This window comes from Primulina tabacum, chromosome 11 (assembly GCF_025594145.1).
Source record: "Primulina tabacum isolate GXHZ01 chromosome 11, ASM2559414v2, whole genome shotgun sequence".
Classification (NCBI taxonomy): Eukaryota; Viridiplantae; Streptophyta; class Magnoliopsida; order Lamiales; family Gesneriaceae; genus Primulina; species Primulina tabacum.
The window spans coordinates 9,601,925-9,674,013 of NC_134560.1; the positions used below are offsets into that span (position 1 = coordinate 9,601,925).

Consider the following 72,089-nt stretch of genomic DNA (forward strand, 5'->3'; position numbering starts at 1 on the left):
GCTCTATTTTAAAGTTGCATGTGATTTTATTACGTATTACTCGTTACTCCCAGTTTATACATGTTGAGTCTTTAGACTCACTAGACTTGATCGATGCAGGTGAGGATGCATTTGAGGAGACGAGGGGTGAGGATCAGTGAGCTGGCTTGGACTGAGCGGGAGGCTAAATCCGAGGACCGCCCATGTTTTAAGATTTTATGCATGTTCAATTATTATGATTTTAAGGAGTGGTGTTTTTCAATGTTTTAAACGTTTACTTATCGCAACTTGTTGGTAGTTGTTTTATTATAAATATTTTAGACGAGCAATTATTTATTAACGAAGTTTGATAATTTCTACTTATTTAAGAAAATTTTTATTTTTCCGCAAATTTAAAGTAGTTAAATAGTACGGTTCGTTACACAAAGATTTCGGAGTGTTTGGGCAGTGATCTCGGTGTGAGGACATAGACAAGGTCCCTGATTCACTAGGTCTTCTTATAATGCTCGAGCTAAATCGAGAGCTCGTGCTAGGCTTGTTCGTGGTCAGCTTCCTTATTTTTTTGCACCGAGGGAGCCTATAAAAGAGTACTTCCTTTTCCTGGGCTGGTTCTTACCCCGGTTCCTTTATTGTCCCGATCTATCCTCTCGATCGAGTTTTAGGATGACTCAGGCTCTTCCCGGAGTATCACCACGTCTTCTTTAAATAGTCATGCTAGAGTCTTATTTGATGTCCTAGTGGTCAGGTAGGACTTAGGCGGGAAACCAGTTATATTTTGAATTTGAGCGAGCTAGGGATGGTGACAACATGATGAAAGCCGTATCAGTCGAAAAGACATATCTCTGACACGCATCGCTTCATATAATTGACCCGACATTCCATATTCTAGGATAACCCGATTCAATTTTCGAGGTGAATTATGATCGTCTACCTACCTTTCAGATCAACGGCTCCTATCAATGCTCTTACCATATAAATATCGAATACCTCTCTCCATTTCATACTTTCGCAATACCTTCGTCTCCTGCGCAAACCAGCATCATCTTACCTTCTCAGAAGCATTGCTCTTATCTGATGAGCTATTCTCGCTTTTCCGACACCCCCACCATCTTTTCTCTACTCTTTGTAAGTTTTCTCACTCCTTGTTTTTTTTTTCAAAATATCTGACTTTACATCTTCTAAATCCGGAGCAAACGCACATGGTTCATCTGGTATGAGTGTGCGACGATGCTCTTTGACTTCGCCCCAGCTTTTCCTCCTCTCTGCTCTACTACCACCTCCAGAAAAACCCTCCCCGTCCCTTCCGTCACAATTTTAAACCAAAACCACAAAAAATCCAAACCACCTATACTCTCCCACGCAGCAACCAGGCCATCCAGTGCTCGGGAAAAGGGCAAAGGAAAACTCGAGATAGTTTCTGAACCTAGATCGAGAATTCGGGCGCTTCCTAGTTTTCCACTACAGCCAGCACCCTGCGACTCGGCTCTGATGAGGATCTCCGAGTTTTTGGATCCATCTCTTCTACTTTCACTCTTATTATTCTCGGTCCCTCAAACTGTGTTGATCAGCCACCCGAGAGTTTCTATACTTTCTTCCAGGATCAAGTTAAACGCGGTATTCGGTTCCCCATTATCTCTTTTCTATCGAGATGGCCTGTTTCCTCGGGGTTCCATTGACCAACTTCACCCAATTTCTTCCACATAATGGCCTCGATGTTTGTGTTATTCATGATGAACAACCTTTTGATCATGATCTTTCATTACTACTTTGCTTGTCATTTTTACTAGAACGGTTTTCCTCTGACTGCCCAGACCCACCACAAATTTCTTGATGGCATCACCTCTTCTTTGAAGGGATGGAAATGTCGATATTTATTCATCAATATTCCATCCTCCCAGATGCTCGACCAAATTTTTTATCTACCCTTCCCCTTAAGCCCAAACTTACTTGAGCCTACAAGTCCGAAGAGCCCTATATCCATATGCTTTTGAAGCCTCTGCTACTCAACCTAATACACTTCTTTACGATCTATCTTTACTTTCCTAATGTTTATGTCAAATGACCCTGGTTTGTTTGGCTACTATAGAAGCTCCGGAAATGAAGCAAGCTTTTCCTCAGAAACAGGCCGCTGAGAAGGCAGAAGAGGCCGAGAAAGCAGCCATCCGGAAGTCTGCCCTTGAGAATAAAGCCCGAGTCAACAGCTGGTCCATTAAGCTAAGAAAGCTACCGTCGCCCGAGAGAGGGGCAGTGCTGAGGATTTGGCAAGGGAGAAATGGCTATGACTAGAGTCGAAGGATCAGGGCCTACGAGCTTCAATCTTTCCCTAAGGAGTCAGAGGATCACGCCCCCTTTAGACGCTGAAAAAGAAAGGCTAGTGGTGATCCCAACCTAGTTTATCTAAGTGATAATGAAGAGGGGGCTCAAGGTTCCCCCCGGCAATCGGTCCGGGTTCCTCCTCCTCCCCGCAGGGTCCGGTTGTTAAAGAGTTTGATATCCCCCGCCGAGAAGACCCGTCTTTATGGACTGCGCCCCGACCACAAACTCTTCGAAGGTTCTGCTATCGCTAGGGGTGTCAATTCGGGTGGATCGGATGGGTTCGAGTCGGGTCATGCATGATAGTATTAAATATTCAACCCAAATCAAACCCGAACCCAAACCAACCCGAAGACTCCTAACCCGAATCCGAACCCCATTAACCTGATCAACCCGATTTTGATTTTTTTAAAAAAATAATTAAATAAAAATTAAATAATAATAATATTTTAATTTAACACATGATAACAAAATTTATCATATATGATTTAAATTTTAAATTCCAATTATAGAAATTTAAAAGTATATTTATTAAATCAAATAAATAATTGTTTAAAAAAATAAAAAACAGACAAAATAAATATTGAATGATGAAAATTTATGATGTAAATATATAATAATTTTTTTTCCAAACATACAATATAAATATATATGCAATATTTATTAAATATATATATTTTAAAAAAATTAAAATTTTCGTATCAACCGGTTTGACCCGAACCCAAAAACTCCCAAATAAAACATGATGTTTTTGGGGTCGAACTGGGTCAGATTGTCGGGTCGTGTTAGATTTTGACATCCATAGGCTCTCGTGGTAAGTATTTCTGCTTTGCATTCTGTCTTTTTTTTTTTTAAATAATAAACTCCTTTTTTTTTGTTACGAAGGGCCTTCAAATGCTAGTGGATACTTACGAGAATGTCTCTGCCCTAACCAAAAGAGATGTTGGTTGGGTCCGGAACAATCTATTCAGAGAGAAAGAAGTGGCGCCTTCGCTCTGTCAATCAATTTCCTGCTCTCAGTCGAGTCGCCATCAGACTCCATGAAAAAAATTAAGGATGACTGGACCGGGCCAGCCAATTGCATATAGAAGAAGAGGCAGGGAAGAGAACCAACACAGAGGTAGCCCACCAACAGATAGAGGAGGCCTGGATGGAGCTAAGACGGACCCAAGTGGAGGCTGAGGTCTCCCAAAAAGGGTTGGATGAGGAGCTAAAGGCTTCCCAGCTTCAGGCTCGGGCAGCGATGGAGGAAGTAGAGGCTTCCTTAACCCAGGCTAATGAGACCATGGTTTCCCTGGGGCCCGTAGCGGTCCGAGGAGGAATGACATACTTCCTTTCTTCTGTCTAAAGAGTTCAAACTGCCAGTTGAAGATAAAGATTATTCTTTCTTCCAGACAAGCTTCAACAAATGCAATGAGTAGTTCGAAGAGTCTAGTATTTTTTCAGCTAATAGAACGGACTTTTCGGATTTCGACTGGGTCATCAACTGGCTTCCAAATGAGGATGATGGAAAGGCAGAAGGAAAGATACTGATGTTGCTGGATCTGAGAGCTCGAACAATATACAATAATAGGTTTTGTAATTTCCTAGACTTGAGCTATGTTGGTGTACTTGACTATTTTAATGGAATTAATTTCTCCACAAACTATCTTATTGTCTTTTCATGCTTAATTTTTCTAAGTAGATTGAGCTAGCCGATAATAATAACATGAAAAAAAATATTTTAAGTGTCCGGAAGTAATCTGGTCCTCTGAACTGGCGAACCCGAGACACCTGACCCCTCACCCAAAACTTACAGATCATAAAACTTTGTAAGTTTTGAGGGGTGGTCGAGCTTTTTCAGGCTGGACTAATATGGTCCGGACACCTTGATTACTAAATGCATCTTCGGTATTCGTAAAAACTATCCAAGTATTTTTAGAAAGTAACTAAATTACTTCTGAACACTTCTTAAGGATTACCCACAAATCCTTACGAGCTTTAGATAGGGAGCCAGGGCCTCATGCCACACCCGAGCATATGTAAGATATAGTGTTGAGGCCTCGTAACTCCAAGGTTTGAGATATGAAGTTGGGGCCTCATGCCTCCCAAGCCTATGTAAGATATCATATATTATGAAATGACGAGAATAAACTTTATTGATACTTGGATGATCAGTATAACTTAAGAATAATATTTCTATAAATAAAAAGCATTCCAAGATCTTCTAAGAGATTGGTCCCGACCATCCTCTAAATATGATGACAACCTTGTCCTTTTTTGGCTATTTTGAAGGTGGACTCGCTATTTCAAATGATGGATGTCATTTCAAAAAACTTGCATTAAAAGATAGAGATTTTATAGTTCTAAGTTCACGCACCTTCAAATAATGATGATATGCAAGTGAAAATTTCTTATAATTGGTTGCCATATTCAGATGCCAACTGTTGAAATCAACAGGAAGACTCATTTTTCCTTCCATGCTTCATGGGATTCCAGGCTATGAATTGAGTTAATTTACTACAAACTGAAATTATTAAAGTTTCGATCTCTATTTTGCAGTTGGAGTTCTCATATACCATGTTGATGAATTTGGCATATTATATATTTAACTATGAACTTAATATATTAATATATTTAAAACATTGTCTATCACACTATAATTTTTGAAAATAGATATCATAATGTCAATCGATGTCACGGTCTACAAAATTAGATATAAATCTTCTGGTCTTATATGTATCGATCTGACCTATAACTAAAATAAAAAATAATATTTTTGACATAAAAAAATTGAAGATATGTTTCACAAAACTAACCCGTAGTATTGTCTAACAAGAATTTTTATGTAAAATTAATTTTAAATACGGGAAAAACCTAGATACACTTACAAACTTCATTTTAGCTTAACTAAACTAAATGTTTTAAAATAAATATTAATGACGTATATATCTTTCATAATATTTATATATTATTTTACACACGCCTCGCGTATTTGTGTGATTGCTAGTATATGTCAATACTGGATAGAAGTCAAAGTTTAAATACACCTTAAGGCTACCAAAACAACATTATGAGACCTCAGGACAAAGACTAACCAGATACCTTTATTCAAGATGCGGAATCCGAGCATGTATCCAGCATCAGTTCACAACATATAAACAAGGAATAACAAAGACAATGGACTATTAGATATCTAGTCAACGACTTACATGGTGCACGAAATGCGAAAAAAACAAGCATCAGTTCTTGAAACAGACTACAATCAACACAGAAAGAACCGACCCGAAGTTTATGCCTCATACAGCTCAGGTCAAAGACCGGCATTCATCATTCTTAAAACCACCCGCTCAAGCATCATCAGCATGCCATAAAACAATCAACACGTAGAGAGAACTGACCGGGAATTTATCGTTCAACCGTCTTCACGCATCTGTGCGCCAAAAAAGAAGAAACACAAAATTTTAGGATGTTTATATTCGGTGATTTGATGCTATGACAAGATATTGAGATCATTTTTAGCTTCAATGTAAATCTATATCTCCATGTTCTTCGTCACACAGGGCGCCATCATGCAGTTTGGATTCTGGGGCAAAATCAAGATCACAACGCATAGCCCTTGCTAATGATTACATTCAGTAGATTGATTCTAGGACAAATTTTGAGCTTATTTTTGGCTAAAACACGCCTCACTACACGCGCAAATGAATCAAGTCATCTCGAGATTATTCAATTCTTAAATTGTGCTCAGCTTCACTATATTTATCAATATTTCTAAATGAAATTGCCTAGGTTAGCAAGCTCATGCTATAATGCCAGCTTTTATACCAAACTGATCAGTCTCAAATTCAAACTCAAAGTGAACTCGACCCAGTTTATCATTGTGCTGCCCTGTGGTCTTGCTCCGGCAAAACCAAGTAACTGGGATGATGTGCAAAAATCAAGAATTCGAAGTATAGCTTATTTCGAGAACTGCTGGTCCAGCTAAGAATTTTCTTGAAATTCCAAGCATGATAATTATTGCGACTAACCTTTAGGGGAGTAATCACTCATTGGAGAAACATCACGAGATGCACGGGGAATTGAGATGGACAGCTGAGTGGATGAAAAGACATTTTTGCTGGATCCATCATCGTGGAAATTGGACCATGATTCCTTAGTAGTAGGCCACTCATTGAAGAAAGGATGCACTGGAAGCTGCTCATGTTGTACTGGACCTGCTGAACTAATCTCACAGCCAAAAAACGAGTCTTTCAGCAGCTGTTTTGGCATGGTCGAATCAATGGGTTCAAAAGCACGAAGCATGTTTTGTTGGGAAGAGGAATCATCCATAAATGGGGAATCAGAATTTTGTTTTAAGCAGGGGCTCGAGGAAACTTGAGAAGGTATGAAATGCCAATTGCTGCAACCTGAGCTAGGGCCCAAGCCTAAATTTCCGACACTTCCAGAAGCTTCTGCTGAGAAACTACTATCATTGGCATCAGAATTCAGTCCATGTATATACCTGCACATTCAACTTATGCTAATAATCGAGAAGAGGCAAGAAAATAAAGAGTGGAATTAGAAAGGAAAAAGGGTGGTTTTCTAGATTTTACAACTAATCTGAAGAACCCCAATAAGTATTACCAAACCACATCCTTTTGATAACACAGAACCCCCTAAATTCAAGTAAAGATTTGCTTCATTTTTCCCTTTGTTCTTTATCCTTATCTGATTAGCATTTGATTAGTAGTTTACCAAAGATTACAACCTTTTAAATTCCCATACATGTGGAACCCACCAAAAACTCTTTGCAGGTATTCTATCACATTTTAACAAAGGCTGGAAAATGAGAGAAACAAGTACACAAATGTAACAGCTCATTCGGTAGAAGTACCTGAACTCCTTGTTATTGATCCCATATGGCATGGATTCCATCTGCAGCTTTGCCAAATTTCTACCAAGAGACGATCCATCTGAATTAACAGCAGAGTAAGGTGGTATGTTTTGAAAGCTTGCACTGCTGCTTCCTTGGAAGCTTCCACCGTTACTACTGCTCCCAGTCGAGATTTGAGACAATGAAGTTGACAAGGACTGGGAAGTAGATTGACATTCCACAGGCTTTCTTGAACGGTTGCGGCCTCGGTGCATGTGCCGCTCACAATATTTTGAGTCTGGATGTGCGTCTTTGGAGCACCTCCACTTCTTTCCATCTGTCCTTCGGCATCTCCCGGGCTCGGGATCAAACTTCTTCCCGTAATAGGAACAATAGCCCACTGCGTGACAAATACCAACTTCGAGTCCAAAGTGAAAAACATAGATGAAAAACAAGATTTTTCATTTTACAGTTCGAGAATATGCAGTTAGTATAGAGTTACATTAGAAACATCTGCACTAAAGCTGACACACAATCTTAATGGAGTTATGAAAAATTGAAAATCCAAGAAAATGAAATAAATTAAAATGACGAAGTAAAGATTAACTGTACAAAAATGCCACGTCTAATAACATTACCCTTCAATTAGAAAGATGATTCTTTTGTACATGGATCTTACCTTCAAATACTCAATCTAATTTTGTTGCACACGAACATGACCGACAGATCCCCCAAAAAACAGATTTACAAACATAGATATTCTTCCGCACAAGTTGATACTAGAGCAAGTAGTATCATCCCACTTGCGATTTATTCGATCCTACACTTAGAGAATTTCCCTTATTGTTGATCCAATGGCGTAGTATGAGTCATATATGATTTTTCATGTGGTCTATAGTCACACATGAAAAATCATATGTGACCCATTGTATACCATCGGATAAATCCTCAGGCCATTCGAATAACCCTTGTGATTTATTCGATCCTACACTTAGGATAGTTGATCCGATCCGTCACGGGTTGTTTCATCTAGTTAAACTAATCAATTTTAAATGTTATTTTTCAGAGAAGGCATCAGAAAGACAAATACACGCAAATACAAACTCCAAAAACATTAAACCCTTCAATCATATGATACAGATTGCCAAGATCACATACACTTCCACAAACACAAACGCCAGTTCAAGTATTATAGGCACAAGCGCAGTAACAGATAAGAATCCTGCCGACAGACCTGTTAATTCTACACAAACATTTACCAGTAATCACAGGTAGCTTCACTTCCTATACTGATAAGATACCAATCAACCACAGCTTAATAATTTTTTTGAGAGATTGTTTTATATTCCTACAAAGAAAACAAGACAACACCCATTTCACAGTGTGCATCATGAACATAATTGTACAAATAAGTGTGCAATAGATAAAAAAGGTAGAGATGCTTACAAGAAGGGTGGTGGAATAAACTAGCAGAAATCAACTCGAAACTGCGACGAATAGGCATGACAAGGTCCGGTGGGATTGGAAGGCCAGCCACCAGGTACTTGTATATCATGGTTTGGTGCTCCAGCTCCTGCCACTGCATAGCAGTGAAAGGTGGCCTATATCCACCATAACCTACCTCCGCCCCTCCCCCCACCCTAACTGCCGTAGATGTGGATGCTGTTCCACTCATCTTTTTACCTCCTCTCTACTCAAATTTCGTTTTCGACCTCTTTTAGCCGTGACCCACGAATTACTTCAGTTACATAAGTTCTCACGGTATCTGCATTCAGAATGAAGACAACAACAGTTAATCAACGCAATCCCAACCACGAAATCCATACATGCAGAAGCAAGTGTCTAACTTTCCGTTTTGTTTCTTACTTTTTCTCTCTCTAAAAAAATTTCTGATGGTAAAAAGGGGTTTCAAAATGTTTTTGCTCTCGCTTGCCATAAAAGCAGATACCAGATAAGAGAACAACAAACCAAAAAGAAGCGCATGCAAATAAATTGTTCGTGAAAAAGCCACACTGGGATTTCAAAAATAGCTCCAACCGCAAAAAATTTCGAAAAAAACAGAGAGAGACAAAGAGACGCACGAACTCAAAACCTGCACTGGGTTATTCACAGAGGGACAGACGGTTTTCAGCTAAATGATAGACAGATCTAGGGTTTGGCCAAACATGGAGGTGGAATTCAGAACAAAGAAGAGAGAAAAGGTAGTGAAAGGAAGAAAAAGTATTGGTTTTTAACTGCAACTGATGCAGTCTGAGAATCTGAGAGTTGCAATAAAACAGCACAGTACAATTATGGCGGCATTTTCTCAGGCGAGTGAAGGTGGAAATGGGGTCGGGTTTGGGATAAAGCTTCGAGCTTTGTTGTATGACGCTGATATTACAGGGAGCAAAAGTGGCGGTGGGGAGCAAACCCAAGGACTGGATGGTGGGTAGGGTGCAGAATTATTATGCCACTATAAATAAAAATTTTTGGTCTCTTTTTTTAAAATGAAATTTGGTTCTAATTATACATATAATAACTTTCTTGTGAAATGATATCCGTGACACACGTATCGATTCAATTTATATATCCAAGAAAAATTAATATTTCGACATAAAAATTAATATTTTTAATGAGTTATATCAGATCAAATATCCATATTACAAAATTAACTTATAAAACCGCTTCACAAGAGTTTACTGGATTCTACGTATACAAGCAAATGATGTATTACTCTCTTGTATAATAAATAAATTTAGAAATTCTCAAAATTCTTTTTATAAAATCGATCATTCTCCCATGTCTCATTTCTCAGGGATTTCATTCATAACCTTATACAATTTGCTTTTGTATATATATATATATAATCATAACCTTAGAAAAACATTTTTATAAATATGATATAATAAATAAATACATATTTTTTTTTAAAGAAATCATGGTGGGATTTGGATTGTGGTCCAATGATGTGACACAACATGTGATTGTGTGATGAGCATAGTATGTAAGCCTTTTGGTATTCCAAATTGGACACAAAATGCCAACCCGACTTTAATTGTCAGCTGACGACTTGTGATCTTGTTTGTCTACCTAATAAATATGGGATATATGCTATCAAAACTTTTTTTTTAATATATAAACATTACTTTTGATAGTTAAAAAACATAATATTACTTTATTATATATTATGTATCAATTGAGCTGATATTATGATGCAGGTAAAAACTTACGTGAGATGATCTCACATGTCGTATTTTGTGAGACATATCTTTTATTTGAGTTATTCATGAAAAAATATTATTTTTTATTGTGAATATCGGTAAGGTTGACCCGTCTCATAGATAAATGAGTATGTCTCACAAGAGACATACTCTATGATGCAAAGAATATGAATCTAATTTACCATGATTCAAAATCACAACCTTGAAAAAATATAGTTATAATTTAGCAACGATAGTTGGATTTAAAAACAATTTAGATTAATGATAAAATCGACTTTTTAGTTGTATCATTATTTTAATTTAATATAATTCATGTATGAAAAGTGACTCTTTAGGTGGAAAAATAGAAGACTACAATTTTGAATCATCCCTGATTTACATTGATGCATACCTCTGAAACTACAAATCAAATACCAAATATAAATAAAAAAATTTACCTAAAAAATCAGATGAATTTTATCTATGATCATCACTCTCACTGATCAATTGGAAAAAAAAAAAAACCAACACCAGACAAATGAAATCTCGTCTAACATACTTACCATTATTCTTCTGAATTCGTGAGACTCGAATGGCGAAATCTTTGCTCGTTATAGATACACGCCCCTGAAACAAAGACAAGAACTCCAAAGACCAATACGAATAGCTGGAAATTTGCAAGCATCTCGCCACGAATTTCGTGCTCTGTCGAATGACATTCTATTTCGCTCTCTTTAAGGCGACAACCCTCCGGCATCATTGAGCCGTAAAGGGTGAACGCCGTTTGATAGAACCAAAGGCCTTGAAGAGCTATGGCTATGCAACTGCATAAATCCACTGGAAAACTGGCTGGCACGAGGGCGCCAGCGACCGTGGATAGTATACACACACCAATAAGGACGACAAGGATAAAATGATAATATCCCTCGAGTCCCTTGTGCGTGGTCGAGTGGAAGTAGAACAGAAGATATTCTGCAGTGAACGCTGCTGAGGCGATGAAGCATAATGCACCTTCTGGAAGGGGAAGATAGCTGACAAAGAAGTAAACATCCTTTAATCATATTGTTGACAAATTTCACATCAATGTATGTTAGTACGTGCAGAAGAATGAATTCATGAAAATGGGATAAGATGGAACGCCGCGGGGCGAGATTGGGCGACTGAAAAGTTATCGAAAAAGCACAACCAGCAAGTTTAGTAAACTATACATAAAACTTCAACTTCTTCATTTTAACCTGTCTCTTCTATTGAATCCGTCATGCCGGTCAGGATGATAAAGTAACTGCAATTGCAATAATCACATGAAGTAACAAAATCCTAAGTGACAGTTGCCTTGATATGTTCTTATCTAGTCTCCATCATCACCTCAAGTTCGTTTGAAGACCGAATATCAATTTGAGTTTGTTAAAAGATCCTCTAAAACATCCAGCTACTTGTTAGTTGTTACTTTTTTCACGGAAGGACAGACGTGGATTAAGGCTACTTGAGGTTTGTAAGAATGCAGAAAACATAAACCCATCCCATTTCTTGAATCCTTTTACAATTGGATTAAGATTTTCTGGAAAATTTTAACCTTACTTGGAAGTAACCGATACGAAAACAGCAAAGAAGTAATCACCTTGTTTTCTCTGAGAGAAGTGTAATGATACCGAAGATGAAGAACATTAGTAGCATTCCAGAGTGCTCAAAATTGTTCATATGAGAAGGATTCAAGACTCCATGAACGAAGATCTTGAGATGGGTTGAAAACAAAAATTCAATGCATAGATCAATGAAGCCTCCAATTGCAATAATGTAAAGCTCCAAATACTTGAACCTCCCCTCAAAACCTGGAACAGGATTCCAAACTCTGACCTGAAACGATTTGGGATTCGACACATACCTACTATTGAGCACCAAATATGCCACATTCCAACAACAAAAAACAATGTCCCGGGTAGAACATGCCCTGGAAAAGAACCCATCTTTTTGGTGAACTAAATCAACACCAAGATTTTCTGGTTACTCCAGTTCTTAAGAAATCAAGAATTCACTTTTCAAGCTATATGAACCAAATCAAGAAACAACCCTTTCCTATAAAAACATAAAACCTTAAAAAAAAACAGAGTGCCAACAAATCCAAGAAAGTGTGTTCTCCCTTTTTCACGGCATACTTTCTGATACTATTCTTCGGAGCCAACACTATTACGCTTAGTGAGTCACCCCACTACTCTCCCCCTCTCCTCTCTCCCTGTCTGCAACTCACTAGCACGAACCAAAAAAAATGAAAATCTGAACACCTGTCCACAGAATATTTTATCAAATTTTTAATAGCCGAGTAGCCGACAGTTTCTTGAAAAACCAACCACGGAAGTACTTTCTCGATCAAATCTATCTCGTAGCTGAAGAAAAAAATTATTGCAATGAAGAGAATAAGAAGTCGATGAAGTTTGGTAAACCAAATTATTCCTCTCGGTGCAATTTTCAAAATTCCGAATCTTCTCAAACTTTGAAAACGTTAGACAAAAATAAAAGTCAACAATGAGATTAACCAAACGACCAATAAAAAAAAACAGTCAAAAAATTCAACCACCAAGCCCAGATCTCTATGGCGACGGTTCATTCAAAGCTAAAATATGTTCAACGGGGACTGCGGACTCGATACGTTTGCGAAACAACAATAATAGGAAAATGCACTGCAAGTAAAATCACATTATATATCCGATTGTTGCCACAACGGCTCAACGCAATTTTAGCTCACAGTTTTCACATATCTGTGTGAATTTCGGCTAATTCAGTCTAAAAACGACTGAAAGAGAGAAAAGAAAGAAGATAAGTGTTCATATTGTGATCAAATCCACATGGGAAAAGAATCTTTTAGAAAAAAATCGAATTTTTTCATGAAACTAATAATCTTTTTAAGAATTTTGTATTGATGGGGATCAAAGAAAGTTAATGGGGTTAAAGTGCTAAACATGGTAGACAGGTAGAGCAGACATAAAGACGGCTAATTATTTAGGAATCATTAGATCTGTCTCCACTGTTGCATGTAAACCACCATGTGATGTTCATGTCGCATGTTGCCTTTTTTTAAAGAAAAAATAAAAATAAAATTAGATGTCTTATGAAATTGTTTCACTTATTTTTATTATGATATATATCAATTTTATCCATATTTATAATAAAACATAATATTTTTTACATTAAAGATTAATATTTTCCATGACATGTCTCAAAAAATTGACTCATGAGACCGTATAACAAGAATTTATTTTATAAATACTATTAAATTAATTTCAAAACTATAGATACCACTAGTCATCATATTTTATTTTTGGACTTCTATTTATCTTGATATCTTTTAGTATAAGAAAATAATTATCCATCTTTCTAGTTTTAAATGGTGACAAAATAAACTATTTGTCACAAAAAACCCATAATTCTCATTATAATCATAATATCAGATTTAAAATTTTCAATTAAGACGGGAAATTTCCGTTCTCCCAACCAAACGGGGAGGTGGAAGGCATGGTTCGCAATCGTGGTCGCGGAGACCATCGTAGAGGTCACCGTTCCAGTTCTCATGACATTTCATGGAACGGTCACATCGTGTATATTTTTTAAAAATTAATATAAATTGAAAATTTTGGAAAAATATTTAAAAATACGTAAATCAAATAAATATCATTTAAATAGATTATTTAATTTAAATAATATAGTAAATATATATTTTAAATTTTATTTATGTCTTATTGAATCACAAAACATATCTTTGTTATATATCGAAATTTTCACAATCAAAGTCTTTAAGCAATTCTAACCATCGACGTTGTCTCATATTCAAATCAGATTGTGTGAATTGATACTTCAGACTCTTATGATCAGAATAAATCACAAATTGTTCTCCGTACAGATAATGACGTCATATTTTTAATGCAAATACAATGGCAGCTAACTCCAAATCATGAACTGGATATCGAGTCTCATGTGGTTTCAGCTGACAAGATGCATACGCAATCACTCGTCCATTTTGCATCAAAACACAACCCAGTCCATTTAAAGAGGCATCTGTACAAACAAAAAATCCACCTGAGCCTGAAGGCAAAGCTAACATTGGAGCTGTGGTCAACTTTTCTTTTAAAGTCTGGAAGCTAGACTCACATTCGGTACTCCATACAAAATGTCGATCTTTCTGTGTCAACTGGATCATAGGCCTAGCTATTCTAGAAAATCCCTCAATGAAACGCCTATAATACCCAGCTAATCCCAAAAAGCTTCGAATCTCTAACACATTTGTTAGTATAGGCCAGTTGATAATAGCTTCAACTTTACCAGGATCAATAGATACTCCTTGTGCGGATATAACATGGCCTAAAAATAAAACTCTATCCAACCAGAACTCACACTTAGAAAATTTGGCATACAATTGCGCTTCTCTGAGTGTTTGGAGAACTAATTTCAAATTTTTTTCATAGCTCTTTCTTTGACTTGGAATAAATCAAGATGTCATCAATAAATACGATCACAAATTTATCTATGAATTCCCGGAATACACGATTCATTAAATCCATAAAAACCGCTGGAGCATTATTCAAACCAAACGGCACTACCAGGAATTCATAGTGTCCATAACGTGTCCGAAATGCTGTCTTAGGAACATCTTCCTCTCGGACTTTAAGCTGATGGTATCCGGAACGAAGATCAATCTTGGAATACATAGAAGCCCTGCAACTGATCAAATAGGTCATCAATACGCGGCAGATGATACTTATTCTTCACAGTAGCCCGGTTTAACTGCCGATAATCGATGCACATTCTCATCGTTCCGTCTTTCTTCTTTACAAACAATACTGGAGCTCCCCAAGGCGACATACTGGGTCTGATATAGCCTTTTTCCAGTAAATCCTGAAGCTGTTCTTTGAGTTCTTTCAACTCTGTCGGGGCTAAACGATATGGTGCTCTAGAAATAGGATTTGTCCATGGCATCAATTCAATGCTAAGATCTATTTCTCTTTGAGGCGGAAAACCTGGAATCTCATCAGGAAATATATCTAGAAAATCCTTGACAACTGGAATGTCTGAAACTTTCAATCGTTCTTCCCGTGTTGCATCAAGAGCATAGATAAAAATCCTTCATTGCCGATTGACAACAACCTGAACATTTCCATTGCAGATACTAATGGAATTCGAGACTGTGAATCATAACCATAAAAATTCCATTTGCTGCCATAATACGGTCTAAATCTGACAACTCCATGGAAATAATCCACAGTGTCTCGATAATTCGTCAACACATCCATACCCAGAATACAGTCAAAATCAGTCATGGCTAATTTGATTATATTTGTTATCATAATATTACCCTCAAATCTAATCACACAGTTCAAAACTATCTAACGGGACATCAAATATACACCGGCAGGAGTAGCAACTGACACAGTATTCAACAAAGGAACAGTAGCAATCTCATGCTCATCAACAAATGCAGCAGATAAAAATGAATGAGATGCTCATGTGTCTATCATTATGCGTGCAGGATAGTCAAAAACATAACAAATACCTGCAATCACTCCTCCTGGTGCATCCTGAGCCTGGTCCTGAGTCAAAGCATGGACTTGGGCTTGCTGTGGCCCTGGAAATGGCTGCTGAATAGGACCTCTGGGAGGTGGGTAACTAGACTACTTAAATGATTGGGTAGGAGCATATGGTCTAAAGACTGGTCCATGGGGAACTTGACCAAACTGTTGTGGCTGGAACTGCTGTCTCCCTGCATTAGGACATACTCTGACGTAATGTCCAATCTGACCACAAATATGACAAGTCCCCTGAACTCCTACACATTGGGAACTAAAATGTCGACCACCACATCGGCCACAATGCACAGTGCTAGACGACCCAACAGAACCTCCCCCTCGTGCACTGCCTGAACTGGAGGAGCTAGATTGAGACTTCTTCTTGAATTGCTTTCCTTTTGTCTTGTACCTATGATGTTTGGGTTGTTGGTATGACTGTACAGGCTGATATGGAGGTAAATCCACTGGCATTGACATACTACTCCCAGATCCCTGAGAAACAGATGATGGACCTGGCTGTGGGTCTCTTCTGAGCAAACTTGCTTCAATTTTCTTCGCCTTTTCCACTGCTTGAATATACGTATTAGGCGATCCAGTCATTACCAAAGTATGAACAGTCCGCTGCAACCCGTGCAGAAAACGTGATAGTTTAGCCTGATCATTCCTAGCAACATGTGGAACATAGGACAAAAAAGCAGAAAACTGTGAAGCATATTCCACCACTGATTTATTGTCATGCACCAACTGATTGAACTTTTCTTCTTTAGCAGCATAATATGATGGTGGTGCATATTCTTGGGTAAAGTGAGCACGAAAAGCATCCCAAGCACCAGAGTCCTTCATTGCTTCCTTTGTGGCTTCCCACCAGAGTTGTGCTCGGTCTTTAAGTTGGTAGATGGCAAGCTTCAATCTAATATCTTGGGAATACTCCAACAAATTAAATAGATGATTTATACTTTTCAGCCAGCCTGCTGCTTTTTCTCCGCTCTCGTTGCCAAATAATTTTGGAGGACGTAATTCTTGGAACTGAGAAATTATTAACTGCATTCCTCCAACTTTCTGTGTCAGCTGTTCCACTTCTTGCTCAATTGCTACCTGTCTAGCTCCAAGTCTTTCAGGTCGAGGAGGTTCTTGGTTCACTTCTTCTTCAACATTTTGAGCGACTTGTCCTCGAGGTCAACCACGTCTACCTCTAATGATATCTGCAAGTCCTCGAACATTTTGCGCCTCAGATTCTTGCGCTATTTTTTTTCCTTTTATACCTCTTCCTCCAGGTTCCATTCTACAAGACACGAGGATTGAATTCACAGGCAGATAACATGTAAAAGAAAGTTATAGGCAATTTCTAAACTACATATCATGCCTAATCAGCTAGTCGTTCTAACGCAGGTAAATTCAAGCAAATCACACCAAATAATTCAAATAAGAGCAAATAGTCAAATACATGCACAATCATGCTATTTGTGTCTAGACTCAAGTGCCCTAGACTCTAATTCGAGCATATCCCTGTTACGCTCTGATATCAACTGTGGGGGCCCGTGCTCCTGATTAATATTAATGACCAAACAACCAGGATTTATTAATGTAAATAGCAAAAGTGATTAAAATTTTCCATTTTAGGCCTACAGAAATTTCGACATGACCTATTTGTGCATAGGACATCCCAAAAAAAATCAAAACATCACAAATAATATTTATATACTCGAAATAAAGTCATAACATCAATTCACAACCTATAGCCGCACTGGCCAGGACTAAATACATGTAGAGCCGGCAAGGCTCGTTCACACAACTATTAATTCAAAACATCGTAAAAATAATAGTACAGCTACACGGGGCATCTCCCCGGTAAATGTATGACTCCATAATATAGTATATATATGGGAACTCTCAACCATGACTCGACGACTGGGCACTACTACCTGACGCTCCACCAGACGCGTCAAATCCTCCTGGATAACCTGATATGACATCAAAAACAACCACAACACAAAAAGAAACGAGGGGTCGGCCCCAGTACGACGAACCAGTAATATTACGACAAATATAACTGACATGAAATAAAATCAAGTAAAATGCGATGCAATGCATGAAACGTAACAACCAATAACGGATACCAAACGGAGTCCAAATGAATCGCATCAACAACAGAAACAATGGCCACCCGTGCCAGGAACGTAGCAACGCAACATCAAGTCGTCACTCATCCATGCACGTAGCATCGAGGGTACGGGAGCTATCCGCTCAGCCCTCATGCAAGTCATCAGGAGTGCTAATCCTACCCACCCGCTCCATCGATGACGCAACAACTCTATAGATCAATATCAATATCAATAGCAATCAAAGGAGTCAAGGCTCGAAATGCTATGCACCAATAGTATCAACTCAAATAAATGCATGAATAAAATCATGTATTCACAGAAGCACATAAAGCACGCCACAACTCATTACAAAATACTTAACGTCATTTCACATCGCTATAGACGTCATAATAAAATAGTTCATGCGTACCTCAACTGAATACTTAATTTACCAATGAAATTTCTTAAGGATTTCTCGAAGAATCCAATCTCGTGGCAAATAATACATTTCATATCAAATTCCATTTATTTTTTCAATATTTGATAATTTGGCCTAAAATTCCAAAAACCCATAATTTAGGCTTTACAATTTCTAAAACTCAACTCAAAGTCAAATATAGTGATTTATTTAACTTAAATTTCTCAATACCGGACAAATTGAAATTTCGAAAATTCAATCATATCGAATCTGAAATTTTCGATATTTACTAGGAATTTCCAAAATTTTCATTTTCTATTTCTAATGTTTTAAACGCATCTCAATAACAATTTAACATTTCAAAAATCATAAATTCCCAAATAATTAAATCTGAATTTTCGAATTTAATCCAAATAAATTTCGAAAATCTGTTAAATACCTCTAATTAGCTCCAATATTGCACCTACAATCAATAATATAATATATTAATTGTTGGAGCTCAAATAAATCAAAATACCCAAAATTCGAAACCCTAAAATCTGAATTTTTACCTCAAACACTTCAAATTTCGGGTACAACTATACAATCAGTTGTCCTAGCTCGAAAGAACATGAAATCAAGGCGAAGAGCAGAATTTGAACGAGCCACGACCGAAGGGTTCGAACATGGTTGTTAAAAAGCCTTGCAAAATGGGTATCAATAGGTAGCCCTTGTCGAGAGCTTTCCAAATATGTATTTATTTTAATTTTTGGATGATTGAAACAGCCACAATCAATGAAAAGAATTTCGAAATGGAAGAAGAAAGAAACTCGGCTGATGCAGCATACGGGGAGAGAGAAGGGAATTTGATGATTATCATTTCTTTTTCTTTTTATTTAACTTAATTTTTAAATGGGCTGGGCTTTGGGAAAAAATGGGCTGGGCTCTCACAGTATCACCAAAAGACTTTGGATATTACAGTACAACACTTGTACACACCCACTTCAGTAGGTCCCTACTGAAACTCTTAATTACATAACTCGGTAAAACGAATATAACAAAGTTCTGGAAAAGACTCTTTTCCAGATTACAAACTCTTCTCAATAAAATAGTAAAGTGTTTAGCTTGAAGAGATTTACGAAACAGTCAGCAGCACAAAATGATCTCAGAAGATCGGATATAGATAATGAAGCGTGTGCTGCTTTTCTTTATGTTGAGCTTGAAGATAAGTAGTTGATGATAGCTCAAAAATCACGTTGGAATAATCGTTGCGTTGATAATGATAATAACGTTGTTTTCTATAAAGGATTGACCTCTATATATATAGAAAACTTTGAGTCCAACGTCTATAATAAAAAATAGCTTTTGTGACTCCTGAGTAAGATCAGCTTTAATACCTAAAAAAGGTTCTGCAGAAAGCTTCAGAAGTAATCAGTCTTGTTACAAACCAAAACTAGTAAGGAGCGTTAAATGTCTTTGTACAGCATTAATGATGCAATTAATGCCAGTACTAGGTAAAGTAATGGTAACATTTAAGATTGTAACGATCAAGTAAAAGACGTTAAGTGAAACGTCTCGCTCATTTTTTAAAAAATGCGGAAATATATTTTTTAAAGCTCGCATTTTCGAAATAACATTTAAAAATGATCTTAAATATTTGACAGTAAAAATATCGCATTTTAAAATAACCAAAGGTCCAAATACATACGTGAACACAAACTTATAAAAATCTTAAAATTATCAACGTATGAAAATATTCATCTCCTTTCAATCTCATAAATCATAATGCGGAAAACATGTGGTCCTCGGGTCGTGTCATCGCACCAGATCTGCCTACTCAGAGTTCGGCACCTCCAGTCTTCTCATCATCAAACTCACCTGCATCACACACGCCTAGTGAGTCTAAAGACTCAACACACCTGTATCAGGAATAACAAGTACAGATACGTAGCACACAGCAGTGAAAAATATCATACTCAACATATCTTTCATGAACTTAAAATCATAACGTAAACGTGTCGTGTAAAATCGTACGTGTCGTGTAAAATCATATCGTGTCAAAACATATCATCTCATGTCATCATATACGTATACGTGTCGTAGTAAAATCATATCGTGTCAAAACATATCATTTCATGTCATCATATACGTATACGTGTTCTTTTTAATTGAATTCAGTTCATTAGTTGTGACTTTCGTATCACCTCTATCGTATCAGCTCTATCGATTGATCCATCTACATGTAACCGTGGTACCCGGTGGCGAGGGACATCAGCGACAGTATTACCCGTCCACTGAGCCCGGGCCTCAGCTCATCATATCTTATATCATCGTATACATATACATCGTTAGTCACAACCAAATCCCATCCTTCAAAAATAACATCATAATCATCACTTAATAAAAACATGTATATACGTAACTTTTTCCTTTAAACCAAGCATGCAATGTATTTATCGTAATTCCATAAAATTCAGGAACGTGATGCATAAACATTGAAAAACATGATAAAATGTGCTCGGGGCGCTGCCAGGACCAAAATCTCACATCGGGTGCAAAATGACCATTTTGCTCCTGAAAATCCTAAAAATTATCATTTTGCCCCTAGACGTAAAATTCCATGTTTTTGACATTTTCTCAATTCCATTGACACTAACATGTCTCAAATAATTATTTAAACTTACATGAATTTTCCTATATTTTTATTTGGCCTAAATCGATGACTTTTAAATTAATATTTAAATATAACATATTAATACGCTTTAATCCCGAATTAAACCAAACCTTAGCATAAAATTCCCAAATTAAAAACTTAGGCTTCTAATAATTATTTGAGCTTAAATATAATTTCCCATAATTTTATTAAGCTTAAATCTAGACGTTTCCACTAATCTTTTAATTAACGTTTCGTGCGACGATTAATTCCCGGATAAATCCAAAACTCATTATTTTGATTCAAAACTTACTAAACTCCTAAAAATGTCCCAAAAATATTTAAAAGCATTCCTAGATGTAAACTCGAGCTCATTTCATAACTTAACCGAATTGTTTTAAAAGTTGGACCGGAGTCCCGGTTTTAACCCGAATCGAACGTAAACTTAACCAAAACTTCCCCAACTTTTTACCACACTTAATAACCTCATTACAGCCTATAAACTTCGAGATCTAACCCCCAAGCTCCTCGGTTAACCACCATCATGGCTGCACAATTTCAGCATTTATCCCTTGTACAATTATATTCCAACACATGTCTCCAACCCTTAATTGCTTCGGTCCACCTTCTACCATCATGTGTCCAGCCATTAAGGCTCACCATTAAGACAGTAATGCACCGCCTAAACCAAGCCAAACCGAGTCCCATGGTTCCTAAACAAGCCACATGCATCAATTTATCGAACCAAACACAAGGTCACTCACCCAAGCCCACTACTCATCCTACTACCTTCGACCCACCACAGCACCAGCAACTCATGGATCTCTCCTGGACCTGTCACGGACCCAAGTTGGTCAATTCCTTAGCCAAGATCAAACCATGCATAGCCACGACTAGAATCCTCTCGATCTGCCCGCTATACACACACACACGCTGAAGCCTACAATCCTCTCGTTCAACCGGCTTTTACATGGTCTGCAGCTTCCATCCTTCATACAACTCGATACCTACATACCCTTAACAACCACAAAAGCAGGCCCCTTGCACAAATCACCGAAAACGTGAGAGGTGAAACAAAAGAATGCATGTGTTACACCAAAACCGAAAAACTTCATGCTATGCTTTGGATCGAAAAATCCTTGAACAAATGAACACAAGACAATATACATAAGACGTGTAAGATGCAGAAATAATATTACGTGGCGTGCATTTGATGTATTTGCGCGAGAAGCTCGAAGATCAAACGTCGGGAGAGCGCCTGGGAATTTATCTCACAAGAACAAGCTAAGGCCGAATCCCTTCAGCTGCTGGGTGTGCTATAGGCAACAAATTTAAGAGTGTGTACTAATAATTGCATATTCTGATACGAGCTAGCGCTATAATGAGTTCTCACTGTATATTTGAAACAAGGGAACCGATACCACACTATTAAAATCCACATAATCTCGTATATTTGCTAGAGGTTTGGCTTCACAGTTCTATTCATTCATCCCAATAAAATCATAGCTACTTCTTCTTGTGTTCAACTCAAGATCCATGGATGGACCTTCGTGTTTAATCTTCGCATCGTTTATTTCTTGTCTGCCTTCCATGTAACTCGGCTCACGAACCGTTCCATCGACTCCATTTAGTTGTGCTGATCTGTCATTGACATTCCCATTTCCTTCATTTTCCTTAATGCCTCGCATGAAACTTGATAGAGCTAAGTTGAAACCGGAAACTTGAGCTTTCGTGGACTCTAGACTACCAGGGTGATTCAAGTCGGCTGATAAGCTGCCCTCAGCTTTTTCTAGTATGGCTTGTAAGTACTTCCCTTGAGCCTCAATTCTAATTTGCAGTTTCTTCTGCACCTGTTGCATGAAAAGGAATGAAGTATTCCTAGGTTGTTTCATTTGACTTGTTATGTTGTTTGCCAGAATAAGAAATAGGATATATAGCATGTTGTGTCGCCACCCCCCGCCCCCAGGTTCAGCAGCCAAATCTGTTAAGTCCATCTCCTTATAAACTTAACTGCAAAATATTTACACAATGAAAAGATCTGGACTATATCCAAAGTAGGTTTATTCCTTGTACGTAGACATACCTCAAGCTGTTCTTCAAGTATTTTCTGCACTTCAATCTGGCACTTTAGAGCTTCAGCTATGGGAATTTCTCTGTGAAGAATATAATAATTCACGTTAAGAAAATAATACCTAAAAATGTGTAAATTTAATCAATTTTGACCTACCCTTGATCATTGGTCATGCTTGATGAATTTGTACTTGCACTCGCACCATGCCAGTTTTGATATCCATGAGAAGTTTCTGCTGCGAATAAAGTATCAGAATTGCAAATCTCGAGAACAAGAACCACCATTGTCATGTAACAGAGCAGGAGGCGAAAACCAACATGGACAACCAAAGGAAACACCATCTTAAAGTTTTAAAATAGTAAGTTTCAGCATGTTAAAATATAACAAGTCCCTTTGTTCAGTAATTTTTTGGAGCCGGCACTTGCGCTGAGTCACTTACAAAAAGATAAAATGAAACAAAAAAGATTGGAAAATAAGATTCTATTAGGTTGAAGCACTATCTATCAACTCTTAGGCCACAAACCAATGAAGGGGCGACTCTACACTATGAGCTCCACTAACAACTATTTTGTATCCTTTTTCACCTAATAAAAATGATTAACTCGGTTGTAATTAAAAAATTTAATCACATCGTCTCATAAGACCATCCACATCTCTTATGCAATCTGACATAGAACTTGCAGGGTATCACAGTATCTCTAACAAAACATCCAAAATGCTCTCTAAGAGGGCTTTGATTGTAAAAAAGAATTACACCAACCGAAAACCATAGCGAACTTACCCTTGTCCTCTTTATCATGTTCACTAACTTGCTGTCTTTTTGCCTGTAGCTGTCCAAGTCTATATTTCTGCACTACCAAATATCGATGATTATCCCTTTGTTTGTCTGATAAGAATATGAATTATATTGATTAAGAATTATATTGATTAAAAATGATACGCTTTTAGGAGACAAGAACCAGTACCTGCAGATGGCTTTTTAAGTGATACAGTGTCAAGCCCTTCAATCCCATTACCCTCAGTACTGATTTGGGAGTTGCCTCTGCAAGGTCAAAACCATCAAACTTAAGACACAACATTGCAACTAATATACATAGTTTTGGGCTAATATCAGAGGAATCCATGTTCTGATATAGGATTTCTTGAAATATGTCGAATGTAAAAGTCCTCTTGACATGTGCACTAAACAATTTTTCCGATGATTCAATCATGGTAGATTAATAAAAAGACTTCTCATCCTAGGTCTAACACAAGCCAGACCATTCAGCGGATTATGCTAGCAGTTAATACGTTTTCATAATTGGTAAGCTCAAATAATTATCAAATTGCTGGACAAATGATTTCTGTAGCCTCATAAATCATGTCAAACTCACAAACTTTGAATCAATATATATATTACACTATTGCCTTGTTTTGAAACAAAGTTCGCGATATAATGTGCAACAGAGTAGTGAGAAACTCGGCGTGCTCACGTTATCTATCTGTGAGTAAACACACTTCATAACTTTCCATCTTTTTTCCAGTGAAAATATACAGGAAGGCGAGGGCCGAGTGGGTTAATAATTTTTCGGATCCCATCAGATCAATGATTGTGTTTGTTTTTAGGAAACAAAACTTCACTCTTCGAAATATTTGCCTATATATATGATTCGAAAAAGTTATCTCCAGTTCATCTTCTTTTATACAATTCTACAACGTGTAATCAAATCGTCAACACAACATCTTGAGCAAGAATAACAAGAAATGCGAGAGATACTTGGGGAAATTTTTCACAAAGTTCAAGAACGAAGTTACCATAATCTATGAATCTACTCACGGTCACAACCAAAAGAAAGAGAAAATAAAGAAACCAATGACTCACTGTCAGGGCCACCAAGCCTAGTGACAGCATCCACAAAACGATCATGCAAATCAGGAGTCCATCGCAGCCGTGGCCTTGAATCTCTTAGTCCACCACCTCTGCCTCCGCAGCTGTATATTCCCTCCATCGCCTCCACATACACGCGGAAAACACTTTAGAACTCTCACCCTCTGTCACTTTTTCTTCAAGCCAACCCTCACTTTTGAAACAAAGAAATAGAAAAATAGTCGAGAAAGGAAAGTAGCAGATTAAATAAAACCGAGAATTTATCGAATCCGTCACTGCTAATGTCAAAAAAGGATTCAATAGTGTACGAGCAGCAAAAAGCAAAGATCGAACTTTCCAATAAATCAATCAACAACTACACCAAAACCCATGAATTATTTTTACTGTTCTCATGTTCACTTATCATTCTTTTCTGTTTTTTTGGAAAGGTGTTCTGTTCACTTATCATTCACTGCACAAATTATTTACTCACAGTTCACGCACTGATGTAACAGATATGCATGTACATACATTTGGATTTATCCGATTCTGCCGTTTGTTTGTGGGGATGCGAAGTGGGAATCTGCAAATAGAAAAAAACATGGCGAGGAAAATTCGGCGACGAATCTGAAGAAAGATGAGTGCCGGATGCATAGTTTCTTGATCCTGTAATAGCGGGAGTACGAAAGGTAGAGCTTTCGGACCGTCGGATGGTTGAAATATTTAACTTTCCGGGTTTTGTCGGGAGTCGACGGTTGCGATTCAGAGTTGGGGAAGGTGGATAACAGGGGAAAGTTGCCACGTGGTAGCCAGCGTGGAATATTCTGCGTCTGAAGTGGAGACAGGAATATTCCTGCAGATCACGTGCCACGTCTTTCAAGCTGGGGACTCCCTCTCCAATTGACAGGTGAAATAATCAGATCGTGACTCGTGAGTGCCTCATTGTCATATTAGCCATCGTTTCTTTCGGGTAAAAAAACAATGAAATTGTTGAGTTAAACGTGTACGAACGAAAGTATTATTGGAATGATGACTTCTAGAAAAGTTCTCATGTATCAATATGTTGACATTGTGCCGCTTGATCTAGGTTGGCTAAGTGGGCCGTAAAAGAGTTACATCAGATCTTAACAGGTAATATTGTGTCTGCTGAGGACAGAACCGACAGTAAGAAAAGGATAAGACTAATATCTAAAGGATATGAGACAGTATCAGCAGATAGACACACACCTCCCCGGATTCATGAGTCTAACAGCCCGACTCCTTAACATCCAAGTAGGTGCACTATGCGATGCCACAAGTACAAGGAAATAAAGTTGAGCTTCAATTAACAACTATAGTTTTTGACCTTGTGGTAAACACTCGATCCTTACAAAAATAGTTTCTTTAAATTGTTTTAAAATAAAATATATAATTTTTTTTAATTAAAATGACAGGAATAAAATAGAATATAAAGAAAATTATTATTGTAATATAATAAAATCATATACATAATTTGATAGATAAATGATATTTCAGATAAATCCAAAATTACATCATCTTATATTATGTATAGTAAAAGATGAATACATTTTAATATAAATTAAATATATTAAATAAATATTTTTGTAAGGATTTATTTTATTTTTAAATCATATAGTTTGTTGCAGGATGGATGAATTGAGAATGAACTTCTAATTCTTCATCATGTTTGGATGAAAAAAAAAATTATGTAGATTTTCAAATCCATATAATACTTATTTTTATGGATTTCAAATAATCCTAAGATATGTATAATTTGAAATCGATCCCAAATCTTTCTTCAAATAAATATATATATAACAATTTAATATTATATTATTAATCTTGTGTGTTAAAAAGAACAAACACTTTTCCAAAATAAAAAATAAATATTGGTTCTATTTTTCAGTTGTGATTTTATTTATTGAATGATAAAATCCATTTGATTGAAGGGAATAAAATATAATTAATTCTTAATCACACAGACTGTAAACATATTATATATCACGTAATTTCCGTTCATCTTCCCTACACTTGTATTTGACATTCATCTCCTTTGATAAGTCATAAATTTTTATACTTTTTGAGAGAGATATAAAGGGTCAGATGTATAAAATATAGAGGAAATGAATACAAATAACTAATTATAAATTTATCTTTTTTTTGTTTTTGTTTTCTTTCCGTCTCTGTCTCTTATTTTTTAGTATTTTCAGCACAAAATAAGAGACTAAACTAGGGCCAGCTAAGTAAACTTCTCTTCTATGTCAAACTTGAACGTCACTCGTTCAAAAAAAGTTAACAAAATAGCATACAACACTTTTCCCAATCAATCCCATAATCTACGTCTAGTATTTATCAACAAATATAATATGCTATTTTTTTATCATCTCCCCTAGGGGAGTGTAGTCTAAGCATGACTCTTAACACATCACATCCCCACAAAGGCTTCAAAATTGCCCACGGAAAAATCGAAATCCACCCTCCTCCGTGGGAGGAGCATAATTATTGATTCAAGACCATGATTGTGCACCAAGATCCTGGTCTTTTGGGTTATGGTGTGATATTTAAGACAGTTTTACTTACACTAGACAGCCTTTGAAACCTTTTCTCAGCGCAGCTTCATCCAAATTCTTTCCTATGAAGACGAGTTTGTTTATCCTTTTCTCGTCTGGCTCCCAATCCTTCCCTGGGCAGCCATCGAAAATAGAATGTACCGCCTGAAAATATTTGAAGAAACAAAGATAATGACATAGATGACTTTAAGTTCATATGAATTAACCAATTGTGTTGTTTATGTATTGGTCTGATCGTGAATATATTAGAACCTGGAAAACATAACGTTGCTCAGAGTCGGTCACTGATAATATCCCTTTCATTCGGTAGAGGTCATCGCCTTTCTCTTCTACCAGCCGTTCAAGCCAGTCATCAAACTAAATCACCACATTAAATAAAACTCGGAATCTAGAATTCAATATGTAATAATGCAGCATAATCTGGATTCTTTATAAAAACCTATGAGTACTATTTCACACTGTACAATGATTCAAGTGTCGTTCTGTTAGTAGTTGCACGAATCTTGGCCAATTTTGGTTCGACGCGCATAGACAAATGTAGTCTTGGGACGACATTAGAAACAAGTGAAACACTTACATAATCAAGATCTAAGGTTCCCTCGGAAACAATACTGACACTGGAAACAGCAGAATCATGAACATGATGATTGTGATGATGATGATGTTCTGTTGAAAAAAAAAAAGTTGCACAAGTTATAATAATGCAATCAGCGGAGAGGGTGATAATATTTTTAAGAATTGAACCTAATTCCATCGAAACATACCCAACATAGCAATGCAAAATTTTATGAAATGAATTTTACATGTTTTTTATTCTCGTATCGTAGATTCTCACATAAAAATTGCATATTCCAAACGGACATAACAAGTTCAAATAACACATACACAGATTTTAGTATAAAAATATTACTATAAACATCCAGGGTGTTAATATTATTGTGAGAAATTAAAATCATTTTTAGAGGACGGCAATAAAAAACAAAGAGGTCATAAAAGTAGCTTCTTGTTTTGTCTACTTTTTCACAAGTTTTCCTTTTCTTTTGAACTTCAAAAAGTAAATGACAGGAATGAAGAAAGAAAACTCATTAATAACACCAAGTTATGGAACAAACCACCGTGTCCATTTTCATGTTGATGAGAACAATGAGAATCATCTGGTTTGATTTCAGATTCAATTCTGCAGACAGGATAAATTTTTAAACATCAGCGAAATGATTGATTACCATAACTGATGAAAAAAGCCAATGCCTCGTTCAAGAAAGATACAAAAGCTAAGGGAAAAAGAAGGCACAGATTTATTATCTATAAAAAAAAATTACCTGTCAAGATCATAACCTCCCACTCCCAGAACAAAGTCCATGTCAACTACACCATATTTAGCAAGTTTAATTTGTGCCATTCCATTGATATGCTGAAAAGTCGAACAAAATCATGCTTGAAGAATCAAACAAAAAAAAAACTGTTACAATTCAAAGAAAATCTAAAAACAAATGAAAAATTACCATAATTTTAATTGTCGGCTTTCAATTATTAGTTTCATTCACACATCAAACCATGAAAGACGATAACCAAGAAGAAAGGGCTGAATTAAAGAATAACAGGTCCTTGAGAAAAGTTGAAAGCATTGTGAAGTTTTTTTAGCTTAGAACAGGCCATTAATCTTCAAAAAAAATTCTTCCATATCTGTGAGGATCAATGCTTAAAATAAGCCCAGCCCATTTCCCATTTTTATTACAAATACCCAAACCCAATTGATAGAAGAATCAGATCGTTCATTTCCAGAAACTCTTTCCCAGCCTTGCTCGTCGCCTTCTTTCTGTTTTCTGCTGTCTTCGCGCAGCGCTGCCAGCGGCCAGAAAATTTAGTGCAGCGGTTAGCACTCTTCTTCCTCCTTTCTATTTGAGTATTTCCTACCATGAATCGGAAGGTATCGAGTTCGATCGACCCTGTTTCCAGCAACTGTGCATGAGCTTCGATTCGGATTTAGGTAATCTTTTGGCTTCGAATTTTGGTTGTTCTTGGTGCATTAGTTTATAAAAGTGAAGAATTGAGCTTTTCCCCTAATTTCCAGCTAGGTTTCCGGCGTGAACAGTATTTCCGGCAACTTGTTCCGGCGAGTCACCTTTGCGAAATTACCATTGTGCATTCTAGCCTCGAGTATTGAGGTATTAAGTTTGAATTCCAGATTTTGAAAGGTTATATAGGCTGCCCGGATTTCGAATTTTAACCGAGACGATTTATTTTGGTTTAGTCGTTTGGCATGCATTGTATTGAAGTGTATAGCGAATTTATATTGTAGGTTTTATTGTTGGGCGAGTTCAGTCGATAATCCTTAAGAATTTGCCGTGGTATTGTAAGTTGCAATTGAGGTACGTTCAAACCTATATCATTATGACGCTTATATTGGCGTGTAAGAATATTCGGTGAATGTTGTTTGCTATTATGTGCATTGAATGTTTATTTTGTTGCATTCATGCAAAAATTGTATTGGCATAACATATTGAGCCTTGACTCCTTTTACGGCTATTTATGTTGATTCTGTTGAGATTTATTGAGTCATCAGAGGGACGAGTGGGTTAGGATTAGCCACATTCCCAGATGACAGCTAGGGACGAACGACTTAGCTACTCGCATTCCCGATGCTACGTGCATGGATGAGCGGCGATTTGATGCTGCATTCCTGGCACGGGTGGCCACTGTTACTGTTGATGATGCTATTCGTTTGGACTCCATTTGGTATCCGTTATTCCATTGTTACCATTCATGCATCGCATAGCATTGCATTTACTTGATATTATTACATGTCCTTTATTTACGTCATGATTTTACTGGTTTGTCGTACTGGGGTCCGACCCCTGTTTTCTTTTGATGTTGTGGTTGTTTTTGATGACATAGCAGGTCATTCCAGGGGTTTTGACGCGTCTGGTGGAGCGTCAGCGAGTGGTACCCAGTAGTCAGTCGGTTGGTGTCAGAGTTCCCAGATATTTATATATATATTATGCTGGTTTGATACATTTGCCAGGGAGATGCCCTGTGTAGCTGTATGGTTATGTTTTAATGTTGTTTGGATTTTATTTGTGGTATGTTGTGTCTAGTCCTGGCCAGTGCGGCTGTAGGATGTTGGTGTGGTTGATTGTGAAACTGATGTTATTTTCGAGCATATATTGTTATTGTTGTGTTTCGAAATTTTTGGGATGTCCTACTTACGGGGAGGTCATGCCGAAATTTCTGTAGGCCCTAATGAACAGTTTTAAACTCGTTTTCGCTGTTTACACCATTTAATCCTTGTTGTGTGGTAATTAAATATCAATTAAGAGCACGGGCCCTGACAATATCAGATTCTGTAAAGATTAGTTGATATATGCCGACCAATCCTGAACACTCAATTTTGCTTGAGGATAAAAATCACTTACCCTAATCCTCCTTGTCACTTCCTCCACATCAGCATCACTCGCCAAATCTATCTGTCAACATCATCAACTGAATAGCATAAGGATAAAACCGAGAATTTATCAGATCTTTCATTATCAGTAGCTATGCTGGTGAAGAAAGAATTTAGCTATGTTGAAATTAACAGTACACTATACATACCTTGTTCAAGATAATACGATCTGCATAAGCAATTTGTTCCACAGCCTCATTCACCACAAACCTTGGTTTTACTTCATTCAAATGTTTCATGGCATTCACAGAGTCAACTAGAGTAACAACTCCATCAAGTTTCACATTCTGTGAAAGCAGCTCATCACTACAAAATGTTTCAATAACAGGACCAGGTTTTGCAAGACCTGTACAGCAAGACCCATCAATTAACAGCCTAATTATATCGATTACGATTGAGGCATAATGTCAAATAATAGCTCTTGCATAAACTGAGACTAATCTTTTGACATATCAATCAGCCTAGGTTATCAAAATCTTAATGCTTACCTAACATGACACATGAAAAAATCATAGAAAGACAAAGGAAACCAACGAGAAACATTAGCAATCCAGATTGTTCGTGCTTTGGTTAGACCATCAACTTCACCATGTGCAAGGATATATATGTATCAAAATCATTACAGTTCAACATTTACAGTTACAGACCTGTTGTTTCTATCACAATGTGGTCGAATTTGTCTCGCTTCTTCCTAACCAACTCCAAAAGCATTTTGACAAGATCACCACGCACAGTACAGCAGAGACAACCATTATTTACCATAATAATATCCTCGTTAGATGATGAATGACTGGCTACTAATGAACTATCAATATCAACTTCACCAAACTGCATCCAAAATTACACAAAATTAAAAGCAGCAAAAGTGGGTACTACAACATACTATAAAATTGACATAACATTCTAAATATCTCCTTCAGAACAAGTTTCGAAGCATGGGATTGCTAAACAACAAAGATAAGTTCTTAGAAACACTTGTTTCCTGCCAATTAAATTTCTAAAATTTTAGAGCTTGTTTAACAGCAATCACTCATAATTTCATGGAACTTCCAATTGTTTCTCAAACTCAGAGGGAAAGGAAAAAAAGAAGATGCAGCGAATATGGATACTTGATCCATTACTTCCTCGTTGTATAATAATACGTGGTTTAAGAATTCTGATACAAAAATAATATAAATCTTAATCATATACTAAACTGCTATAGCACACAAAAAAAAGTTATCGGCGCACCTCATTTTCAATTACCGCGATCCGCTTGCCATGCTGAGACGTCAATATATGATTCAAAAGGGTAGTCTGCCAGTATGCAAACAGAAGAAAATTTATATCCATAGTATATAAGCTGAAAAAAATTAATACACAAGCGCATAGGCTTAGCTTAAGGTAGCCAACCCTTGTATACTTACTGGTGATTCATTCAAAGCATGAACAACAACATCTAGTGAAAACATACTAAACTTCCTCAAATGTAAGTCCACGGATTTTAATCACAGTTAAGAAAACCTCCAATTCAAACAATATCCTACGAACCCAATAAAACAAATAAAAATAAAATCTTTTAGCCAGAAAAAAAGTAACCCATTTGCTTCAGAACAACAGAGATTCAATCTACCGAAACGAAACATGCTTGACAACAGAGAATAGTCCATCTACCTTTCCAGAGCCCAGAAAACCGGTGATTATGGTGGCAGGAATTCGACTATCGAGATTCAACGCAGCAGCGACAGATGAATTCAGATCTTGGGTGATGAGCTCAGACGCATCGGTGGAGAAGTTTCTTCCACGGAAATTTACTCCAGATCGGGAGTAGGATTCCAGGTGAAGAAGAGAATGGAGAGCCGTTACCAAAGAATGTTTAAAACGACATTGGAATAGGGAGCGGGAGACGGTTCGGGACGTCGTTTTGTAGAGCAAACATGTGAGAGCAGTAGCCATTGAATTTTGATGGAGAAATCTTGAAGGGGAGCTCCAAAGCTTTAAACCCTAAACTAGAGGTTTTACGAGCCTCAAGAGCGTGAACAGCACGCGCATTCAAATTTAAATACGTTGTAACAAAAATAAAATAAAAATTGTTAACGGCAATTATTTATTAATTAAAGTAGGAAAATGGGACACAAATGAAATATGAACCCATGTTTCAAAAAATGAAAATAAAAATTGATTTTGGATTTCATAAATTTATATATGGAAAGATTGGACGGGATTTTATGAAATTAATTGAAATATTTTCAAAATTTGTTGGATTTATTGGAGATTTTTATAAAAGGAGGATAAAATATGTAGAGAGTTAGAAATTAAGAAAAATTGTTTGAAGCTAAAAAAATAGAGTAGGTTTCTTATGAGATAGTTTCACGAATCTTTCTATGTGAGACGGGTCAACCCTACCTATATTCACAATAAAAAATAATATTCTTAGCATAAAAGTAATACTTTTTCATGGATAGCCCAAATAAGAGATATGTCTCACAAAATACGACCCGTGAGACCGTCTCACACAAGTTTTTGCCAAAAAAATATAAATAGAAAACTAGAATATAACCTATTTTTATAATGGATGTATCCTACGTTACATACAATAGATAAAATATTTTTTTAAAAAAAAATCATACTATTTTTTACCTGAAATATATTCAACTTTTTGATAAAAAAAATCCATCTAAATACGTAATAAGTTAAATTTTTGAAGCGATATCAGATCCGATATGACTCAAGATCGACCTATTACAATTTTTGAAAGATTAAAGATACGCTTCAACTTATATGAATTAATCTCCGACTCATATCCAAAATCAACGAGTTATACATAATTTTTTACATTTGTTTTTTTATTTAGCTTATACAATTATAACAAATATTAAAGACAATATTCAAACATCATCAATAATACATTTGCAACAAAATATATGATTTTATGTAATGAATTATTCATATAAATCCAAATTTTTCGAAAAAGAATAATTCATATAAATCTTACAAACATATTAATTGGAAATAGACAATATGAAATCAACAAAAGAGACGAGGAAAATTGATAAAAATAAATAAATAGATATATAGAAACCTAAAAACAGGTTAGATATGTATCACATATCATCTACTACCCAACCCATAGATATCCTGGTTACAATAGTTGTCGAACCGGTCGAGTTCGGACAAAATGCCCATTCTAACCATGCCAATCGCCACCCTCGGAAACTCATAGTTGAAATGAGACCGGCCAATCGGTCCGGCCATCTGCTGTCGTCATAATTAATGACTCAAGTTTGAGTTTCCCTTCCCCTATTGTTAAAAAAAAAAAAAAAAAAAAATAAAAATTAGCACTTAAAAATAGCCCCTACAGTTTTGTTTCATTTTTAATCAAAATTCTCACAAACATCAGTCAGATATGATAAACAATATTTACCAAATAAAATCCAACGAAAAGACCATTTCTACAACCACACTGTACTTGATCGACTCTTTTTACAAGGTAGCATCATTGGAAATTTGCTTAGTACACAGACATGGCGAAAGATTGCATGGTTAAAATATTTTTCAAAATTAAACATTATAGAGCATGAACAAGATAAAAGACATGGAACATGAATAAAACAATTTGCTGAGCTACCAAAAGTACGTAACACAAAAAGTGCCCTCTTCTGATTTTCTTTTACGTTTGAAATAGACGGAAACGAGAAAAAAAGAGATGAAAATTTACAGTAGTATGCCCAAAAAAAAAAAAAAGTAATTGGACAGGTTGTATCACTCGAGACCCTTCTCAACTTGTCACCTAGACGGGGTTTCAGATGGCTGGCTATTTAAAGCAGAACTAGAAGGAATAGAAGGTAAAGCCCCGTTATCTTGCGGGGTCGATCCACCCCACTTCGTCTCTGCATCTGAAGGTTCAATGACATGAACCGCACCATCGCTCATGCCAAGTGCAAACTGATTCGGATCTGATGGATGAGCTGCTATAACCACTGGGAAGGCAATGTTGTTGCTGCACAAGAAAAGGTTTTTCCCCAAACAATTGAGAAGTAGACCGTGAAATCACATTGAGAAATGGATACTGATAGAGATGGTAAATTTTCAAAAGGAAACTTTCTTCAACATCAAATTCGACCTACGAGCTCAAGCTTTTCGAGGAAAATGGTTTCCGGCATAATATCAGAGCAAGTATTTCATGAGTACAAAACCATAGGTGTGTAATCCCCTATATATTTTATTAAGTGGATTTACGAGCTTATTCATGAACCTTTGAAACTTGCCTCGTGCCTAATTCCCAGATTTACAGCTTACATATAAGTGAGTGCACTAAAATATGAGGTCATTTGTTAAGCCACCTCCCATGATTATGGAAAAAGTTACTTCTAACAACACAATATGTAAACTGCGTTGGTCGTCATTGTAAGAGAGTGGTGCATGGGGTGGAGTGAGCAACCATGATGATAAAAAGAAACATTTCAATTAGTCTCCCTCAAGAATCTCACAAGTTTCTACCCACTCGCATACCTGGAAACTGATGAAGATAAGTAAGCAGTTGGTGCTATCTGGCATCGAAGGCTTAAACTGTCCGCATCAAAGAGTCCAACAGCACCATCACAAAATCCAGTGATAATCATCATGCCGTCGCACGAGTATATGGCACTGGAAATACCAGCAGAAAGAGTGTCCCTCGGGTACCACTACCATTAAAGTGTAACTATATCAATAAATAATATCTTTGGGAGACATAGAAACTAGATTAACACGGAGGAATATTCATGGTCATTACTCTAACTATACTGCATGATGGAGTGAGTCTAGTCACAGAAAATACTCTTTCCTCCCAAAACACTGAAATCTCACATTGGACAAGAAGTTTGAAGACCTACAACAGTATATAAACAAGTGGAATAGTCTTGGTCTACACTAATTCACTAATTCAAAGCAATATGATACACTCACCGATCGTGAACATTCCAGTTGAGCATCATAAATTGCGATTTGGCTTTCATGAACAACCAGAAGATGAGATTGATTATTGTGGAACTGAACTCTCGTTTCTCCGACAAGAGCAGAGGGAAGCCCAGGAGGCGCCTGTATGGGCCGTGATTTCTTCTTCTCCCATCCATCCATGCTCCAGACACACAACTGCATTCATATTAGTTAGAAAAAATTACCGCAAAAAAAAATCATAAGCATCATAAAAACTCCAAAATGTTCCAACGTGAAAAAGTGTGGATAAAGTTAAAAAATTCTCTACAACGGTAGGCTTGCCTGTGCATCAACTCCAGATGATACCAATGTGTTCAAACTCTGCGAAAATGCAAGCCCTGAAATTCGTTTTTGGTGACCCATCAGCTTGGTTTTGACCTATTGCGTAAAGTGAAAATAATGAGCACCCAACATATCAACTAAAAGAGTGACCAAATTCATAAAAGTCATAAAAATTGATTACATGGAGGACCAACAGCTTCGAACCTTCCGTTTAGAACAAGAGCAAATAGATTATTATTCTATCGAACTAAAGGCAATTTATGTCATTATTGATATCATCATTTATGCTGAAAATAAAGAGAGAATTAACTCAAAAAATGTTCTCATTATTTTGAAAACGCAAGACCGTGAATATTTTTTGCTCCCGTGATCCACCAAAAACACAACCACCATAAAAACATAGGTTCATCAAACTGAAATAGAGACATGGTTATGATCATAGGTAAACAGAAAAGCTTACCTCATCAACCCGGACATTGTATATTTGTATGGTAGAGTCTTCCATCCCAATAGCAATTATGTTGTTATCCTGGGGATGAAATGCAAGATAAGTTGCTGCAGGAGGCGGTGGCATGAATGTCGTCATGACCTGAGCAGAATTAAATACTCATTAAATGTTCTAAACACAAAGATATATAAAACGAAAATTGAAGTGTAATAGGTTTTGAGCTGAAAATGTTGACAAACCTTAAAGGTCATCATGTTGAACAAGGAGACTTTCCCCCCTGAGGCTGACATAACATAAGAATCATTTTTTGACAAGGCAATACAGGAAACTGAGTCTTCTGTAGTCTTGACATCACTCATGTCATTAGACATGAGAGCCCCATTAGTAGGCTGCCACAGTTGTGGCACACTGAAGGCAGAAGACTGAAAATGATATATCAAAGGGTTACAAGAGCTGCATAATACAATTAAATAATGTTGAATAGAATTCTCAAGTTTAACCTTTCCAGATGGGTTTCGCTCATTGCGTGGCCACTTCCACAACTTATGAACAGCATTGGTAGCCAGCGCAAGCAGAGCTAGACCAGAATTCGTGTACAGCAACCGCACAACCTGCAGGACATGGAGCTGGTTACATATGAAACGGAAGGATGCAAAAATTTAAAAGTCAAAAGTAGGTATAAGGTGTAGAGATGAGTGGAAGTAGTTTCAAGAATAACAAATATAGCATGTATTAAGCAACTCAACTCTTACAACAACTACAGGCAATGTATTAATTCAACATAGATAATGGTCAAGACTTTTCCTCATTATTATATACTTCCTTCCATCTTCCACATAACATACCTTGCTAGCAGCCAGTGGATCAGGAAGCTTCAAAGTCTTGACCTGCGATGAATCAGCTATGTCTGGGAACTTCCAACTTTTAACTTTATCACCAGTATCAAGAATCCGTGGTTTTACATCAGCCGCCCTGCTACTTTCTACAGTGGCCTGTGATTTTTTCAAATGGAACGAGCAAATCAGTGCACGGTACAAAGATGTAATGAAATTTCAATTCGGATTCAAAAGTTATCAATAGACAGTACACTAAAATGAAAATAAGAGCATTAGTGTATTACCATATTGCCAAGGGACATTGGTTGTTGAGTTCTATCAGTACGTTCAAGGATGGGCGATATTGAAGCAGAAACATTAGGAATGGGACCTAACGAACCAGCAATTGCAGGCTACAAAAGAAGTTGCATGTGAGGACTTAAAACTAAAAATATCAAACATCTGAAGAATGGTACGAGAGAAAATAGAAAATACTTTCACATTCACTGCTTCTGAAAAACCACGAGGCCCGTCAAACACTCTGGTTTCGAGCATTCTCAACAAGCGTTGCCCATCACCATTTGCCAAAATCTTAATTCCATTGTCACTTGTTGTAACTGCCAGCAATGAGCCTTCCTTATTAAATCTTAACCTAGGGCTTGCCTACAAGGAAAATGTCATCCATAGCAGCTTCAGGACTATCTGGTTTCGCAGAGCATATCATATGCTGTATGGACATCAAGGTTAATTTCTAAAAATACTAACAGGCAGTCCACCATCGCCATCCGTACAAGTAAGCGTGTTGGTGTGGTCCATGTCCCAAAATTTTATCTGAAATTCATCACCCGCAGCTAAGAAACGGTTCCTTGTTGTGTCAAACTGCACAACACCCAAAGAACGCTTCCGAAAACCAGAGTATGTTCTCTTGATAGCTCCTTCACTCTCATTCCACTCAACGAGGTGAGATTCACCATCTTTGCTTGTTCCACAAGAGAAGAGTCTGAAAGGAATAGATATAAATAATTGATCAAATCCGAGTAATCAGATGCCCAATAACATCGATACAAAAAGTATCACCATATATTAAAACCTAATTACAGTGCACAGATTGCAATTCCCACTTTAACACTGATTTCAGTTTATAATTTACAATTCGACTACAACAGGAGAATCAAATTATGTCATCGTAACTCAAATCTTCTACTTTATCTTTATACATGCATGCCATCGTCAGATTACAGTTTCACAAGTTACATCTCGGTACATTTCACCACAAATTCACTCAAGAGTAATCTGGTCAGCCCATGTGATAGAAAGACCAGTTACTAACATGAGTGGAGAACATGACTCATTTTCTTTCAGCTACGCAGTTGCTTCCTGTAGACAAATGCAAGTATCTAATGTTGAAACTTCAGGGTGGACTATCACTACTTTTAATCTTGAAGCAGCAGATGGTTCAGGCACCTTCCTTCCCCAACTTTTCCTGTCAAATTGATATTCATTTGATCAATTCCACTGGACCACACAATAACTTAATCCGCTCGCTATCTACCACTTTGTTTATTTCTTCGAAACAGTATCAAGCTTAACAGTTGGATTCTCTCACATTTACCAGCAACAGAATGCGAGAGTTGATTATTTTGTCTTGTATTCCCCCATCGTCCCATGGTACTTGCTAAAAGATCATATGAGCATTTGCTTTCTAGGTTACAACTTTTCTCATCTTCAAATCCAAGCCAAGACTGACTTCGGGTGCTGGTGCATTTTGATTGAGTATGTCCTGCTAGCAGGGAGGAGTTTCTTTTACTCGCATATATGGCTAAAAGGTGATCTACTTTGTCTAACAGGGTTACCCCGGCTGGTAGACAATCGACTTCAAAAATTTTAGCGACTTCCAAAGCGTTCCCAACTTGCACAAGCCTAACTACGAAGATGGATAAACTGATCACATATAATGATTTCATGTCTTCAGATGATTATTTCAATATCTTGGTGCCTGCTAAGCCAGCAGCGTACCTGGAGCTCAGCCAATTCTAGTTCTAGATTTTCATATTCTTAAATTTTCTGGAATGTTAAAAAGTCAAATAACAATGGTCATAAAGGAGGTAAAATATATTCTTGTTATAGAAATGTACAAGTACGAAAGCTAATTTTTCAGTCATGACAATATGCTAAAATGATCAAAACGGGATTTTATTGCACCTGGTTCCATCAGCGCTATATGCCATTGTTGTGCACCAAAGTCCAGGGGCATCGTAATCTACTCTTGATCCCAAGGAATCATAAAGCCATGCCTTTATTTTCCCATCAATAGCAGTAGAAAATATGAACTGCAGGTTGAATAGATTCAGATCACCCCCTCTAATGTATTCAAATGAAATAGTGTAAATGAAGATCATTAAGCAAATAGTAGAAGACCTTAGCATGAAATAAGAGAGATAGCAATGACTATTAATGTACCTGAAAATTCTCTTTATAGGAATAACTATTAATGTACCTGAATATTCTCTTTGTACTGAGGACAGACAGAATACACGGGAGCTTCATGGCCTTCAAATGTATACTGCCTGCGACCAACAACAGCATCCCACACCTGTACACAACAGCCGTGTAAACTTTCAAGTTACAAAGCGTAAGACTTTGTCGAGTTTCATAAAGCTGATACCTTAATTGTCTTGTCATCCCCACATGTAACTATGCACAGCTGCTTATTGGGATGAGCGAAGGCAATATCATTAACACCACCAATATGAGCATCAATCTACAGTTTCAAAAATGTCATCACCACTTGAAAATGTGTTTATAAGGGAGATAGAAAGAGAGATTTAAGTAATCCTCACTTCTAAGTGTTGTCTCAACTCTCCAGCTGGATTATAAGTATATATCTGAACAATGTGTTTGGAGAAAGCAACACCTTAAAAAAATAAAAATTTTTAAAAAAATATCAATAACTTCTAAACCAAGTCAAGAAGTCAAAATTTTAAGTACAGTCTCGAAACACGTGGGTTTTTTTACCTAGTATAGATCCATCTGGGCCCCATACACATCTATTGACTGATATGGTAGCATCTTTAACCAAAGTTGTCTGAACAACAGCATTAAAGTTTAAATTAGTTTGACAATGTTAAAATGGATAAGAACCTGAAAGATAGAGATCCCAATTTTCAAAACAAAAGAGCTAAGCATTAAATGTTTTGTGGATACTCACTTGGAATGGCATTGAACAAGCTGATATGTCCCAAACCTTAAACGTTTTAAGTGCTAACCTTTCTCGGGACCCAACTTCCCATATGCTAATATCACCGACATTTGTTCCAACTACAACGCAGATAGCAGTTGGCACAAGTTCAAAAATTCTCCAAGTTGCACAGTACTAACTTTATGTTTATATGCTTGCAGAGAGATATGACAATAAATGACATTTTAGACAATGCTAAATTGAAGCCATCAAAGTAAAAATATAAAACAAAAATGGATTCCGTCAGGCATGCAAAAGCTATATCAAAAAGAGAAATGATCAACCTAGAAGAACAGTCTCTTGTTGTGGATGGAAGTCCATGCTCATGACATTAGATCCTTGGTTAAGGTTCCGCACAACAGTTTTGGGAAGGTCATCCGGTGAATATATGTTTGAAGGATGAGAAGATCCAGAAAAGGAAACCTACAGAACAAAAAGAATGAATGAAATTACAGAAGTGTCTTACAGTATCCAAACTAGGAGGCTACAATGACGGGGAAACAGGAAAAGGCAATATAACATTATTAATGGATTAAACTATTTTCTCCAAACCTCATCAGGTTGCCCAGACCGAAAGCGTTTCATCAAATGTTCAGAGTCAGCTGTCTGATAATCCATTCCATGACCACCTGGAGGAGCCCTCGGATGTTTCAAAAATGCGGCTACAAATAACAGGGGATAGAAGACATTTCATCAAATCATTAAATTTAAGACAATTTCCTTTATTGAAGATAACTAACCAGAACTAGGTGCCTGAACAAGACCAGGAGGCGCTGCTGCAACAGCATGAGCAACGGACAGGTTAGCACTTGACATCCAGCCCGCAATAGCACTTGGGGAAGGAGAAACAACTGGCTGGAAAGGCTGCCAAAAAAAAGTGAGAAAATATGAGATGCCAGGGAGTATTATATCATTTCGGAAAAATAAACCACACACAACTTACACCATGGCCTCCAAGAGGTGGAAAAACACCAGGTTTAGGAATTGGTCCAGCGAGAGGGTTGTTAGCAGGAGGGGGGCCACGTGTGCCATTACTTGAAGCACAAGTATGATCTGAAAAGAGTGTTTTAATATCCGGATTTGGTCGTGGATTCTTGCAAAGCTGATGTTGCCAGTTAAGACTGAAAATTCAAGAAAACAAAATAACATTCTTACAACATGTAAGCCACTTAGCAGCAAAATCAGATATGCATACTTGAATATCAGTACATACCTTTGGTTTATCAGTGTTCTTAATCTTGAAGCCTTAAAGGAAGGAAATGCGAGCTTGTCCCGAAACAATGGGTTAGCCTCTATTAGCTTTTTCAGTTCAATCAGCATGATGTTTCTTGCAGATTTTGAATCCCCATATTTGGAGAGCTGCTCGTTCTGCCTATAAAATTATAGGAGTAATAGAACAGTATTACTAGAGACATGGAAAACAGAAGTAGAGCCAGCAAGCAAGTTTTACCTAAAATTGTCAAGGGTCAATAACTGAGTGATCTCTTTAAAAAGATCTTCGTTGAATGACGCAAAGACCTTGAGATCCCTCACAAGAATCTCAACAGCTTTTGCTCGATCTTGTCTGCAAATTATTGGATGTATTTATTTTAAATATAAAAAATTATCAATAAGCGTGAGTGGATACAAAAGATATCATAAATGGTTTTGGAATAAAATGTACCTATCCAGAGCTTCGAGATACTTCTGTTTTCTAATTTCAAAGAAAATTTTCATTGAATAACGATTATCCTCAACTTTCGTGAATCCACTTAAATATCTCTCAACTTCTTCCCATTCACCTGCTTGAACTTGGTCCTCAAAATACTTCATATTGAAGAAAAAACCAGATTCTTGTTCCAACCTAAGAGGAGTAAATGAACAATTCCAAAGATTAATTCTCCTCGACCAAAAAGTAATATAATTTTTTATGAAAGAGTCAATTTCACATTTTCCTCAGTCAACAATTAGTGGTTCATGTCATGGAAATAAAGAGTGGGTGTAGAAGAGGTTTCTTCTTTAGTAAAAAGTCAGAAGATGCTGATGCATCACATTCAAACACCCATATGAACAGGTCTGCTCTCTATCTTAAATCCAGAGGTATTGCACTGAAAACTGAAAAAATAAAAATCATAGCCGAGATCTAAGGCAAGGTTCCCAGTGAATTAGTTGCATTTCATAGAGTGGTTTCTAATGAATTCATTGCATTACAGACAAGTGCAAAAGTGACAGCTTCTTCCATACGTTAAATATATATACATCTAAGGCATGAACCAACAAAATAACTTACTTATGCACTGTCTCCTTGAACTTCTCTTCATCCAAGAACTGCAGTATTAAGAAAACCAGTTCTCGACTCAAGGACGACATAGTGACGCCTCCCGGTACCCCCAACCACTCCAGCGCAAATCTCCACAAGTGACCCCTAAAGATTAAAATAGAAAGGAAACCCGTACACCTCCTATTCTATCAACTAACAGACAAGGTATACCATCTTTTTCTCACAAACACAATTAATTTCCCACAAGCCACGTTATCCAAATCTCAGAACGCACTAGATATAAGAAACAATGTATTTAAAGACAGTAAAATCAAATTTCTACAATAAAAAGAAACATAACGTGCTGGTATATTTCAGTAACAACTCAAAATAAGGCAGAACAAATCTTCTTCTTCCTTCACTGCCAAAATGCTGGAGGCAAGAACTGCTCTATCCAAATACCTACAAGAAAAAACACAACAATAATCTAAACTTTAGAAATCACCCCCACCACAGAGTTGGAAGCTCCAACTCCCTAGCAAAATGAACCTTCCACAATGGCAAAAAAGAAAAAAATCAAAATTCAAACAAACCCACCTCACTTTCTCCTAAAAAATTCCGTCTTCCACTCAAGACCAAATAAAATTTAAACCAATCGTACGGTCCCCAGATCTGAGCACACATTCTAGTGAATAGAAAAGACAGACTCACGCCCAATGGCTCAGAATTCAACCATGCACAAAGCTAGGGTTTTTCTTTAAAGAAAGACGCCTCCTTTTCTCACTCTTTCCTTTGCCGCACAGTACTTGCCTCCTCTGTACTATTTCCCCTCTCTCCCCCCAATTCTATCTAATTATGTAATCGTGCGTAAATCTAAACGTGGGTTCTGGAATCGAAAACGCTTGCTGTGTTGACCGTGGAGTATATATATAGTGTGTTTGTGTAGGGATTTATGTGCATTAATGTTTACTACCTGTCGCTCAGCCACAAATGATTCCCCGTGTATTTAGGGGACGTATTCATTTTATATTTTCAAATATTTTTAATGATTTTTTTTAAATGATGGATTTTTTTTAAGTTGATAGATTTTTATTGACTTTTATGGAATCTCATAAAATTGTAAAACAAATTTCATAGACTCTTATAGATTTTTTTTCAATATTTTTGTAGACTTTTGTAAAATTTTTCATAGAATTATGTGAATTTTGTAGTTTATAATTGTGATTTATTTTTTATTAATTTTTTTAAAATAATTATTGGACATGAATTTTACTTACTTAAAAGTTAAATCGATTTAATTTGTGAAAAACGACAAATGAACTATCCAATTTATTGAAATCAAAATTTCAATTCTTTATGTCAATTCAACATATTAATGAATAATATATTTATAAGTTCATAATAAAATTTTATTAAAAGAACACTCAAAATAATGAGTAGTCTTTTATAAAAAATCTAATCATTACTGACAATTTGATCAACATCGTTCTACATTCCATTGGCTATGATATCCCTCCATGCATTAGCATTTGTTCGTTGTTGTTTTTGAGTATTAAATAACTGATCAAAGTCGTCACCTTCATAAACTTGTGCTGATGAAGACAATTAAGCTTCATTATCTAGTTCAATTTGAAATTCATCAATTTGACACTTCTTTCAAAGAAAATTGTGTAATATAGCACATGTCAATACAAATCCTGTTAGGGGTGAGAAAAAATGCCGAATTTTCGGTATACCGAGATTACCATAACAAAAAAATATTGAATTTACCGAATTTTAAGTATACCGAAGATTTCGATACGGTACGGTAACAATACCGAATTTTTCGGTACGGTAACGATATCCAATTTGAAAATTTTGGTATATACCGAAATACCGGAAAAATATACAAAAATTTTAAAATATATAATATTTTAAAACAATAAATTATAAATTTTTTTAAAATGTAAGGTTTTTTTGGTTCGGTATACCGAAAATTTTGGTATAGTATCGGTATGAATTTGCTTAAACAATAATTTAATATATAGATTAACTAAAATTAAAGAAAATAATTAAAAATAAAATTTTATATAATAATTAATAAAAAAATTAAATTTTAATTATGTTTTTAAAAAGTACAAATAAAAGGAAAAATAAATAGATGAGAAAAGAATGAAAGTTTGTATTGAATTTGGGAGATTTCTCAATTAAATGAACATCCAAATCTTTGGGTTGAATCAAAGACTTTTGTTGACATTTTATAGTTGTACCTTAGACTATAATTCTTGTACTTAATAGAATTCCATTGAGTCATTAAAAGTCTATTGACATTTTGAATACCTATAGACTTTTGTAGAGTTTTTAAAAATCAAGTTTGAATACCACATTACTTTTTAAAATTCTACAAAAGTTTACATTGAATACCACTAAATTTTTATGGAGTATATAAAACTCTTGTTTGAATACCTCTAGACTTTTAAACTCCATAAAAGTCATTAAAAGTCTATAACCAATACACCCCCTTAATATGTGCTAAGGTAAGATTTTGGTGTTTTTAGGTGAGTTTGCCTCAAATAGTAGGAAGAACGAGACATCAATCATTTGAGAAAATGAGATTGTCAATTCAATTTTATTAGACATATTTTTTATTTGACTTGACTCATTAAAATGTTTTATTTTTTTATTTCAAATATGAATCGGGTCGATCCATCTCACAAGAATCCTATTATAAACGATTATATATTTATTTCATTTGACATTTGAATTGAGTTCTACCAATGATTAAAGTTATAATTCATTATATTATTTATATAAACGGATTTTGTTGGGGGGAAAATCCATATGAACCACGAAACTCGTCATGCTAAATCATTAAGAATTTGATTAAAACTTTAGCGCAAGCGTACTTGAAGTCATAATCCTGAATTCTTTAGAACGTGTTATGATCTTTCAGATCTATGCAGTCTTTTATTTGAGAGAATCATTTAATTTTCTCTTCTGAACTATTTTTATCATAAAAACAGAAATTACACTTATGTCCATGTACATTAAAGGTCAACAACCTATTAGATACATTAAATTTCAATAGCCAAAACTTTAATCGATCACTTTAATTTTTGGCTTAACTTAATAAACAACACATAATTATTCACATATAAGCTCATATAAATAAAATTGATCCAATAATCTCTCACTTAGATTATATGTGCAATATTATAATTATATGAAAATAACCTTACGAGCTCACAAATGTCGTCGTTCTGAAATATATCTATAACCAATCTGGTCTATCACATCAACATATGATCAAAGCATTCTTCATTTTATTCAAGGTAACTTGACCTATCAATGGTCACATATGTCAACACAACTGAATAATAAGAATTATAAAGTTAATGTGTAATATGAAAATTTCGTGCAATGTGATTATAACATGCATATTTCCAATTGGTCATTCCTAAACCTTATTAAGACCAAATTTTATATCATAATCAGAGTGTGATTTAAATTGAAATTTATTTTTGTAGAAAATAAATTTACATATTGTAACTAAAATGTAACTGAAAAACATTTAAAATAACAAACGACCACTAAAACTGAATTCTTCAATCATAATACTCATACGAGAAGTGTGCTTATGAAACTGTTTAGGTGATAGTCCCTTAGTAAGTGGATCCTCAACCATGGGGCTTGTACCGATATAATCAATAAACAACTTGTCACTCTGAAATCTTTCTTTAACAACCAGGAACTTGATGTCAATATGTTTTGACTTCGTTGAACTCATGTTGTTATTGTAATACATAACTGTTGATTCATTTTCACAATGTATTCTTGGTGGCCTTTCAATGCCATCAACAATGTGCAGTCACGTGACAAAAATTTGTAGCTATATTCCATTATTGGATGTCTTATATTATGCTACAAACTCAGCTGCCATAGTGGCAAGAGGTTATAAGAGACTGTTTAGCATTCTTCCAGGAAATGACACCTCCAGCAAGGAGATAGATGTAGCCTGATGTAGATTTCATACTATCTTGGCTTCCAGAAAAATCGGAGTCAGTATACCCAATGATCTCAGACTGATCTAACATCTAATATATGAGCATACAATATTTTGTTCTCTGTAGTCATCGTAAAACTCTTTTGATTGTTTTCCAATATTCCACTCTTGAATTACTTAGATATTTTCCCAACATTCCAGACACTGAAGTTAAATTAACCTTAGAACAAACCATATATAAAAAACATACCTTTCTTAGCAAGCCAAACATGATAATTTGTGCATTGCTTCTTTATATACTCATCACTGTCTCAGAAGAAACAACCAGCACTTTGAGTATTACTATGATTCTTCTGTTGTTTTTGGAGGCTATGTATAGGTAGCTTCCTCATCATTTCTCTTATGTCATTTATCTTTTGAGGTAAAGGAATAATGAATATTTTTTGTCTTGTCTTGATTCAACCTTTCCACTTCATGAACACAATGCAAGATGAGCTCATTCAGGGACCAAGTCTCTTTCTGACAATTATAACTCACCTCAAACTGATTGAACTGGGGAGCAAGAGATATCAAAACTAAATGCACCAGCAAGTTCTCAGAGAGGTCAAACTTCAGTGCTTTCAACCTTGATGAGATTATATCTATGATGTACTCTCTTATGTTCCTTTTGTCCATATATCTCATTGAAACGAGGCTTGCCAAGAGTGTACCAATTTTAGAATTTTCACTCTAAGCAAACCTCTTTTCGAGTTCTTGAAGGAAAGCCTTAACCGCAGCAATGTCACTAAACATTGTCCCCATTAATATTTCTAGAATGACCATCTTCATAATAATCATACACATGCGATTTGACATATTCAACCTTTCAAACTTCCTATTTTCATTAAAGATACTCTTCTCAATAACAGATAAAAGAGAGTCAACCTTTATCGCGAGGTGCAAATCCATGAATCCGAGAACTATCGATAAATTCTATTGCCATGATTTAAAGTTTGAGCCATTTAACATAGGAATATAATTTATGTTGGAATGAATACTTGCATGAGTCCATTCGGAATTGGGAACAAAAACCAAATATACATGCTCAACAAAACATCCAAATAAAATAATCAATAAATCAAATAATATAAACCCCATAAATAAGATATCGAACACTCCATTAATATTTTATCTTTGGACAAAATATTAACTTGTAATTGATACTCTGGTACAATAGTAAAAAATAATAGTAACTATCATGTCAAATAACAAGCTTCTTTTGGGTCGATTTATTACTCAGATGAAAAACCAACAACTATCACGTGTTTACCACCACAAATGCATATGTTAAGATCAATCGCTTACCACTAGGCCAAAATCTATAGCTGTTAGCCAAGTCGTAACTTTATTTCTTTATACTTGTGGCAGCACATAGTGCAACTACTTGGGTGCTAATGTGTAACGCCCCAGATTTGACGACTGTCCTCACTGTACCAAGACGAGTCTTTCCAGCGTGCTTATGTCCCTCACTCACACGCACCCTAGGAAACTTCCCAGGAGGTCACCCATCCCAAAATTTCTCCAAGTCAAGCACGCTTAACTTTGGAGTTCTTATGTGATGAGCTACCGAAAAAAAGATACAACTTCGTGATATGAGTTGTACAAATCAAATCTTTTAAACCCTCTTCAACTGTGCAGTCCATTACATTGAACAGCCTCGGAATCCCTCTCATTTCGGTGTGGGATCGGTTCATTCATGTTCCCTCTACCTAGAAGCCTGCCAGGAGCCGCACATTGTCTGTGCAACCTCATGGCACCGGCGATCACCCCCCACCCTCTTCGGCCCCGGGCCGTACATGCCTACCAGCTTCCGCTTGGTTCGTCCTCGAACCACACCGTACTAAGAGAGGTCGGCTCTGATATCAACTGTAACGCACCAAATTTGACGACTGTCCGAGTCTTTCCAGCGTGTTTATGTCCTCACTCACACGCACCCTAGGAAACTTCCCAGGAGGTCACCCATCCCAAAATTTCCCCAAGTCAAGCACGCTTAACTTTGAAGTTCTTATGTGATGAGCTACCGAAAAAAAGATGCACCTTCGTGATATGAGTAGTACAAATCAAATCTTTTAAGCCCTCTTCAACTGTGCAATCCATTACATTGAACAGCCTCGGAATCCCTCTCATTCCGGTGTGGGATCGGTTCATTCATGTTCCCTCCACCTAGAAGCCTGCCAAGAGCCGCACATTGTCCGTGCAACCTCATGGCACCGGCGATCAACCCCCACCCTCTTCGGTCCCGGGCCTCACATGCCCACCAGCTTCCGCTTGGTTCGTCCCCGAACCACATCGTACTAAGAGAGGTCGGCTCTGATACCAATTATAACGCACCAGATTCGACGACTGTGCTCATTGTATCAAGAGGTGTCTTTCCAGCGTGCTTATGTCCTCACTCACACGCACCTGAGAAAGACTTCACAAGAGGTCACTCATCCCAAAATTGCCCCAAGTCAAGCACGCTTAACTTGAGAGTTCTTATGTGACGAGCTACCGAAAAGAAGATGCACCTTCTTGATATGAGTAATACAAATCAAATCTTTTAAGCCATCTTCAACTGTGCAGCCCATTACATTGAACAGCCTCGGAATCCCTCTCATTCTGGTGTGGGATCGGTTCATTCATGTTCCCTCCACCTAGAAGCCTGCCAGGAGCCGCACATTGTCCGTGCAACCTCATGGCACCGGCGATCACCCCCCTTCCTCTTCGGCCCCGGGCCTCACATGCCCACCAGCTTCCGCTTGGTTCGTCCCCGAACCACACGGTACTAAGAGAGGTCGGCTCTGATACCAACTGCAACGCCCCAGATTTGACGACTGTCCTCACTGTACCAAGACGAATTTTTCCAGCGTGCTTATATCCTCACTCACACGCACCCTAGGAAACTTCCCAGGAGGTCACCCTTTCCAAAATTTCCCCAAGTCAAGCACGCTTAACTTTGGAGTTCTTATGTGATGAGCTACCGAAAAGAAGATGCACCCTCGTGATATGAGTAGTACAAATCAAATCTTTTAAGCCCTCGTCAACTGTGCGTCCATTACATTGAACAGCATCGGAATCCCTCTCATTCCGGTGTAGGATCGGTTCATTTATGTTCCCTCCACCTAGAAGCCTGCCAGGAGCCGTACATTGTCCGTGCAACCTCATGGCACCGGCGATCACCCCCCGCCCTCTTCGGCCCCGGGCCTCACATGCCCACCAAGCTTCCGCTTGGTTCGTCCCCGAGCCACACCGTACTAAGAGAGGTCGGCTCTGATACCAACTATGACGTCCCAGATTCGACGACTGTCATCACTGTATCAAGACGGATTTTTCCAGCGTGCTTATGTCCTCACTCACACGCACCCTGAGAAAGACTTCCCAGGAGGTCACCCATCCCAAAATTGCCTCAAGTCAAGCACGCTTAACTTGAGAGTTCTTATGTGACGAGCTACCGAAAAGAAGATGTACTTTTTTGATATGAGTAGTATAAATCAAATCTTTTAAGCCCTTTTCAACTGTGCAGTCCATTACATTGAACAGCCTCGGAATCTCTCTCATTCCGATGTGGGATCGGTTCATTCATGTTCCCTCTACCTAGAAGCCTGCTAGGAGCCGCACATTGTCCGTAAAACCTCATGGCACCGGCGATCAACCCCCGTCCTCTTCGGCTCCGGGCCTCACATGCCCACCAGCTTCCGCTTGGTTCATCCCCGAACCACACCGTACTAAGAGAGGTCGGCTCTGATACCAACTGTAACACCACAGATTTGACGACTGTCCTCACTGTACCAAGACGAGTCTTTCCAGCGTGCTTATGTCCTCACTCACACGCACCCTATGAAACTTCCCAGGAGGTCACCCTTTCCAAAATTTCCCCAAGTCAAGCACGCTTAACTTTGGAGTTCTTATGTGATGAGCTATCGAAAAGAAGATGCACCTTCGTGATATGAGTAGTACAAATCAAATCTTTTAAGCCCTCTTCAACTGTGCAGTCCATTACATTGAACAGCCTCGGAATCCTTCTCATTCCGTGTGGGATCGGTTCATTCATGTTCTCTCCACCTAGAAGCTTGCCAGGAGCCGCACATTGTCCGTGCAACCTCATGGTACTGGCGATCACCCCCCGCCCTCTTCAGCCCCGGGCCTCACATAATGGGTCGGGCTGTTAGGCCCATGAGTCCGAGGAGGTGCGTGTCTATCTACTGGTGCTGTATCATAATTCTTAGAGATCAGTCTTAACATTTTCCTACCCTTGGCATTGTCCCGAGCAGAGACAGTATTACCCTTTAAGATCTCGTGTCACTCTTTTACGGCCCATTTATCCAACCAGATAAAACAACGCAATGTCAGCAGCTTGATGCATGAGAATTTCCCAGGAGGTCACCCATCCCAGTGCTACTCTCACTCATGCACGCTTAACCCAACATATTATATTAAAAATCAACCTTCATTTGGGCTGATCAATATTCATATAAATCACATATACAAAAATCATTTTATATTTCAAAATAAAATTAATATCCACAAAAGATGTCACTTTGGCGACATTTTATTTCAATCGGTCTATTTTAAAATACATATAACTTTTTCATTATTTAAATAGTTGAGAATTCAAACTTAAAGTGAATACACCTGAATCGTATTTTTTTTACCCTGAAAATTCAGTATGACATGCACGGAGGAGCCTCGATCGCGCCCTTGTGTGCCTGGTCCTGTCTAGGACTATCCTGGGCACCCCCGTGCATTGGTCTCTGCCTAGATAGACCTGGGTTCGCGCGCGCACCCAGAATGGGCGCCACTGCACACTTGTGCCTGCTCGAATAGACTGTGGCGCCTGTGGACACCCCTTGCGCTTGGCATTGTCCCGATATCCTGAAAAACTATATTTGCATGAATCACCGCCTTTTCACCGCTATAACGCTATAGAAACTCTGGGGCGACCTTGTAGTTTCAAATTTCTGAAGATATATATAATTTTTTAAAAACCTGAACTATAATTAGAAATTATCGACCTGAATCCATGAAAAAGAAATTTCAATCATAATATTTTCCAAATCTAAAGTCATATCAAAAAAAAATTTGAAACAAAATTTTCTTTTCCATTTGAAACAATAATATCCAAAACTTTAAATAAATCTCAATGATTCAAGCATGAATAACTCTGATACTACTTGTTAGGGGAAAATCCATATAAACCACATAATTCATCATGCTAAATCATTAAGAATTTGACTGAAAACTTAAGTGGAAGCGTACATGAAACCATAATCTTGAATTTTTTAGGATGTGTTTTGATCTTCCAGATCTGCGCGGTCTTTTCCTTGATATAATCATTTTCTTAATGAAGGAGAGAATATATAATAACTCATACATAAATAATTTTTATCATTATCTTATAATATTTCAATTTTAGCACTACATAAAAACAGATATTACACTTATGTTTCTACACACTAAAGGTCTACAACTTATTAGATACATTAAAGCCCAATAGTCTAAACATTAAAGGTCTACAACCTATTAGATACATTAAAACCCAATAACCAAAACTTTAATTGATCACTTTAATTTTGAGTTTAACTTAATAAACAACTCACATATAATTATTCATATATAAGTCTAATAAATGAAATTGATCCAAAATATTTATCATCCTTATGTCATATATATGTAATCATCCTCATCTCATACTCAGACAGTGGTAAAATGTGACAAATTATTTTTGATCTTATGATTCAATAATTTGTGAGTATTTTGCAAATTCTAAATTTTAATTTAAAATCATATAATGGTCTTAAAAATCTGAAGATGTAAATCAAACTGAAGGTCGTATTTAACTCCTCGAATTTTAGAAATTTTAAAATTTCATTGAAACTAAAGATTTGTCACATTCAAGAGCCGTGTAACACAAAAATTACTTGTTTTTCTATGCGTTTTGTACCAAAATTTTAATGTTTGGTATCAAATAACGGAGACGTGTAATTTTGTGAATTAAGATGGTTTTAAAAAAATACAGTGGGTGTTTGCAAGCTCTAAAAACCTTATTATAGATTTTTTATTTACATATTTGTAAGAAAAAATTCATAATCACTTTTTTAGAGGTTGTTAACACTATAAATAAAACATTCATAATAAATTTTTTAAAAGTTGCAAACACGGCCATAATATTATAACCAAATAAAATTGTAACAAGATATTTTGTGGTGGTAACAAAACTATACCATATCATACGTTAGCATGTATCATGATTATGCAAAAGTCAGAAGCAGAATTAAACTAAGTTTCATGCTATGCAATCACAATGTTTGAACCATCTTATAAAAATATACTACATTCATGATGATTCTGTAATTAGGGGTGTAAACGAATTAATCGAGTCAGCTCGAAAAATATGTAATTTGTATTCGAAATTATTGAATTTGTGTCAAAATCGAAAATGTTTGAACTTTTTTCAAGCCCAAATTATTAAGTTTAATAGTTGCAATATTTAATATTTTATTAATATGTATGTTAAATCAATGTACAAAAATGTTCGAATATTTCGACCCGAACTCCCTCACTCTTTGATTCAAACCAAGCAAGAGCAAAAAAATTAAATTTTTGAGTTTCGAATCAAATTCGAGCTCAAAATTTTTCTTCATATTCGATTTGATCCTATCCATTCGCACCTCACAATGTAGACAAAATTATACCAATTTCCTATGCATTTTGTGTTCCAATTTTAATGTTTTTGTACACACGCGGCTTATTGAGGATCATGATTTAATATTTACCTACGTGGTTGTAACAAGAATTATACTATGATTCAAATGTAGCAACATTGGAAAAAATTTGTTGATGTGGTGATGCCAGTCCATGCAATTGCAAGGAAACAACAATCACATGTACTCCTTTTACTACTCAAATATATTTTTGAAGATTGTGTGAATATTATAGGCAAAATTGTACCATTTCTTTATGTAGCTTTCAACATTTGTATCATATTCCATGATTTGATTTTCTTGTGGGTTTAGATGATTCTGATTATGTAGTTACAAAAGAACAAAAATTTCATGGTTTGTGGGTGCTATTGAAATTATATTATGTTATTTGTACCAAAAACTAGGCTGGCCCAGATTGATCGAACGGTATGAGTATGTATGCTGATGGGCGGCAAACAAACTGTAGGCGCCTGTCTAAAAAGGTAACCCGCCTTCTCCAACAAGCTTCACTCCCATTCTTGATGATTTTTGGGAGAAAGATATTATATTTTGAAGTAGTACTTGATGTTCAAACATATTGTTCTAGTTTTACATGTCATTTATGAAAAAGTGTAACAATGTATGATGGTGAATTTGTAATTTTGTGTTTCAGATTACATTGAAAATGAAACACTATTAATTAGAGCATCCACGATAAAAATAATTATTTCCTCAAATATTTATGGGCCTCATGATCAACATCGTCCATCAAACATCCACTGCTCAAATATATCATATTTCACAATCAAATATCTCAACAATTAAATATTTATGAATCTCAATTTCACTTTAATAATACATTTTCGTTTTCATTTAAATAAATCATTTATATTTTTCAAATATATTTATCTCTACTTTAACTAATATAATTTATAATTTAATATTATATTTTTATTCAAAATTAAAATTAGAAAATATAAAAATATTTAATCTCTAGTACACATAATTTAATATTAAATTTTAATTTAAAAGTGAATGGTACAACATAGGAATACAAAAGTTTGAAAAATTATATATTAAATATAAACAAATATTTGATAATAAATTAGTACATTCACTTCTCACGACAACATGTTTTCCAAATATGTTTAACCAACTCGTGACGAAACTGATGATGCATCTGACTATCACGTAACTCGATATTTCTTCAAAGGAACTCACCAAATTCTGGGGGGTTGATCCCTGATTCATTATGAAAGTATCTAGTTCTTCACGATCCCAAATCGATATTGCATGACTCTCGTGTTCAACAATTATGTTTGTAAAATAATGCATATATAGATTATTTCTTTCTATTTATCCATGAATCAATGTTGCCATGGACCTGTTAAAATTTCCCAACAATCTTGGAGCACTCAAAATGTCTGCATGACGTTTTTTTCTTGCAGCCTCTTGTCTTTCTCTGAATTTCATTCTTTTGGGATCTTGGGGCAGGAAAAACTCTTCACGAAAATAGCTCATTCCAAGTATATACCATCGTTAGGTAGTATCCTTAGAAAATTCTGTACCGTTCATAAGAAAATTAACAAGGCACATTTCCTTTCAAGATCTCATTAAGAAAAAGCAATTGGTTATAAACATTAATGTTATTAAGAGACCCAGTGATTCCAAAAAAGGCACGCCATATCAACAAGTCGGCTGACTTCGATCACCTCAAGCACAATTTTTGGGTAGCCATGAATGCCTCATGTGTGGGCTCTCCACACAACCAGACAATTTTTCCCAAGCCCAACGCATCAATCAAAGCTTCCTAACATGCCAGGGAAACCGTGTCTTTGCTCATGCATTTGAAGCAAACTAGCGATATCAGTTGCATTGGGTTTTTTTAAGTACACACGTCCATATATTTTCATAACACATTGGAAAAAGTTGGACAAGAATTCAAGTGCAGTTGTTTCGCCCATCCATAGGTACTCATACAATTGGTCGACGGTGCATCTATAAGCCAGTTGACTGATAGCCGCCAAGCATTTCTGAAGCAACAATAATCTTTATTCTCGTTGCATCTTCCCTCCATTTAAAATATCGATCACGTGCAAAAACAACTCTTTTCTCATTCAGAATCGCCATCAGAACATGTCATTTGTGTACACCGGCTCAAAGAGAGATAATCATTAACAAGTTGACTCTGTCCGGTACATGTTCTCCGTTAATTGATCTCTTTCTTTTTGCACTCCCATAAGAACTTTGTATGAATTCAGCCACTATACGATTGATTTTGTTGTGTCATCATGAATAATTATTTATCAGGATCCGATGTTGTATAGTTCTTTGTGCCTTCGGAATTTTTTAAATATAAGTTTGACTAGGATCTTGTGACAGTTTGGAACAAATGAAGAGTTTCATGTAAGAAAGAGAGAATAATAGATGTAGTGTGGGGAATTGTTAATGTTTCATCTCCTAATTATATACTATTTTTTCGACGGCTAGTTTGTAACGCTAATTTGAAACAAATACTTTGTAACGGCTAGCGTAACGAGCCTAACAGCTACTTCGTAACGGCTAGTTTTGAACAACTAATTTATAAAAAATAAAGACGAACTAAGCATAATTGAATTACCACAAAACAACATAAATAACATTAATAATCGAAAATAACAAACCACAAAGATACTAAAACACATGGGATGAAAAAATAAATTACAAACCACACATATACCAAAACACATGACATGAAGAAATAAATTACAAACCACGTTACATATTCAATCTTATTTTGAGCTGCTCACATATCATCCGATGGTTTTGAAGTTGTTCATCTGTCATGCCTCGTGTGTCCATTACGAGGAGTTTATGTGTCGGATGAGTTTATCCACTTTCTTATTGTGAGTGCTTGTGCTCTTGGTTAGCGTATAATGACCAAACAATCAGGATTCATTAATGTAAATAGCGAAAGTGATTAAAAACTTCTTTTTTTGGGCCAACAAAAATTTTGACATGATCTCCTCATAAATAGGACATCCCAAAAAAATCAAACCAACACAGACAACATTCATATACTCGAAATAAAGTCATATTATCAATCCAAAAATCTATAGCCGTAATGGCCATGACTAAACACATGCAGAGTTAACAAGGCTCGATCACACAACTATCAATCCAAAACATTATAAAAATATTAGTACATCTACTCGGGCATCTCCTTGGCAAATTTATGACTCAATAGTATAATATATATCTCGAAACTATGAACGACACACAAATATTGGGCACCAATACCTGATGCTCCTCTAGACGCGTGAAATCTTCTTGAATAACCTGCTATGACATAAAAAAACTACCACGATATAAAAAGAAAAGATGAGTGCTCCAGCTCTAGTACGACGCATTAATATAATTACGACAAATATAAATAATATTCAGTTACAATTTTGTAACCGGATAAAAAAGAGACAGTACCGCCAATGCAATACAATGGTAGATATTTGGGCATTTATGATGTTTGCAATTTCTTTGGTGATTAGATCTTTGATTCCACCCAAATTATCATGGTGTTTTTGTGCCCTTAATTTTCACGAAGCTACTTTGTTTACTTGTTTTAATTGTTGAAACTAGATATGAAATCGGTAATGGCAGCAAAATGGTGGTCACTTCTTGAATTTTTTGTTAGTTTCTGCTGCACAGAATTGGTTCACGATCAAGTTCAAGTAAAAGAGAAAAATATTTGCAAGCTGAAAAAGTAATTAAGTTGAAAGAGATACATAATCAATATTTGGAAGAGATACAAATTAGTGACAATGGTTAGAATCATGTTGTTGCAAGTTGTTATCTAGATTGCTCTTGAGACAGTGTGGTATTTACTAGGTTGAACTTCTGTACTAAGTTGAATTGGTGATGGATCATTTGAAGTTTTATATACTAGGTTGAAGACAACTATTTCTATATTATAGAATTGCAAAATAAAAGTGGACATAAAATGCAATACAAAGCTGAGAATAAAAATTCATGCCTAAATATGAAGATACCACTGAAACACAGGTATAAGCATGCATATACAGAATCCGAATCCAATTTCGAACACTCTTTGAGCAAGTTAGTAACTGTTAAACTGGACATCATCTCAAAAATTGTCCCGTCAAACAAAAAAATATATGAAATTAATGCTCATGAAGAGTAAACTCAACATTGTTTAACCCATTAAATTATCACTAAATTATTAGTTATTAATTATTAAAATATGATACTCATAAGGAGTAAACTCAGTGTTACTTAACCAATTTTCAGAATAAATTATGATTGAAGAAACCTAATATTTTTTAACTGAAATGGTGACCAAAGTTTAAACAAATCTCTCTTTTGTTGATTGAATGATTCAAATAATGATTGCTGATTTTTAGGAGCTTGTTTGTTTTGTTTGTTAGTCTAGAGTTCTAGTATAGAACAAGTCAATAAGTTATGATCCTTGTTTATAGCATTTATTGTTATTCTAGTACTATTTAAATATGTGGTTGTATTTGACATTTTAATAAGAGAAGTAAATTGGCAAATTTCTCTGTGCTTTGTATTGTCTCTCAATATTCTATTGTCAAAGTATTTTCCTCACTTTGCCAACATTTGTGGTATCAGAGCCAATACGAAAGCAAAGTGAGTGAGAGACAAAGAAAAAAAAGGGGGAGAAAAGTAAGAGAAATCTACAGTAAAGCCATGTTTGCAAATGGTACAAACACTGTAGCTCAATCCCTTATTCCAATTTTTAAAGGAGTAAATTATCATTTTTGGAGCCTCAAAATGCAAACTCTCTTCAAATCTCAAGAGCTATGAGACCTAGTAGAGAATGGGTTTGAAGAAAAAAAATCAGGCGAGCCCGACCAACAGATGTGGGAAAATCGCAAGAAAGATTCCAAAGCCCTTTTCATGATTCAACAAGCTCTTGATGATGAAATATTTCCTAGAATTGCTGCAGCAACTACTTCTCGTGAGGCATGGCAGATCTTAAGGCAAGAGTATATGGGGACAAAAGGTAATAGTTGTAAAATTGCAAACTCTTTGTCGAGATTTTGAAACATTGGTTATGCAAGAAAAAGAATCTGTGCAAGATTATTTGTCTAGAGTATCTGGAATTGTTAATCAAATGAAATCATATGGTGAAAATATTATTGATGAGATTGTTGTATGTAAAATCTTGAGAAGTTTTGATCTTGTTGCTGCAATTGAAGAGTCAAAGGATCTGTCAATTTATACATTTGATGAATTAATGAGTTCTCTGTTAGCCCATGAAGCTAGGCTTAATAGAACACATGAAAAGGTTGAGGAAAAAGCATTTCAAGTGAAAGGAGAGTCTTCTTACAAGGCAAAATCAGAAGATTCAGCAGGCGCTGGTAGAGGCAGAGGCAGAAGCATATGTAACTCCTATGGTCAATATCGTGGTGGCGGGAGAGGTATAGGTCAATTTTTTAACTTCCGTCAACACAAGAGTACAATACAATGCCAACATTGCAAGTTGAATGGCCATAAGGAAGTTGACTGTTGGACAAAGCAGAGAGATGAGCAAAACAACGTCAATTTCACCGAAAAAGGGGAAAAAGAAAATCAGGAAAGTAAGTTGTTCATAGCTCATTCTCCCATCACTGATGCCATAAGTAGTGTTTGGTGTATTGATAGTGGATGCTCAAATCATATGTCTAGTTCAAGATCCTTGTTTAAAGATCTTGATGAGACACATAAAAAAGTAGTTCGGCTCGGTGATAACAAGCAAGTCCAAGTTGAGGGAAAAGGCACAATCACTATCAAAACTGTGCAAGGTAATGCAAAACTCATCCATGATGTACAATTTGTGCCTAGTTTAGCTCATAATTTGTTAAGTGTTGGACAATTGATGACTAGTGGCTATTCAATTGCTTTTGATGGCGATGCATGTGCTATTCATGATAAGAAAACGGGTCAACTCTTGGCAGCTGTTTGTATGACACAAAACAGAATGTTTCCCCTTGATGTATCAAATTTTGAGGACAATGCTTTAGTTGTTTCAGGGAATAACGAGGCTAAACTATGGCATTTACGTTATGGGCATTTGAATGTGAATGGTTTGAAAGTTTTGAGTAGAAAAGGAATGCTAGTTGGCTTATCGAAAATAGGTGAACTTGATTTTTGTGAAGGATGTGTTTATGGGAAACAGAACAGGAGATCATTTCCATTTGGAAAATCATGGAGAGCTTCAAATTGTCTTGAACTTGTGCACGCTGATTTGTGTGGGCCAATGAAGACTGAATCAATTGGTGGAAGTAAGTATTTTTTGATGTTTACCGATGATTATAGCCGCATGAGTTGGATTTATTTCTTGAAATTCAAATCTGAAAATTTTGATAATTTTAAGAAATTTAAGGCATTGGTGGAGAAGCAAAATGGAAACAACATAAAAGCACTACGAACCGATCGAGACGGTGAATTATTATCTAATGATTTTATTAATTTTTGCGATGAGAATGGTATTCGCAGAGAACTTACATCACCATACTCATCGGAACAAAATGGCATTGCAGAACAAAAAAATCGAATGGTTGTGGAAATGGCTAGAAGCCTACTTCAAGCAAAGGGGATTCCAGATGAGTTTTGGGGAGAAGCAGTTGCAACAGCATTATATCTTTTGAATATCTCTCCAACAAAGGCTATTTTGAATCGGACACCTTATGAAACATGGAAGGGCAAGAAGCCTCGAGTAAGCTACTTAAAAGTCTTTGGTTGTATAGCATATGCTTTGGTTAATATTCGTTCTAAGCTTGATAAAAAATATGAAAAATGTATTTTCATTGGATATAGTCTTCAATCCAAAGCTTATCGTCTGTATAATCCCATAAGTGGCAAAGTGATCATTAGCAGGAATGTTGTGTTCAATGAAGAAAGTAGCTGGAATTGGAATGTTTATAAAGAAGAAAATGTTCAAGTTCTGACAGATACTGAAATTCGGAAAACAGAAACACCATCATTTGAAGAAAAACTACTTTCAAGTCCAAGTGATTTATCAACTAGTGACACTGGTATCACAAATTCACCAAGTTCTCCATTACTTGGGTCCTCTAGTGAGACACCACCAAAGAAATTAAGATCTCTAAAAGAAATATATGATTCTTGTAGCTTTGCCTTATATGTCTCTCACCCAACTTGTTTTGAAGAAGCAGCAAAACAATATGATTGTCAGGTTGCTATGGCAGAAGAGATACAATCCATTGAGAAAAATGCAACGTGGGTGTTGGTTGATGTTCCAAAAGACAAAAATGTTATAGGACTCAAGTGGGTGTTCCGAACAAAGTATAATGCTGATGGAAGCATCCAAAAACTTAAAGCTCGGCTTGTTGTCAAAGGATACTCACAACAACAAGGTATAGACTATGACGAGACTTTTTCTCCGGTTGCTCGATTTGAGACTGTAAGAATTTTTTTGGCTGTTGCTGCTCAATTGTAATTGCGTGTTTATCAATTCGATGTGAAATCTGCCTTTTTGAATGATGTTTTGGAAGAGGAGGTTTTTGTGTCTCAACCTCAAGGCTTTGTTATCAATGGCAGCGAAGACAAAGTCTATCGGTTAAGAAAAGCTCTCTACGGTTTAAAGCAAGCTCCTCGCGCTTGGTATGGTAAAATTGATTCTTTTTTCCATAATAACAGATTCACAAGAAGTGAGAATGAGCCCACTCTTTATGTTAAGAGACAAGGAAATGGAGACTTTTTGGTAGTTTGTCTATATGTTGATGATATGATTTATATGGGTTCCTCAAAATTATTAATTGATGATTTTAAGTCTTGCATGATGAGAAATTTTGAGATGACAGATTTGGGCTTGCTACAATATTTTTTGGGGCTTGAGGTGAAGCAAGGTGAAGAAGGAAGTTTTGTTTGTCAAAAGAAATATGCTGCAGATCTTTTGAAAAAATTTAACATGAGCAATTGTGAGGTAGCAATTACACCAATGAATATTAATGAAAAGCTACAGCGTGAAGATGAAACAGAAAAGCTAATCCAAACTTGTTTCGAAGTTTAGTTGGTGGTTTAAATTATTTGACGCATACTCGACCTGACATTGCTTTTCCAGTTAGTGTTGTATCCAGGTTTATGCAAAGTCCTACAAAGCAACACTTTGGTGCAGCAAAAAGGATCCTTTGATACGTGGCTGGAACCGTTGACTTGGGTATCTGGTATTCTAAAGCGATGAGTTTCAAATTAAATGGGTTTACTGACAGCGACTGGGCAGGATGTTTGGATGATCGAAGGAGCACTTCGGGCAATGCCTTTAGCCTTGGATATGGAGCTGTGACTTGGAGTTCAAAGAAGCAAGAAACAATCGCCCTGTCATCATCTGAAGCTGTTGGAAACTAAATTCCGGCGTTTGACAAAATATGAATCAACTGAAAATACGAACCAACTGATCGAGTAAACTGAACTCAGCAACTGGACTTAATAACTGAAATCAACTGACTGATCAGTTGGAAACTGATCAGTTGATATATTCAGCCGTATGCTAAGCACCCTTCAACTGAACATATCTCGGGAAAGAACAATCAACCGTCAAGAGACATAGAAGATTGCAACGCCGCAGTTCAATCAATACAGCTTAGAAAAACGCATTTCGGCGAAAGCAATTAAGACGCCGCATCACAATAAATGAAGCAAACAATGTCCAAGGAATAATCAAGTAAAAATCAACGGATACAAAGATTCAAATTCATCTCAAGTTACCGTTGGAGAAAAGAAGCTTATAAATATGACAGAAGAACAGCTGAAGAAAAAGAGAGTCAACACTATTCAAAAATCTTGCTATCACTCTGTCAAAATCTCAGCTCAATCTTACTTGATATATTCGTAGCAGTTAAGGCTACAATTTGAGCTCATTAGCAAGTTGTAATAATCGTTGAAATTCGATAGTGCTAAGATCAGTTACGCACTGAGAACATTCTGTAATACTAAGAGTTTCAGTTTTTGGCAGTGTAAAGTCCAAACTGAAGTGGGTCAGTACAATTCTTGTATTTGATCAAAGTCTTTTAGTGGATATCCTATCCTTGAGATAGAAGGGGTGACGTAGGAGTAATTAAATTCTCCGAACATCCAGAAACAACCCTTGCCTATTTTATTTCAGTTTCGTATTCTATCTTTCAGTCAGTTATTTTCCGCAACTATTTTATTTTAACTGATTGTCATTGACCAACAAGATTCCGAGAATCAGTTTGTCACCAAACTGAACTCAAAATTCGAAAAGATCAGTTTTAATTGTGAGTGTTTATTCAACCCCCCCTTCTAAACATCTTGATACGTTAATCGATCCTATCAAGTGGTATCAGAGCGGTTGAATCTTGTTCTTGAATACTTTTGATCTAAAAACTTGCCAGCATGACTTCATTCAACAAAATTCCCATGTTCTCCAAAGAAGAATTTGATGATTGGAAAATCAGAATAGCAGGCTCATTTGGCATGCACAAGATGATGACATGTGGTATGCCATAACTGATGGACCCATGAAGATTCTAAAAGCAAATACAGCAGTTGCCATAACAGAAGGGGCACCACAAAGAATAGAAAAGCCCAGAGATGAATGGACAACTGAAGACAAAAGAAAAGCAAATCTTGACAATGTGGCTAAAGACATTCTGTACAAAACGCTGGACAAAGTAACTTTCAGCAAAATAAAGATGTGTAAAACAGCCAAAGAAATTTGGGAAAAGCTGATCCAGCTGTGTGAAGGAAATGATCAAACCAAAGAAAATAAACTTTCTGTTGCTGTTCAAAAGTTTGATAACATCAAAATGAAAGCAGGAGAATCAATGCACAAGTATGATGAAAGAGTGAGCAGTATCATCAATGAGTTAAATGCACTTGGAAAAGTGTATACCAATAAAAAAATTGCACTAAAAGTAATGAGAGATCTTCCCAAGGAATGGGATGTCAAGACCATGGCAATGAGGGAGTCCAAAGATCTGAATCAGATTGAACTTCATGATTTGTTTGCTGATTTAAAGGCTTATGAGTTTGAGCTGCAGACCAGAGAAGGAGAACCATCTACCTCTGCAGCCACAACTGCTCTAGCTGCTGTCAGAACTGAACAAATCAGTTCAGTCGAAAAATCTGCTGATCAGTTGAGTAATGATGCTATGTCATTATTCATCAAAAAATTCGGAAGGTTCATGAGAAAGAATCAAGGGAACTTCCAGAAATCATACCAAAGGAACAATTCCAAAGATGAACCAAATGCCTGCTATAACTGTGGCAAATCAGGTCACTTCATTGCTGATTGTCCTAAACCCAAGAAGGACAGTCAAGGCTCAACTGACAGAAGAAAGAAATCATATGAACGAAAAAGAAGACCCAAGGAAGATAAGAAGGTCTTCAGGAAGAAACATGAGGTACTCTTAGCTGAAGAAAACAAATCTAAATGGGCAGAAACTGACAGTGAAGAGTCGGAACCAGAAAGCTCATGCAGTTCTAGTGATGATGAGGAATTAAAGTGCTTGATGGCTAATGATGCAGCAGAAGAATCATCTAGCCAACAGGTATTTGATTTCAGCTCAACTGATTTCACACGAGAAGAACTCATTCTAACACTACATGACATGGTAAATGAGTATCAAAAGCTTGCATCATCATTTGAAGAAATCAAAGCAAAGCAAACTGATCCCACAGACAATAAAACCAAAACTGATGAATCAGTCAATGGGTTGAGTCTAAAAAGGGAAATTGCTGAGTTAAAAGCAGAAAGAAACAAAAATCAGTCATTAATACAGAAGTTGATGCTTGAAAACTCATAACAGACTGAGCTTATTCAGTCTTGGAACAAATCATCTACTGCACTAAATGAAATGCATATTTCACAAAAATCAGTTTCTGATAAAACTGGTTTAGGTTTCAACACTCAAGGAGAAATGTATCCAAATGATCCTCAACCAAAGCTAACAATAGACAAAGGAAAATACATTCACTTTGTCAAATCAGCGGTGGTACAAGAACAAATTGAGCCCAGTAAACTGATTGAGCAACCTACTGAGAATATGAACAAGGCTAGAAGATATGAGATTGGTTATAGTCAAAAATTCTCAACTGATTCACAAAGTCAGTCATCAAAGAGATTTTACAAAATCTATTCGAATGGCTATTCCAATTACTATAACTGCAAGCCAGTTCAGAAGAGATATAGACTGAACAATCAGTTGAATAAAGCTAAAACACATATTGTATCATTCGTACACTACACAAGCACACAAAAGCCGAGAAAAACCATTTGGAATACAGCTACTGGAAAGTCTGTTAGACTAATCCAAGTATGGGTTCCTAAAGGACTAATCAGTTCAGGACCCAAATAGATATGGTTACCAAATTATATTATGTGTGTGATTGCAGGTAACAGGTACAAACAAGAACTCAATATGGTATTTGGACAGTGGATGTTCGCGACATATGACAGGAGATGCAAGTGTGCTATCTCAACTGATCAAATACAGTGGTCCAAATATCAGTTTTGGGGACAATTCCAAAGGTAGAACTGTGGGTAAGGGTAAGCTTATCCATGGTAACTTTACTTTTAAAGATGTTCTATTAGTAGAAAACCTGAAGTATAACTTGATCAGCATCAGTCAGTTATGCGACAGTGGATTCTCAGTACATTTTGACAAAAACTCATGTTCAGTCAAAACTTCAACTGATGAAATCATACTAACTGGCAAACGTTATGGAAACACATATAAAATCAGTTGGAATGATCAAACTTATGCACCAGTTTGTTTTATTGCTTCCAAATCATCTAAAAACTGGTTGTGGCATAAGAGACTAAACCATTTAAACTTTAAAACCATTGCCTATCTGAGTAAACATGAACTTGTAACTGGTTTGCCCAAAATAGACTTTTCAAAAGAAAAACTTTGCTCAGCATGTCAGTATGGTAAACAAGTACGATCTTCTTTTAAAAACAAGGGTTGTAAATCTTCATCCCGATGATTAGAACTATTGCACATGGATCTCTTTGGTCCTATACCAGTCATGAGCTTAGGGGGAATGAAATACACCTTGGTAGTCGTAGATGATTTTTCAAGATTTACTTGGGTTATTTTTCTCAAATCTAAAGACCATACTGCTTCACAACTGATAAAGCTCTTCAAAAGACTTTTAAATGAAAAATCAGTTGGAATTGATCGAATCAGATCAGATCGAGGAACTAAATTCATCAATCAAACTCTTTCAAATTTTCTAGAGAATGCTGGAATTAAGCATGAGCTCTCAGCAGCCAGAACTCCTCAGCAAAATGATGTAGCTGAGAGAAGAAATCGGACCCTTAAAGAAGCTGCTAGAACAATGCTTGCTGATTTTGGTATTTCTCAAAGGTTTTGGGCAGAGGCAGTAAACACTGCGTGTTATACTCAGAACAGATCAATGATTAATAAGAATCATATGAAAACACCATATGAGATCTGGCATGGAAGAAAAAGTATAATTACTTATTTCAAAATATTCGGCTGCAGATGTTTTATCCTTGATAATGGTAAAAATTATTTAAAAGCGTTTGATGCTAAATCTGTAGAGGGAATATTTCTTGGATACTCATCAGTTAGTATAGCTTATAGAGTCTTCAACAAGAAAACCCTAAATATTGAAGAATCAGCTCATGTTGATTTCGATAAAACTGAACTAACTAATAAGCCAACTGATCAAGTTGAGCTAGTTGATCGATTTATAGATATCAGTTTGGAGGATGATGATGAAAAAGACAATCATATTAATCAAAACAATCTCCAAACACCCGAACCAGAAGTGTCAGATCAATCAGCTGAACCAGAAGCCATTCCTAATGATCAGTTGATAGAGCATAATGATAACATTCAAATACCAGTTGACGAAGCACCAACTGAGACTGAAAACTGTGTTCAGTTACCAACTAAAGAAATTGCTGATACAACAAATACTGAGTACAGATGGAGAAAATCACATCCACCTGAGCTGGTAATAGGAAATCCATCTTATCCAGTAAGAACTCGCAATCAAATGCTAAATTTATTTATCCATTCAGCTTTTGTATCACAACTAGAACCAAAAAAAAACTGATGATGCTCTTGCTGATCCTAACTGAGTAAATGCAATGCAAGAAGAGCTAAATCAGTTCACTCATAACAATGTCTGGAACATAGTTCCAAGACCAGTTTCAAAAACTGTTATAGGTACAAAATGGGTTTTCAGGAACAAACTGAACGAAGATGGTTCAGTTGGACGCAACAAAGCAAGATTAGTAGCACAAGGATACAGACAAGAAGAAAGAATTGGCTATGATGAGACATATGCTCCAGTTGCAAGACTGGAAGCAATCAGAATGTTTCTTGCTTATGCATCATACAAGAACTTCAAAGTCTATCAAATGGATGTCAAAAGTGCATTCCTAAATGGCCAGCTACAAGAGGAAGTATATGTTGAACAACCCTCAGGTTTGTAAATCACAACTTTCCTGATCATGTATATCATTTGAACAAAACTTTATATGGTCTTAAACAAGCTCCCAGAGCTTGGTACGAAACTCTTTCAAAATTCCTAACTGATCATGATTTTTCTGTTGGATCAGTTGATAAGACCTTGTTCAAATTTACTAAGAATGATCACATTTTATTAGTTCAAATTTATGTTGATGATATCATATTCGGGTCAACTAACCTCAAATTATGCGAGAAATTTGCTAAGCTAATGCAGGATAAGTTTGAAATGAGCATGATGGGTGAACTGACATTCTTTCTTGGACTAAAAGTGAAGCAACTGAAAACTGGTACATTCATCAGTCAGACTAAATATACAAAGGAGGTGCTGAAGAAATTTGGCATGAAATCATGTTCAGCTGCGAATACTCCCATGAGCTCATCAGTAAAATTGGACACTGATCAAGGGGGAATATCAGTTGAGGCGACATTATATCGAGGTTTAATAGGGCCATTGTTATACCTAACTGTCAGTCGCCCTGATATTGTATTTGCTGTGTGTATGTGTGCTAGATTTCAAGCAAATCCTAAGCAATCACATTTCTCAGCTGCTAAAAGAATTTTGAAATACTTTAAGGGTACACAAAATGTTGGGTTATGGTACTCTAAAGACTCTACTTTCAATTTAGTTGGATATTCAGATGCAGATTATGCAGGATGTAAGCTTGATCGTAAAAGTACAAGTGGATCTTGTCAGTTTCTAGGAGACAGGCTGATCTCTTGGTTCAGCAAGAAGCAGACATCTATAGCTACCTCAACAACTGAAGCAGAATACCTTGCTGCTGGTAGTTGCTGTGCACAACTGATCTGGATCCAGCAACAATTGAGGGATTATGGAGTAATTACAAATAATTCGCCCATATTTTGTGACAATACGAGTACAACTGCCATCACCTATAATCCAGTTCTTTACTCAAGGACAGCATATAGATGTCAGACACCACTTCATTAGAGATCATGCTTTGAAGAAGGACATCAGACTGGAGTATATATCAACTGAGCAACAAGTAGCTGACATCTTCACCAAATCATTACCCGAGATTAAGTTTTCTTACTTTCGCATTATTCTTGGTTTAATTGATCTGTCTTAAAATTATTACTAATGTTGCTTTACTAATAGAATTATCTGCAGAAAATAAGAACACAACAAATTGAAAATAATACTTTATTAAGAATACCATCGATCCCAGTTTACAGAAGATATCATAGAACCAACTGAATCATGCCATTCTCTAATCCAATCATTCAACTCATAAATTTGGATTCTAGAAAATGACCTAGTTGTAGAAATCTTCTCAACCACATGCCATTCCTTCCATAACATTGCTTCTAATAGACATTTGTCATCAATCAGATCTGTAACATGCCTAACTTCAAAACGATCAATGTATTTTCTTGCTGTTGCTGTTTGAGCACGAGTAGGAACAACACCACTACTACTTACCCTTTGCAAATCATGAATCTTGAACCATGTTGACATCACTTTCATCAAGACATATTCTTCCATTGTCTTCTTCAATTCTTCTAAATAAGGACTTAATTGCTCATTAACTTGAATATGCGAACTACTGCATGCATCAGAGTTACTTGAATCCGACATATTGAACTGTTATTGTCTCACATTCTATCATCTTATTTATAGACAGATGAAATTTAAATGTTGAAGAAACTGAATGGACTCAAATCAACCGAAGCGTCTTTCTCATTTACCGAGGCTTCTTAACTATTAGTTGTTCATTATCAACTGATATCAGTTTGACATTTATTACTTAACGCTTAAGCAATCATCAGTTCATCTGTTTATGATCGTAATTCATATATAATAACTAATGAAACTTATTATTTGCAGGAAAAAGAAAAAAAACAAAGTTAAGCCAAAATAAATGTTTCATTCAACCATAAATATTTGCTTGGATTACATCTTCATATTTTTCTTCCACATCAATTATCCACATTTTCAACCAAACGGATAGAGGTGAGGTAGATGTCTTGAGAAAGCTGTGGGAAGAAGCTATGCGAGTAAGGATCTCCAGCTCCTTTCGAAGCATCAGCTGATAGATATGACCATCCTTGAAGATGTCCACCCACACAGCTATATTCAAGTGCTCCCGCACTTCTCTCAACTCTGCCATCAGTTCGGGAGTGGTAACCTCTCCAGAATTATACAAGAACGCAAGCTCCTGTAACTTTTCCCAGTAGGGAAGACTCTTGTAGAAGACTTCGTCTTCTATAACAGCCTTCCTAGCTTCCAGAGAAAATGGCGAAGCACTCGAGCTACTCGCATCTGCCATTCTTTCGTCTTGAATATTTTCACCAATATGACTGAAACTAACCGTGTTACTTCTATTTATAGCAGAATATCAAAGAAGCTGAAGGGTCGTCAACGTTTCAACAAACGAAAATTTTTCTGACCTTTAAATTTATTCGCTTTAATTATTTTATGCACTAATTAAGGGGGAATAATGATTTTAAAAGGTTAACTGAGAAGACAAATGTTAGTAAACTCTCAACTGAAAGGACACAGTCTTACAACTGATCGTTCAGTTAGGTATTTCACTAATCTTCTCATATAAGTTAACTAATTAAAACATATTATATTCCAAATCAAGTGACGTGACTGTCTATTATCTAATGATGAATCTCATTTTGAAAACGTGGAAGCATTTGAACCGTTTAAATTGTACACACGCTTATAGCACACGAACACACGTTTTTATTCAAAATTTTGATGGACTGACACGTGTCCAGAATCTAAACAGTCACATACATATAAATAATTTCCCTCTTCAATTCAGCTTTCTTTCTTACGCGTACATCATCTCTCAGAGCAAACTCATACACTCAGAGCTTGTATTTCGCAAAATTTCAGGTTTCCTTACTCTCAGCAATGGCGAATCAAATCCCAGCTCACATGTTGAACGCTATGACCATTGATTTTGACTCAATTTTATCAGTTCACGAAGCTGAAATTAAGAACGTCTTTATGAAGATTGAATCTGCTGGTCTCAGAATGTTTTTGGGACAGTACTCGCAGGAGATTTACCCAAAAGAACTCCAAGACCTCTACTCAAATGGATATATCAACTCTGATGGAAACATCATTGCCACTATTAATGGTCAGTCGGTGACCATTTCTGAAGATTCTTTCGGAGAAATCTTTTCATTACCCTCTGATGGATTAGTACACCTTGCTGATGTTAAAGCATAAGATATTGAAGAAATGCAAACTGCACTCTTTGCTGATGGACAGAAAATCAAAGTTTCCGATCCTAAGAAGGAACTGAAGCATGAGGTTCATTTGCTGGCTGATATCGTAGCCAAAGGGCTATTGGCCAAGGCAGGATCGTATGCTGCCCTGACTTTGGAGAAGTTTCAAGCTATTACGATCATTATGGCTGGAAGAAAATTCAACTGGAAGCAACTTATTTTTAGTATCTTGAAGAACATGTTTTCCTCCACCAAGCAATCCAAAGGATTTGCAGTTCCGCTAAGCTATTTGATGAAAGTCAAAGGGTTGGTGGCTGATGATTCGGAGCGATTATCTAAATTCAAAATTTTCAATGGGAAGAATATTCTGCCACCCAAGACTAAACTAGATATCTCTCCTGATAAGTTCGTGAAAATCAAGAAGGAGATTGAGACACAACAGGCTGCTCCCAAATCAGTTAAACAGGAGAAGACATTGGCTCAACTGTAGACAGTTAAAAGAAAACTGATTATCAGTGAATCCGATTCTGAGAAGACGCCCTCTCCAAAAATTGCCAAGAAACCAAGAACACAAATGACAAAATTACCAACCACAGTAGAATCAATTCCTACTGAAAGACTGATATCTTCAGATGCCCAACAACCTATCAAAGCAGTTCCTCTGAAGATTATTCCACCAGAAATCTCAGCTGGTGCAACAAAGAAAACAGTTAGAATCAAAGCTCCTCTAATCCACATCAATCGTCCTACCGTTCTAGCACCTGCCAGACCCAAAGGTATAAAGATTATAGAACTGGTGGATACTACTCGTACTGGATTGGAAATTCCACATATCCTCAGTACTGAAAAAGGCAAAGGCAAATTGATTGAAGAGCCCAGGCCATCCAATTCAATTCAAACTCATATTGACCTTGTTTGGGAACAGGTTAATAATTTTGCAGCATCAAAACTTAAAATCTATGATGACTGGACCGTCTACAGAACTCAAATTTTTGCTAATCAGCTGAAAAAGAAATCCCAGCTGAACAAATTTATCAAACTGGAAGCAATTGTCCTCAAGATGGCCAAAGCTGCTACAATTGTTCAGGCTTTGGAGAGAAAAACATATTTTTTGATCAAATTCGAGCTAAGAAGCTATCTCAACTGCTTGAGAAATTAAAGGCAAACTACATTCCCACCAATCCAACTGCCTATAATGATCGAGCTGTGATCACTCAGCTAGATACAGATCTTACTAGCTTGCAAGCTCATATAAAAATGTGGGAAATGGATCAGGAGTTAGTTCTTCCTGAGGAAGTCTGTGAAGAAGAAGAAGACGACCCCTCCTCTCAGCAGAAAGAGCCATCCTCAGAACAAACTATTGTTACAACTGAAGAACCAGTTCAGGATGTGCCACAATCATCTGCTGTGGAACATCAGCTGTACTCTGAAGCCGAGTTGAATTTTGCCAACATTGATGAAATAATTCAAGCAGTAGTGACAGAATCTATGAATAATGAAACCATTTCTGAAGAAGTTGATCACTCAACTGATCAAATCACTCAAGAGGTTTCTATCTCAACAGAAGCACCAGTTCAGCCTGCTGTTTCTGAACTAAAGGAGCAAACAGTGGTGCCTACTCAATCACCAAATCAACAGATTGCTGAAAATATGGAGGCAGTTCATGACCCTTTCACTGAAAATCTTATTCAGCAGGAAAGCCCAATTGTTGATCAACATCAATCTTCATCTCCTGCAGTCCAAGTAGCAGTAACTGAAACAGATGTTCCAGCACAGACTGTCTCTGAAACGATATTATCTGATAGAACCATGGTGGTCTT

The 72,089-nt window shown here is 36.4% G+C and overlaps 5 protein-coding genes across 11 annotated transcripts; all 5 read right to left on the reverse strand.

Annotated features, from left to right (window-relative positions):
- Nucleotides 1–5,360: 5,360 nt before the first annotated feature.
- LOC142519438 (growth-regulating factor 4-like) lies at nt 5,361–9,540 on the reverse strand. 4 transcript variants are annotated; one of them, XM_075622456.1, is made up of 5 exons: nt 9,219–9,540; nt 8,573–8,891; nt 7,148–7,526; nt 6,303–6,775; nt 5,361–5,704 (listed from the first exon to the last, which is right to left on the reverse strand). In XM_075622456.1, exons 2-5 carry the CDS (start codon nt 8,799–8,801, stop codon nt 5,697–5,699), a joined length of 1,089 nt encoding a protein of 362 aa, XP_075478571.1. In that variant the 5' UTR covers nt 8,802–8,891; nt 9,219–9,540; the 3' UTR covers nt 5,361–5,696. The 4 variants fall into 4 exon arrangements, with proteins under 4 accessions (XP_075478571.1, XP_075478570.1, XP_075478572.1 ...); XM_075622455.1 differs by having other exon boundaries at nt 9,208–9,540; XM_075622457.1 differs by having other exon boundaries at nt 9,095–9,540.
- A 1,122-nt stretch (nt 9,541–10,662) lies between these two features.
- Nucleotides 10,663–13,270, reverse strand: LOC142519369 (uncharacterized). The gene is given in 3 exon segments (XM_075622365.1): nt 10,663–11,336; nt 11,924–12,191; nt 12,194–13,270. Coding segments are annotated over 3 exon segments (810 nt in total). The 5' UTR covers nt 12,270–13,270; the 3' UTR covers nt 10,663–10,870.
- Nucleotides 13,271–22,286: 9,016 nt separating this feature from the next.
- On the reverse strand, nt 22,287–25,445 carry LOC142519906 (myb family transcription factor PHL11-like). Of its 2 annotated transcripts, none has more exons than XM_075622920.1 (6): nt 24,921–25,439; nt 24,025–24,101; nt 23,841–23,907; nt 23,216–23,294; nt 23,072–23,141; nt 22,287–22,838 (listed from the first exon to the last, which is right to left on the reverse strand). In XM_075622920.1, exons 1-6 carry the CDS (start codon nt 25,045–25,047, stop codon nt 22,467–22,469), a joined length of 792 nt encoding a protein of 263 aa, XP_075479035.1. In that variant the 5' UTR covers nt 25,048–25,439; the 3' UTR covers nt 22,287–22,466. The 2 variants fall into 2 exon arrangements, with proteins under 2 accessions (XP_075479035.1, XP_075479036.1); XM_075622921.1 differs by having other exon boundaries at nt 22,621–22,998; nt 24,921–25,445.
- A 1,724-nt stretch (nt 25,446–27,169) lies between these two features.
- On the reverse strand, nt 27,170–32,927 carry LOC142518940 (uncharacterized). Of its 2 annotated transcripts, none has more exons than XM_075621800.1 (10): nt 32,571–32,927; nt 32,148–32,213; nt 31,565–31,745; nt 31,067–31,263; nt 30,889–30,939; nt 28,795–28,886; nt 28,591–28,652; nt 28,053–28,141; nt 27,728–27,832; nt 27,170–27,619 (listed from the first exon to the last, which is right to left on the reverse strand). In XM_075621800.1, the coding sequence occupies exons 1-10, from the start codon at nt 32,850–32,852 to the stop codon at nt 27,482–27,484; spliced, it is 1,263 nt and encodes a 420-aa protein (XP_075477915.1). In that variant the 5' UTR covers nt 32,853–32,927; the 3' UTR covers nt 27,170–27,481. The 2 variants fall into 2 exon arrangements, with proteins under 2 accessions (XP_075477915.1, XP_075477913.1); XM_075621798.1 differs by having other exon boundaries at nt 28,588–28,652.
- Nucleotides 32,928–34,499: 1,572 nt separating this feature from the next.
- LOC142517627 (protein TOPLESS-RELATED PROTEIN 2-like) lies at nt 34,500–43,874 on the reverse strand. Of its 2 annotated transcripts, XM_075619947.1 has the most exons (26): nt 43,493–43,870; nt 42,926–43,357; nt 42,320–42,499; nt 42,107–42,220; nt 41,870–42,028; nt 41,600–41,777; nt 41,397–41,520; nt 41,209–41,318; nt 40,941–41,079; nt 40,627–40,736; nt 40,434–40,503; nt 40,259–40,332; nt 40,084–40,179; nt 39,916–40,011; nt 39,621–39,748; nt 38,184–38,418; nt 37,914–38,081; nt 37,724–37,831; nt 37,449–37,595; nt 37,104–37,214; nt 36,843–37,025; nt 36,616–36,744; nt 36,156–36,251; nt 35,844–36,029; nt 35,409–35,581; nt 34,500–34,896 (listed from the first exon to the last, which is right to left on the reverse strand). In XM_075619947.1, the coding sequence occupies exons 2-26, from the start codon at nt 43,003–43,005 to the stop codon at nt 34,683–34,685; spliced, it is 3,408 nt and encodes a 1,135-aa protein (XP_075476062.1). In that variant the 5' UTR covers nt 43,006–43,357; nt 43,493–43,870; the 3' UTR covers nt 34,500–34,682. The 2 variants fall into 2 exon arrangements, with proteins under 2 accessions (XP_075476062.1, XP_075476063.1); XM_075619948.1 differs by lacking the exons at nt 34,500–34,896; nt 35,409–35,581 and adding an exon at nt 35,611–35,766 and having other exon boundaries at nt 43,493–43,874.
- Between the last annotated feature and the right edge of the window lie 28,215 nt (nt 43,875–72,089).

Excerpts from the sequence above, each read along its gene's own strand:
- LOC142519906 (XM_075622920.1), bottom strand. The coding sequence starts at position 25,047 with ATGGAGGGAATATACAGCTGCGGAGGCAGAGGTGGTGGACTAAGAGAT. Across the intron at positions 24,102-24,920 it reads TAGGCTTGGTGGCCCTGACA|AGGCAACTCCCAAATCAGTA; the intron begins GTGAGTCATTGG and ends TTGACCTTGCAG. Across the intron at positions 23,142-23,215 it reads AGCATGACCAATGATCAAGG|AGAAATTCCCATAGCTGAAG; the intron begins GTAGGTCAAAAT and ends TATTCTTCACAG.
- LOC142518940 (XM_075621798.1), bottom strand. The coding sequence starts at position 32,852 with ATGGCTACTGCTCTCACATGTTTGCTCTACAAAACGACGTCCCGAACC. Across the intron at positions 28,887-30,888 it reads AAGTGACAAGGAGGATTAGG|CATATCAATGGAATGGCACA; the intron begins GTAAGTGATTTT and ends TCGACTTTTCAG. Across the intron at positions 27,620-27,727 it reads AGCAACGTTATGTTTTCCAG|GCGGTACATTCTATTTTCGA; the intron begins GTTCTAATATAT and ends AAATATTTTCAG.
- LOC142519438 (XM_075622456.1), bottom strand. The coding sequence starts at position 8,801 with ATGAGTGGAACAGCATCCACATCTACGGCAGTTAGGGTGGGGGGAGGG. Across the intron at positions 7,527-8,572 it reads TTTATTCCACCACCCTTCTT|TGGGCTATTGTTCCTATTAC; the intron begins GTAAGCATCTCT and ends TTTGTCACGCAG. Across the intron at positions 6,776-7,147 it reads ATCAATAACAAGGAGTTCAG|GTATATACATGGACTGAATT; the intron begins GTACTTCTACCG and ends TTGAATGTGCAG.
- LOC142517627 (XM_075619947.1), bottom strand. The coding sequence starts at position 43,005 with ATGTCGTCCTTGAGTCGAGAACTGGTTTTCTTAATACTGCAGTTCTTG. Across the intron at positions 37,026-37,103 it reads AGCGAAACCCATCTGGAAAG|TCTTCTGCCTTCAGTGTGCC; the intron begins GTTAAACTTGAG and ends TATCATTTTCAG. Across the intron at positions 34,897-35,408 it reads TTATCTTCATCAGTTTCCAG|CAACAACATTGCCTTCCCAG; the intron begins GTATGCGAGTGG and ends TTTCTTGTGCAG.